Genomic DNA, 72,089 nt, shown 5'->3' with positions numbered 1-72,089 from the left:
ACACTATATGTTTTCCTTACAAGATTTCATATACCTCAGTGTTTCAAAATGCTACCAAAGCTGACAACTCTGAACACTTTTATCTCCTCTCTGCCCACAAATTACTAGACGGATGTAACTGAAGTGACCAGACAATTAAAATTAAACAGATCACAGTTGAATTACCTTTACTCATTGTTGTGGATTGTGTCCCTCCCAGAAAATAGTAGAAGCCCTAACACTCAGTCTTGTGAATGTGATTTTATTTGGAATTGGTATTTCTAAAGGTATTAGTTAAGATGAAGCCAAACTGGATTCTGGTGTCCTTATAAGGAGAAGAAATTTGGAAAAAGAGAAGACAGCCATGGTATTGAATCATAGATGCAGTTTTCCATGGGTTGCCAGCAAACTACTAGAAGAACCTGCAGACTTGACAAAATATGTGAACTGGCTAAAACCTTGAGTCAGACTTCTAGCCTCCACAACCAGGAGACAGTAAGTTTCTATTGTTCAAGCCATGCAGTTTGTGGTACTTTTTTAGAGCAGCCCTAGAAAACTAAGACATGGACCTGAATCCTGAATTCTTATCTTGTGTTCTGGTTTACTAATGCTGCTATTTTGCAAAACACCAGAAATGGATGGGCTTCTATAAAGGGGGTTAATTTGGTTACAATGCTACACTCTTAAGGCCATAAAGTATCCAAGGTAATGCATCAACAATAGGATACCTTCACTGGAGAAAGGCCATTGGCATCCAGAAAACCTCTGTTAGCTGGGAAGGCACATGACTGGCATCTGCTTGCTCTCAGTTTTCTCAGTTTGCATTTCAAAATGGTGTCAGCTTTCAATGGCCATCTTCAAAATGTCTCTCAGCTGCAGCCCTACATCAGGAGTCCACAACTCCAAGCATCTCTGAGCTAAGCCAGCTAGGATCTGGGTCTGTGCCAGCATTTTTAAAGGACTCCAGTGATTTAATTAAGGTCCACCCTGAGTGTCTGGGATAACACCTCCATGGAAATTATCCAAAGTTTTTTCCCATTGTTGATTGAGTCACGCTTCCATGGAAACACTCAATCAATAAGTTCTAACCTAATCAACACTAATGCTTCTGCTGCCATAAGACTGCATTAAAGAACATGGCATTTTGGGGGACATAATACATCCAGACCAGCACATTCCACCCCCTGGACCCCAAAATGACATGATCTTTCCATATACAAATACATTCATCCCGTCATAATATCACAAAACTTAAATCATTTAAGTAATAATGAGTAAGAAAAGATCCCATCAAAATCAGTCACATGTGCCATCTTGTCCTGAAGTAAAATTCCTCTCTGGCTGTGGGTCTGTGAAACTTAGAACAAGTTAACTGCTTTCAATATACAAAGGAGGGACATTCATAAGATAAACATTCCCATTGCCATAAGGAGAAACAGTAAGGAAAACAGGGTTTACAGGACCAAAACAGTTCCTAAAACCCTCAGGGCAAACTCCATTAGATTTCAAAGTCTGAGAGTCATTTATAGAATGACATTTTATCCTTGGGGCTTGGGAAAACAGCAGTCCCACACTTTCCAAATGCTTATGCAGCAGCCCTTTTATCTTCAAATGCATTGGGAGACCACCTTCTTCCTAGGCCCACCCTCCTCAAACATCCGGGTGCACTCTGGGGCAAAGGCTCTCCCCTTTCCAAACAGTGGGGTGGTGGCCAGGCTCTCCCCAATCCCCAGGGAATGTGCTCCACCCTCTCTGGGGCCTGGGGTGGCAGCACTTTTCCTGAGCATTGACATGGAAGGCCAACCCTCAACCTCCGGGGAAAGCTCACCCTTTCCACATGTGTGGGCCACTTCACTCTCCCTGCCTGAGATTTCTTGACTCTAGACATCAATCTCCATGGCTCTGTCTTTGAAGACGTTTTTCCTTAAACCTGTTCCTCTGTCCTTTCCAGTCCAGGCCAACCATGGCTCTGGCTATACAGTTTTCTCAAAAATCTCATTGGCTTGGCATAAGCACACAGGGAAAAACCATGAGACAATAGGACTTTCCACAAATCCTTTCTGGATAACCCCATCTCCAATACTAGCTTGTGCTGAAATGGTGGCCAGTTTCCATGTTTGGTTAAATCTTTATGTGGGGCTGTGGCCTCTGGGATTTCACTTTCTGGAAGCCCAGAATCTTCCAAACCATCAATTTTTGGTTTCTTTGTACCCAAGAGTTAATTTTTCAGTTTACCTCTGTCCTGTCACATTTTACTATAAGCTGCAAGAAGAAGCCAGGCTACATCCTACACATATAGGCTGGAGATCTCCTCAGTTATGTATCCCAGCTTGTCACTTTCAAATTCTACCTTCTGTCTGACACCAGGATACAGTTTTGTCAAACTCTCTGCCACTTTAAAACAAGGATTGCCTTCCTTCCAGTTTTCAATGACACTTTCAACATTTGGGCTCAAGGCTTCATCAGAAGGATCTTTAGAGTCCATGTTTCTACCAATAGTCTCTTCAAAGCAGTCTAGGACTTTTCCATCAAGCTCCTCACAGTTCTTCCAGAATCTTCCCCTTATCCATTTAAAAAGCCATTCCAACATGTTTGATATTTGCATGTTGGAAATATGGTATCGAAATCTATTCCGGTTTGCTAATGCTGCCATTTTGCAAAACACCAGAAATGGATTGGTTTTTATAAAGGGTGTATATTTGGCTACAAAGTTATAGTCTTAAGGCCATAAGATGTCCAAGGTAAGGCATAAAAAATAGTGTACCTTCACTGGAGAAAGGACATTGACATCCAAAAAACTTCTGTTACCTGAGAAGGCACCTGGCTGACATCTGCTTGCTCCCAGGTTGCATTTCAAAATTGTGTCAGTTTTCAATGGCCATCTTCAAAATGTCTCTCAGCTGCAGCTCTTCATCAGGGGTCCACAAGTCCAAGCATCTCTGAGCTAAGCCAGCTAAAGGTCTTGGTTTGTGCCAGCATTTCTAAAGGACTCCTGTGATTCAATTAAGACCCACCCTGAATGGCTGGGGCAACACCTCCATGGAAATTATGCAAAGTCTTGCCCACAGTTGATTGAGTCACATCTCCATGGAGACACTCAATCAGTAGGTTCCAACCTAATCAGCACTAATGAATCTGCCTCCATAAGACTGCATTAAAGAACATGGCGTTTTGGGGGACATAATACATCCAAACCGGCACACCTTGTAATTCCCTTGGGTTCTTATTGAAAGGCACTGTTACCTCAGTCTAGGATCATTTAAATCATTGTTTACTTGTTTTGCTCTCATATGGTTATATTTGTCACAAAGACCTCTAAATTCAGTTGCCTTAGCTCTTATTTTTCTATCCCCATTTTTCATTTACACTGATGCTGCCCGAACTACAGCAATCATCTTCAGTGTATGAATGCAGTAGTTTACTAAAGGGTCTCTTTGCCTCTAGTTTTCCACTTGCAATTGATTTATACTGCCCATCTTTATACTTGCATAACCTTAGAACTTAAAAGCACTTCTCTAATTTGCACCCATATTTTCTGCTGAGATGCACATACATGTCTACTAAAATGCTTTACAATTATTTTGTAATTTACTACTTTGGTAAAATTTTCTTGATGACACTCCCTGTAAATTACTTAAATATCAGGTCATTCACTCCTTTCCCTTTCCTTTCCCTTCCCTTCTTTCCTTCTGTGGCCCTGTGATCCAAATAAATAAATATGTGATAAATAAATAGCATATACTTTTGATTTAAAAATTATTTTAATTGTCTGAGTACTTAACCTGTCTCATACTAATGAATTTCAGTGTTTGTATGATAAATTATTATTTTTAAAAAGTCTTTTAAATGATAAATGTTTAATTTTCTCTTCCCAATGTAAAGCAGAGGGCTGGGAGCTCTGCAAGTGTCAGTAATTTATTTCCAAATATAGCAACAACATTTACATATGGAAAAATATTTTCTCCATGATATAAGATTTGTTTCAGGTTAATGCTTAATAACTGTATAAACTTGCAAAATGGGGAGAGTTCATTAATGAAGAATAACCTAGCATATTTAGCTTATTTTAAATAAATTTTCTATTGAAGCTGAATGTGAGAAAAATTTTAATCTTTACTGTTAAGCATATGAATTTATCCACTGGATATTTGATATGCAGTTATGGTCATGATGACTAACTAAAACAAAGTATTTTGAAGGGACAGGTGTGAATTTGCTTCCTTTTGTGCTCAGTGATTTTCAACTTCTAATTAGTAAACTTCATCATTTAAGGTTACTATATTTATTACATTCATATGTGGATTACTAAGGAAGAAAAATTATAAAAATTAAATATCTTTACTACTGATAAGTGTTAATGGGCAAACAAATAGATTTGTTATTCTACATCCCATTACCTTGTTTCATTTTCTTTAGAGTACTTACTATTATGTGAACATATTTTGTTTACTTGTTTATCTACACATATTGGTGTGAGTCTCTTCTATAGAATATAGACTCCATAAAGGCAGGGATATTGTCTGTTTTGTTTACTGCTGTTTGCCCTGCATGTATAACAGCATTTCTAGAATGATTTAGTAAAGTAATGAATGAACGTTATCAATGTTATCAGTGAGTAGACATGGTTGTGAGTGATTTTCCCTAAACACCTTACCTGGATTGCATCAGGACTATATTAAGAATGTTTATGAATGCAGTATGAAGGAGCATTATACAAATGTGTGTAGGTGTCAGCATTTTTGGGGCCTGGATGAATTATCTTAAAATATTTCTTTATGTTTACTGATATTTGACCCCAATGAAGAGCAGCAATGTGGAAATTTTCCTTGATTGTGCTTTTATCCAAGTTTATTCATATTCATTTATTAAACAAACATCATATAACAGTGAGTAATTTGACCATTCCTGAGTTAACAAAGCTACATAAAATTTCATGCCTTATTCAAAGACATGATGGTTTTCTTTATTCATAATTTTAGCTATTTTAGGTGTGGTGATACCTGATCATTGCTTTAATTTGCACTCTTCTGATTACTAAAGAGCTTGAACATGCTTTCATACATTTATTTGCTACCACTCATTGTCTTTTGTGAAGGGACTGTTCAAGTCCTTTGATTATATTATATTAGCTTCTATTTCTTCATCTTATGAATTTATTAGTATTGTTTTCATAAATTTTATGTTCCTTTTTTATATTTTAGGTTCTGCAGTTATCTACCCATTTTTTTTAACTTGTGCTCTTATACTCTTTATATATATTTTGATGAAAAATAGTCTGATTTATCCATTTTTATTTTCAATGCTATTTGTACCTGTTTAAAAAATTATTACACAATCAAAAGCTATGAGATATACTCTTAATTATTTCTTGAAAGGTTTATTGTTGTATATGTTACATTTATATAAATCATTAATCTGGAATTGATGTTTTGGCTTTATAGATATCAAATTCATTTTTTTCCAATGTAAAGATCTAATTAACACATCATCACTTAATAAGAAGATTGCCTTTTCTCAACTGCTGGCTACATCATTTTCATAAATCAAGCAACCAAATAAATTTTTGTGTGTTTCTTCCCTTTCTATGCTATTCAGTTTCTCTACTCTTGTATCAATACCACATTCTCAATTACTATAACTTTGAAATAACCATCTGTGATAGAATGGAATATGTAATTCAGCAAAGGCATGCTCTTAAACTTAATCCACATTCCTTTGGGTGTGAACTCATATGCAAATAAGTTGCTTTGAAGGTGTTATTTTTGGTTAAGGAATTGCCAACTGAATCCAGGTTGGTCTTAATCCATATTACTGGAGTATGATAAAGAGAAGAAAGCAAGAGACAGAAATTGGAGAAAGTCACAGAAAGAAGCCGGAAGTCACTAGAAAACTGGAGTAGCATACGAAAAGAGAGGACATCACTAGGTGACAGGAGACAGAGAAACAAGCCAAATTTGATTGTTTGGAGCTGTATGTACCCTAGAAAAACATGTTCTTAAATCTAATTCATTTCTGTTGGTGTGAACCCATTGTAAATAGGACATTTGATGAGGTTACTTCAGTTATGGTGTGTCTCCCTCAATCAGGAAGGGTATTAATCCTATTATTAGAGTCCTTTATAAGAGACAGAAATTTAAAAAGAGAGGGAGGGAAAGCCATAGGAAACAAGAAGCTGAAACAGAACCCAGAGGAGGAGGAAGAGACCAGGAGATGCCACCATGGGCGTTGCCATACGACAAAGGAGCCAAAGACCATCAGCAGCCAGCCCCAGAAAGCCACAGTCTTTGGGGAGAAATTCTTGACTTGGGAGGCCTCAATTTAAACATTTTCCTGGCTTCAAAACCATGAGTGCATAAATTACCATTGTTTAACCTGACTCATTTCATGGCATTTACTTAAGCATCCTAGAAAACTAAAACATTAAGGAACTCCAAGGATTGCCAGCAGCGAGCAGCAGAACACTACAGACTGAAGGAGAAAGGAAGTCTTGGGGATATCTTGATTTTGGACTTCTTTAGCCTCAGTACCAGAAGCCAATACATTCCTGTTGCTTAACTAAATCTAGCTTGTGGTATTTGTGTTAACAGCACAAGCAAACTAAGATTCCTTTATTCCACTTTGTTTTACTTCTTCAGTTTGTCTTGGCTATTCTTGCCCCTTTGCCTTTCCATAGAAATGCTAAAGATACCTTGACAATTTCAAAAAAAAAAAAAAAAGGATTAGATGGGTTGGTATTAAATAATGTGTTAATTTGGAATGAAATGACATTATTACAAATCATCACATTCCTTAAAGTTGACTCTTACAATTAATATAACATTCCTTCATTTAAAAGGTCATCATTAATTTCCCTTAAAATATTTTGTAGTTTTGTATATAGAGTTGTGGCACTTTTGTTAAATTTATTTATGTTTGATGTTCTATGCTATCTTTGTCTTCTTTAAATATATATTATTACATAAAATTGCAGTTGATATGTTTTATATTGATTTGTAAACATCAACCTCATTTAATTCATTAATAACTATAACTATATGTAATCTCTTGGATTTTCTATGTGCACAATTAAGTTTTATGTGGTTATATTTTTACTTTCTTTCAAAAATTTTTGCTGTTCAGCCCTGATTGGGACCTCTAATAAAATGCTAAATGGGATATATAATAGCATCTATCTTTTTCTTTTTTTCCTATCTAAGAGGAAAACCAAGAATGATGTTTCTTGCAGGATTTTGTAGGTACTCTTCATTTGGTAATGTTTTATGTAGCCATTTTGTATATATGTTCATGAGTGTGCTTGGTCTTTTATTGCAATTTCCTAGTGAGTTTTTTTGTATCAAAATAATTATGTCCTCATAGGACCAGTTGGGGTGTGATCCCCTTTACTCTATTTTATTAAAAAAATAATTGTATAGCATTTGTTTTATTTTATTTGACAGTTTTTGATAGAATTCACCAAAATAGTCATATGGCCTTGGAAGTTTCCCTCTGAAAATGAACTTAATTATGGATTCAAATTTTTAAAGCACATAAGACTAGTATATTTTTTCTTTCAGGTGAATTAGGACATGATTTTTTATTTTTATAAATGTATCCATATTATTTAAATATTCAAATTAATTCCATAATGTTGATATTAGCATTGTCTTGTATTTTTAATATTTTGACATGCAAGATCACTAAAGAGACACCCTTCTATTTCTGATATTGAATTTTGTGCTTTTTTCCTTGAATAACTTGCTAAGCAGTATCAATTTTGCTGTTTACAAAGGACTCATCTTAGACCTACTGACACAAAGAAATTGAAAGTGAAAGGATGGAAAAAAAATTCTGTGCAAGCCACAGCCAAAAGAAAGTAGGGGTAGCAATATTAATTTCAGGTGAAATAGAATTTAAATGCAAGAATGTCATAAGAGACAAAGAAGAGCACTGTGTACTCATAAAAGGGACAATTCACCAATTAGAAATAACAATCATAAATGTCTATGCACCCAATCAAGGTGCTCCAAAGTACATGAGACAAACATTGGCAAAGCTGAAGGAAGCAATAGATGTTTCCACAATAATTGTGGGAGACTTTAATACACCAGTCTCTCCTATAGATGGATCAACCAAACAGAGGACCAATTAGGAGGAGAACATAAACCATTTGAAAAATGAATTAGACTTTATATATATATGTATGTATGTATGTATAGAGAGAGAGAGAGTGAGGGAGAGCGAGAGAGAGAGAGCATTACATCACAAATTAACAGGACACACACACACACACACACACACACACACACACATTCTTCTCTAGAACTCGTGGAACTTTCTCTAGAATAGATCATATGCTGGGGCATAAAAGAAGCCTCAATAAATTTAAAAAGATTGAAATTATTCAAAGCACATTCTTTGCCGCAATGGAATTCAACTAGTAGTCAATAACCATCAAAGATCTAGAACATTCACACAAATATCTGGAGGTTAAACAACACACCCCTAACCAATCAGTTGGTTAAAAAATAAGTTGGAAGAAAAATTGCTGACTATCTAGAGACAAATGAAAATGAGAATTTCACATATCAAAACTTATGGGACACAGTCAAGGTGGTATTGAAGGAGGAGTGGTTTATGACTCTAAATCCACGCATTATAAAGGAAGAGAGAGCTAAAATCGAAGAACTAATGGGACAACTGAAGAAGTTAGAAAATGATCAGCAAACTAATCCTAAAGCAAGTAGAAGAAAAAAATTAATTAGGACTAAAGCAGAAATAAATGATATGGAGAACAACAACAACAAAAAAAAAACTAGAGAGAATGTATAAGACCAAAAGTAAATTATTTGAGGAGATCAACAATATTGACAAACCCTGAGGTGAACTGACAAAATCAAAAAGGGAGAAGACCCAAATGAAAAACAAAATAATAAATGAGAGGGAGGACAATACTGTGGATCCCAAGGAAATTTAAAAATATCATATTATGGACAACACTGTGCCAGCAAACTAGACAATTTAGAGGAAATGGATAATTTATTGGAAACACATGAATAACCTACACTGACCAAAGAAGACATAGAAGACCTCAACAAACTAATCTCAAGGAAAGAGATCCAGTCCATCATCAAAAATGTTCCTACAAATGAAAGCCCAGGTCCAGATGGCTTCACAGGGGAATTCTGCCAAACTTTCCAAAAAGAACTGACACCATTCCTACTCAGAATTTTTCAAAAAATTGAAGAAAATGGAATGCTACCTAACTCATTTTATGAAACCAGCATCACTCTAACACCAAAGCAAGATAAAGATCTACAAGAAAGGAAAACTACAGGCCTATCTCCCTAATGAATGTAGATGCAAAAACTCTCAACATGATACTTGCAAATTAAATCCAAGGACATATTAAAAAAAAAATGCATCATGACCAAGTGGGGTTCATCCCAGGCATGCTAGGGTGGTTCAATATGAGAAAATCAATCAAGACAATAGAACACATTAACAAATCAAAAGGGAAAAATCAATTGCTCATCTCAATAGAGGGTGAAAAAGCATTTGATAAAATTCAGCATCCTTTTTTTAATTCATTTTTATTGAGTTATATTCACATACCATGCAGTCATACAAAACAAAGCATACATTCAGTTGCTTACAATACCATTATATAGTTGTGCCTTCATCACCAAAATTAATTTTTGACATTTTCATTACCACACACACAAAAATAATAAGAATAAAAATTAAAGTGAAAAAGTACAATTAAAGTAAAAAAGAACACTGGGTGCCTTTTTTTTTCTTCCCCCATTTTTCTACTCATCCATCCATAAACTACACAAAGGGGAATGTCGTCCTTATGGCTTTCCCAAACACATTGTCACCCCTCATAAGCTACATTTTTATACAATGCTCTTCAAGATTCATGGGTTCTAGGCTGTAGTTTGATAGTTTCAGGTATTTACTGCTAGCTATTCCAATTCATTAGAACCTAAAAAGGGTTGCCTATAGTGTGCATAAGAGTACCCGGCAGAGTGACCTCTCGGCTCCTTTTGGAATCTCTCTGCCACTGAAGCTTATTTCATTTCCTTTCACACCCTCCTTTTGGTCAAGAAGATGTTCTCCATCCCATGACAGCATCCTTTTTTGATAAAAACATTTCAAAAGTTAGGAATTGAAGGAAACATCCTCAATGTGAGAAAGGGCATATAAGAAAAACCCACAGCCAGCATAGTACTCAATGGTGAGAGACTGAAAGCCTTCCCTCTAAGATAAGGAATGAGACAAAGATGCCCACTGTCACCACTATTATTCAACATTGTGATAGAAGTTCTAGCCAGAGCAATCTGGCAAGATGAAGAAATAAAAGGCATTCAAATTGGAAAGGAAGAAGTAAAACTCTCATTATTTGCAGATGATATGATCTTATATTTGGAAAACTCTGAGAAGTCAATGACACAGCTACATGAGCTAATAAACAAATTCAGCAAAGTGCTGGAATAGAGGATTAACACACATAAGTCAGTAATGTTCCTACACACTAGAAAAGACCTAACTGAAGAGACACTAGAGAAAAGGGTTCCATTCTCAATGGCAACTAAAAAATGAAGTACCTAGGAATAAACTTAACCAAGGATGTAAAAGACCTCTACACAGAAAATTGCATAACTTTACTAAAAGAAGTAAAAGGGGACCTAAAGAGATGGAAAGATATTCTGTGTTCATGGATAGGAAGGCTAAACATCGTTAAGATGTCACTCCTACCCAAACTGATCTACAGATTCAATGCAATTCCAGTCAAAATTCTGACAATCTCCTTTACAGACTTGGAAGAGCTAGTTATCAAATTTATTTGGAAGGGAAATGGGGCTCAAATTGCTAAAAACATTCTAAAAAAGAAAAACAAACTGGAAGGACTTACACTTCCTGCCTTTGAAGCCTACTATAAAGCCACAGCAGTCAAAAGAGCACATTATTGGCACAAAGATAGATATATTAATCGATGGAAATAGACCTCCAGATATACGTTCAACTGACTTTTTATAAGCCCCCCAAATCCACAGAACTGGGACAGAACAGTTTCTTCATCAAGTGGGCCTGGGAGAACTGGATATCCATATCCAAAAGAATGAAAGAGGACCCATACCTCACACTCTATACAAAAATTAATTCAAAGTGGATGACAGATCTCTATATAAGAGACAGTACCATAAAACTCCTAGAAGATAATGTAGGGAAACATCTTCAAACCTAGTATTGGGAGATTGCTTCTTAGACCTTATATCCAAAGCACAAGCAATTAAAGAAAAAAAATAGATAAATGGGAGCTCCTGAAAATCAAAAGATTCTGCAACTCAAAGGAATTTGTCAGAAAGGTGAAGAAGCAGCCAACACAGTGGTAGAAAATATTTGGAAACCATGTATTTGATAAGAGACTGATATCTTGCATATATAAAGAAATCCTACAACTCAATGACAATAGTACAAACAGCCCAATTATAAAATGGGCAAAAGAAATGAAAAGACATTTCTCTAGAGGAAATGCAAATGGCTAAAAAACGCATGAAAAAAAGATATTCATCTTCCTAGCTATTAGGGAAATGGAAATCAATACCACAAGGAGATACCATCTCACACCAATAAGAATGGCTGCCATTAAACAAACAAGAAACTATAAATGTTGGAAAGGATGTGGAGAAATTGGAACTCTTATTCATTGCTGGTGGGACTCTACAATGCTACAGCCACTGTGGAAGACAATTTGGCAGTTCCTCAGAAAACTAGGTATTGAATTGCCCTATGATTCAAAAATTTCACTTCTTTGTATATACCCAGAATATCTGAAAGCAGTGACATGAACAGATATTTGCATGCCAATGTTCACAGCAACATTGTACACAATTGCCAAGAGATGGAAACAATCTAAATGTCCTTCAGATGAGTGGATAAACAAAATGTGATATATACACACAGTGGAATACTATGTAGCAGTAAGAAGGAAGGAGGTCATGAAACATATGAAAACATGGATGAATCTTGAAGACATAGTCCTGAGTGAAATAAGCCAGACACAAAAGGAGGGATATTGTATGTTACCACTAATGTGAACTCCCTGAAAAATGTAGAAAGTATCTTATAATGTAGAATATAGGAGACCTAGTGATAGACAGAAGGTAGTGAAGGGGTAATGATAATCTAATCTGTACAGATATGATAATGAGGATGAACTTAATGGTATTGGACTGGTCAGGTGTGACTATGGTTCATCAAGGGGATTCTAAGTATCAGTGATACACTGAAGGTGAACATGTTTGTAAATGGTTGTTTAAAGGCATGTAACCCACTGAGTAGCACTGCAAACCTAAATAAGTGTTAACATGATATATTTATAAGGTATGACACTGGTGCAGAGGGTTAACAACAGAATGGTATGGAAAAACTATCCATTACATATTAAACACTATATTTAATAGGAATATCTTACCAACACTACACTAATACTAGGGATGAATAATTAGCAGTTGATAAGAGCTCTGGGATGTATTATTTTATGATAATTGTTTAAAGTTGAGAATGATGATGATCGTACAACTAAGTGAAGATAATGTAAGAAACTGACCATTTATCATGGGGTAGAACATATGTTAAGTGAAATTAGGAACCCACTACTTAATAAGTCAAGCCCTCAACTTGAGACTTGCTCTTGTGAAATTTAGGGTTGTAAATAGGAGGCTGAGCCCTCCTATAATTATTCCTAAGAGGCACCTCCAGGGAACCTCTTTTGTTGTTCAGATGTGGCCTTCCTTTCTCTGAGCCCAAATGATCAAGTTAATTTATGTACCGCCCATGAGGGACATAATTCCCAGGGGAATGAATCTCCTTGGCATTGTGGAACATGACTTCCAGGAATGAGCCTGGCCTTGGCAGCAAGGGATTGAAAATACCTACTTGACGAAAAGGGGGAAGAAAGAAAGGCCAGCTCAGCTGAGGTCACAGTGACTGAGAGATCCCGAAAAGAGAGGCTATCCTGGGGGTTTGCCTTATGCCAGCTCCAGCTAGGTATCCCAGATTGCTGCAGTTTGTCATACCCCTACCAAAAGTAGTCCTCAAATACTGAGGTCCCTACCTGAGATTCTATAAAACGTTCACTCACTAAGTTTTATCTTTCAGAAACTTAAATCCCCCAGACTCTTCCTATGCTAGACAAGTCCTAAAATCAAAAGGTGACAACCTCTTCAAGATAAAAAATTAGTTGCAGCCCCTTTCCCCATACTGTTGACACCCCCTTTCAATATGAAAATGTTGGGGTGCTCACTGCCTAGACACCACTGAAGATGGAGAATGGGATTAAGTGAGAAGAAGGGGTAGCAACAAACAAGATAAGATTTATCAAAGGTCTATGAATACTGAAACTTAATATATATATAGATGCTGGGGTGTTGGAAAAGCGGAAAGGAGGTAAATAACATGGTGGAACTGTAACGTATAACATCCTTTAAAATTTGCTCTATACCTACTTGTTGAATTGTGCATTAAAAATCTTCACCTTTCCCTATATGCTTATGTTGTATAATAAGGAAGTACCGAAACTGTGGAAATGTAACCCATAGCAATTTCTGAAAGTACCTATATAAATGCTTTTTGAGCTGTACACCAAAAGTTAACACTTTTCTCTAGGTATGATACATTTTACAATAATGGAAATAGCTGAAGATGTGGAATTGTGACCCATGACATTCTTTGAAATTTCCACTCTTACTTCTTGTTAAGTCATGTTTTGAATGTTATCACTGTTATGTATATATGTTAAAGTTCAGAACAAAAATGCATTAAAAATATCCTCAGAGACACCCAATAATGTGTAGACTAACACATATTGAGAAAAATTATTGGAGCAGGCTTTAGGGAAACAAAAATGAAACTCTGTATTTATTTGTTCATATGTGTAGGTTTACTATTATGATGTATATTGAAAATATTAGTGCCTTTATTTTCTGGCTGATAAGGCAAATTACCACACAATTGGTTAACTTCACAAGAATAATTTATTGGCTCAAGTTTTAAGAGGTTAGAAAGCTTGCTTCCTCCTGGGGTGTCTTGCATTCTGCCTGGCTCACAATCCTTGGTTTCCTTGGCTTTCCTGACACATGTTGAAATTTTCTTCCTTCTCTTCTGTGTATCATTGGCTTCTGGCTTCTCTTTTCTCCTGGTGGTATTTTTACTATAAGGCCTCCAGTAACAAGATTAAGACTCACCCTGATTCAGTTGGTCACACTTTAACTAAAAATAACATCTTCACATGGTCTTATTTATCATGGGTTCACAGTATGGATTTGTTTTCTTCTGAGGCACATAACTGAATCTGCCACAATTAGTAAAAATCCACCTACTGGAAACAATAAACAGAAATATGGATATTACTCTGCAACTTACAGCACCTCTATTCACATATTTTTGTAGGTTTTATCTTCATAGTACATTTTTTCAATTTTTCTTACAAATATTTAAATCTTCAATAGCCTTAGATATCTAGCTTTGAAATATTATCATTTACTGTATAATTCTATTTCATCCATCCAATTTCTGCTTATGTGTTTAATTTTTAGTGACATAAAATTTACCTTAATACTCGTAAGCTTTTATTTTATAATATATTTTACTCTCGATTTTGTTCATCCATCCAGTACAAATCTGCAGGGTATCTTGTTTATTAAATCAGTTTAAATGCTTTCTATAATTGAACTAATGCACTCATAAAATCATTGCAAAGTTGTTTTTATCTTTTAAGTGGCATTGTAAAAAGGAATCATTGTTTATTAGTTTAATCATTATTTAAAATGTATTTAAATTATATATTTAAAGCTTTTTTGATATTGATTCTTCCTTGAATTGCTAAATCAACTTTATTGTTCAGGTACAATGGACTTTCTTGATTATATTATTTGATTTATTCGTTAAATTTTATCAAAGATATTTTCAATCAGTTATAATAATTACACTCAGTGCCAATTTTCATTTTTTTGCTTTGCCTGATTTGATTGTAACCAAATGCTATGCTAATTTTGTATTAATTGATAATACCTGCTCTTATTTCTCTACTTTAGAAGACTTTGTGTAACAGTGATTTTCCTTGAAACGTTCCTTGCAATGTAGAAACAATCTATGAATACAGACTCCAAGTCAAAGTAGTAAGATAATGGCTGTAGAACCTCAAATAGTTTCATGTTAGACAAATAAAAGGATGGACATGGAGTTTCAAATAAAAATGTCATCAGCAATATATCTTATTTAGCCTAGGAAAACACTGCATCAGTATTCACAGGTCTTTATTACTGACATCTGAAGAAGATCCAAAACAATTTCTTTAGCTTTGTTTTTATCTTTCTCCTCAGCAGGAGGTTTTTTGTTTGTTTGTTTCCATCTCTGCATGTTATTACAGAATGTCACTAAATAAAACTTAGGTGATGATATTCTTCCTTACACTCCCAAATTTTCTCCATTGCCATTTATTCTTGTATAGAAACCCAAAACTAATTATATATATATATACACATACACATATATAAACATATATATGTATATGTAAATAAACTTATAAATTTGTAACTACACCCCACAGAGCTGTTTACTTTTAAATTCTCACCAGAGCACATCTATCTGAGGATGTTTTCTATCGGTCGGCATGAATTTGCTAGTGTTCCTTCACCTTAACGCTCAGGTCACCCTCTCTTTGACTTGTGTGTATGTGTGGCAGGGAGGGAAGAGTGGCTCACAAATTGGTCAGACACCTTACCACATGCAATTTTATGATACCTTACAGAAATGATTAGAAATGGTATTTCTATGGGCCGAATTCTTCTCTGATTTCAAGATATGTGTGTATGTTACTATTATGTTTCTTTGGACATTCCTTTAAACATTTAGAACAGTATGGATGATAAAATTCATCTGCTTGAATTGTCATCTTGGGGTGGAAGTCTGTATTTGTACTCTTAAATCTCAAATGTTGAAAGTAGAACATGTCATATAAATTGATTATATAATGCCAGATTTGAAATGAAAAAAAAATCACTTTTTCTCATGAGACAGTGATTTATTACTGATTGTAAAGATGTTATAAAAGCAATAGCTTTCTTCTTTCTTCTGTCACCTGGAGATGATATATTAATATTGCTGTGATTGTTTCACTTGCCCTGACACTTCACAGCTAATGCAGAAAAACAATCTGTTTCTTTTCCAATGTAGTACTGCCTGTGTGCAGTCACTCATTGGAGATCAATACGCTGGTAACAACAATGTGCTCATTTATTCTTGTTACTAAGGTACATAAAAAGCAATGATTTACATGAAATCCTGTGGACACCACTTCATCTGAAAATTTCATTATACGACATGAGAAGGTGTATATTACACATTTCTTTGTAATCTTCAGTCACAATAATTTGCAATATCAGTTTCTTCATCTGCTTCCTGCTTTCTAAGATCCCCTTAAGTTTTAAGTTTCCATTCCTATAGAAATATATTATTATACAATATACATTTTAAAAATCTAAAATTCAACTATTCATGTTTAGGTGAAATCCTTACCAAAATTCAAACTTTACAGTATAAACATCCTCAAAGAATACATAGCAACAGAACTATTAAATCAGTTGCATTTTGTTAGCATAGTTAACCTTCAGGTGTACTAAATATTCATAAATTTATATTTCTTTCCATATTTCATTAAAATATCAGACTCATAAAATTTATATTTAGTTCAATATATTTGTTTAAAATGTAGATAACATTAATGTGTCATTATCAGTGTTTAATTATAAAATGGGAATTACATATTTTTTGGGGAATTATTATAACAGAATATCAAAACTGAAAGAATCTTTAGATTCATTTCTTAAAATATATCTCTTATCCAGATTATGAAAAAACAGTTTGTGTCTTTGAATAATAACTTCCCAAACATAATTTGACATATATAAGAGCTAATAATTGAAAATGCAGGTTGTTAGGTTTCAGACACTCAGTGAATTACTAAAATATTGGGAAGAGGACCAGGTCTGAGTTTCTGCCTGGCATCTTTTCAATCAAATCATGAAAGCCTTTGATTTATTTCCAATATCATTCACTCATCAAATTATCCTTTTAGAGATTACTGATCATGATCATCTTTAGGGCTAGGAAAATGCCTCCTTTATTTTCAATTTATTCCTGGTAACTATCACATTAGGACAGACAGTCCAATAATGGTTGCTAAGAATATATATATATAAGTATATAAGTATATAAAGATATAAATATATAAACATATAAACATATAAATTATATATATATATATATATATATATCTCAGAACCTGTGTTAGGTATTTTGAATTTGTTATGTCATATAATCTCAGAACAACTCCCAGAGTAAAGTTGTATTATTTGTTCTATTCACATAATGGACATCAAACAATTTTCTGAGGTTCATTCAATGTAAAGGCCAGGATTCATGCTTTGACCATTCTGCCTTAGAAATAATTATCTTTTTTTCAACATAGCAATGATTAACCAAACTATGTCACCCTACACTAAGATTTCATTTTATATCACACATGCAATCCACACACTTAATAGTACACAAACCCAAATGCTTTTAAATATTAGACACACAAAATGTTTTTGAATTAAGAACTTATATGCATAATCCACAGTCCGATTTTGATGGAAATTGGTTAGATTTAGAATATCATATTTTTGCCAGGTAATGTTATTTAGTATATAAATTTATTCAGTACCTTCTTTTTCATATTTCAAATGAAACATTTTTCTTACTGGAGAGGAAATATAAATTAAATATTGACAGACATAGATCCTTAACGAAGTGTTACCAAATCAAATCCAGTAACATATAAAAAGGATCATGCCTCACAACCAAGGAGGGTTTGTTCCAGAATAGCGGCTGATTCAACATTCATAAATAAATAAATGTGATTCTTTATGTTAACAGATTGTATGGAAAAAATTGGTCATATTAAGATTCAGAAAAATCATTCAACCAGATTCAGTTCCCATTTATCATACAAACTCTAATAATATTAAGAATAGAAGGGGCTTTCATTAAATAACAGGTTAAACACAAAAACATATAGATACATATATTTAACTGGAAACTCTGCCCTAAGATTGGGGAAAAGGCAAGGATCTCTAACCCCAGGATAGTACTAGAAAACATAGCTAATACAATGTGGCAAGAATAATTAATGAAAGTAATGCAGATAGGAAAAAAAGAAATGAAAACCATCTTTATTCACAGAAGACATGATTTTCAATGTATAAAATTCCAAAGACTACAGAAACCCTAAAATTAATAAGCTCCTACATTAAGGTTGCATAATAGAACACCAATATAAAGCCTTTTGCTCTCTTATATTCTAACAATGTACTAACAACAATGTTGAATTTAAAAGAAAAGCATACCACTTAAAATAGCACCATAAGAATAAAGTATTTAAGCATAAATTTATATAGTATATGCAGAACATGTATATGGAAAGCTACAAATCACTGAAGAAAGAATTAGTAAAAGATCTAAACAAATGGAGGCAGATTCTGTGTGCATGGGTTGGAAGACCCGATATTATTAAGATGCCAATCCTTCCAACTAGATCTATAAATTCAACACAATCTTAATAAAAATACAGGAAAGTATATTGTACATATTCACAAACTGATTCTAAATTTATATTTAAAGGCAAGGTACATAGTTGTTCTGGTTTGCTCTGCTGCCAGAATGCAAAACACCAGAAATGGATTGGCTTTTATAAAGGGGATTTATTAGGTTACAATTTACATTTCTAATGTCATAAATGTCTCCAAATTAGGGCATCAAGCAGTTGATAACTTCTCTGAGGAAAAAGGTCAAGGTATCCAGGACACCTCTGTCAGTTGGGAAGGCATGTGGCTGATGTCTGCTGGTCCTTTGATCCTGGGTTGTGTTGCCTTCAGCTTCTGATTCTAAGTATCTTTAGTTCTCACTTGGCTTTTCTGGGGCAAACTCTAGGCTTCATCTCTTAGCTTAACATCTCCAAATGTCCTTCTTTCTGCATCTCCAAGCATCTCCAATGTCTGGGTCTGTGTCAGCTCTTAGCTTCTCCCAGGGGCAAACTCTGGATTACATATCTTAGCTTCTCTCCAAAATATCTCTCTCTAACTTTGCTGAGCTCCTTCTCTCTGTGAACTCTCTTAAATGATTCCAGTGATCTAATTAAGACCCCCCCCCCAAATGGGTGGAATCACATATCCATGGAAAGTTTCACTCAAAAAGTCTCATCCACAGTTGAATGGACCACATATCCCTAGAAATAACCTAATCAAAAGGTCCCACCCTAATCAAAGACTAATAAGTCTGCCCCCACAAGTTAAAGGACATGGCTTTTGTGGAGAGCATAATAGATTCAAACCAGCACAATAGTACAGTCAACACAATACTGAAGAAGAATAACATTCAGAAAACTCATACCACCTAATTTCAAGAAAATAAAGCTATGGTAATCAAAGTAGTGTGATATTGGCAAAAGACTAGACAAATAGATCAATAAACCATAACAGAGAGACCAGGTATAGACCTGCACAAATATAGCGAATTGATTTTTGACAAAGGAAATTCAATGGAGAAAAGATTGTCTTCCAACAAATGGTGCATGAACAATTGTATACTTATATATAAAAAATGAACCTATACACAAACACATCTTATACAAAAATTAACTCAAAATGGATTATATACCAAAGTGTAATACAACAAAAAATTGTAGGCAGAAACAATATTGAAAATCTGTGTGACTTTGGGTTGGCTGATGAATTGCTGGTACAACAAAAAGTACAATGCAGGTAAGAAAATATTGATAATTTGAACTTTATTAAAACTAAAATAACAGGCAGTCTTTTTTATAGTCAACTGAAAGTCCTTGTTCATTCAACTGAAAGAAAATGATTTCATACTTTTCTTGAAATGCTGCAATTTAAAAAAAAATAAGCATTTCAGTAAAATCTATTACATATTTTCAAATGCATGTATATAAAAGTAATAATCAAAGTTTAGAGGATGTGATTATTTCACTATTGCTAATTCAATATTGCCCCCTGTGCTGGTTTGAATCTATTATATCTCCCACAAAAGCCATTTTCTTTTAGTCCAATCTTGTGGGTGCAGACTTACGAATGTGACCTTTTGATTAGGTTGTTTCCATGGAGATGTGACCTACTCAACTGTGGGTGAGACCTTTTGATTAGATTATTTCCATGGAGGTTTGACCCTGCCTATTCGAGGTGGGACTTGATTAGTTTGCTGGAGTCTTTAGCAGAGCTCAGGGGCTGATACAGACCAAGACACTCAGAGTTTCAGACAGAGAGATGTTTGGCGATGCTAAGCTAAGAGATGAAGCCCAGAATTTGCCCCAGAGAAGCTAGGCGAAGACCCCCAGATTCTGAGAGAGAAAATCCCTGGGAGAACAAGCAAGGATGCACAAGAGAGAGAAGCTCAGAGATATTTTTGGAGAATGCCATTTTGAAACCGGAACCCAGGAGAGAAGGGTCAGTAGACACTAGCCACATGCCTTCCCAACTGACAGAGGTGTTCCAGACACCATCAGACTTTCTTCAGTGGAGGTATCCTCTTGTTGATGCCTTAGTTTGGACACTTTTATGGCCTTAAAACTGTAAATTTGTAACCTAATAAATCCCCTTTATAAAAGTCAATCCATTTCTGATATTTTGTATAATGGTAGCTTTAGTAAACTGTAACATGCCCAAACATGCAATTTTACAGCTTGTGTTTTCAGATTATTTATGAAATTTTTAGATAAAAGATATCTATATCTTTCACCACCACTATCAGAGATATGGAGCTAAGTTATGCATTGTGAATGGAATGTGCCTTCTTAAAAACTGTTTTAAAGACACAGGTATTCATATAATTGCACAACTCTTTCAGTGAACAAAATGCATTTATATTTAACATGTGCCACAAGGTTGATAATGTTTTTTGCCTCTTTACCAATAATTATTACATATACACACTGAAAAAATATAATTGTTTAATGTTTTATCAATAACACGCATATCATTGTAAGTGTATGTTTTTGTAACTGTTTAAAGTAACTATAAACGTTTATGTGGATACATAAAATGGCAATTATATCCTCAGCCACGACTACATCCTTAACTGTGGAACAAAACATGAATGTATAAATCATAGATGATATAGTGATTGACATATTCTGTCAATATTTTTGGAAAATGGTTTTCTCTTTTTTCAGCATATGTTGAATTATTTGAGTTTTTGAAATAATTATGGAATCAGGTTTTTCATACATTGAGAACATTATAGTGAACCATAAAAATTAATTCTACCATGAAGTGTACATTATCACTGCATGACCATAATATGGCATTTAAGAATGATCTTTTGAGTTTTGTTTGTTTTTGTTTTAATAATTATACCTTTTTCCTATAAAAGCATTTTTGCTTGAAAAAAATCAACAACAAGGTTAAGAGCATTCTTGGTATAAACTTCTTATTTTATAATTCAAAATGTAGAATGAAGCATTCTCTAATAATGTTTTTAGAGGATGGATATTTCCTATGACAAATTTTTCTAGCCTTTTGGCTTCTGAGTCCCAATTATTAGAGGGTAGATATCATGCAATTTCCTTGGCAATTTACATTACAATGTTAAATACATCTATATCCATATCTAGTCTATTTTTCTGTTTTTATCTGGCAAACATCTATATTGATACCCTCAATTTAACTTTAAATTTACTAAGTAATTTAATTTTTATGAATATGAAATAATTTAATATGCCATTCCCATTTTTGAGACAAAAGTTCCTATTTCTCTGATAAATAGAAAATATTTTACTAATGATACTATTTTGTGCTATATAATGTAATGTGAAATCAGGTAGGCAAATTTACAATTTTAGAAAGTTATGTTGTCTAAACACAAATATATCCAAGCTCATAAAATGCCAATAATTTTTTGCTCTATTTTGGATTTTAGAAAGAATGACTATTTTCTTTAAACAGCATAGCAGATTATAAATAAAACATACCTGAAAGCATTTGTCATTTTACTGTTAGCATAAAAATCTTAGAATAGGTTTCATAATGGAAAAGTCCATATGCATCACATTGGCATTATCATTTTACCATATGTGATGGATTTAATTGTTTCCCTAAAAAATGATGTTGGAATCCTTCTCCCCAGCACCTCAGAATGTGACCTTATTTGGAGATAGAGTTGTTAAAGATGGAATTAGTCAAGGTAAAATGAGGTCATACTGGAGTAGGGTGAGTCTTACTCCAATGTGACCAGTGTCCTTAAAAGTGAGAAAACTTGGACACAAAGAGACAGGTGAAAGGAGAACACTAAATGATGACTAAAACAGAAAATGCTATGAGTTTCCATCAAACAACTTTCAGAAGCCATGACAGGGGCATAGAACAGATGCTGTTCTACAGATTTCAGAGGAAGCATGAGCCAGGCAAACACCTTGATTTTGGACTTCTAGACTCCAGAACTGTAAGACAATAAATTGTTGTTTTTTGTAAGCCATCCAATTTGTATTACTTTTATAAAGCAGCCATGGGAAACTAAAACACCATGCTAACAGTTATATAAAAATAGCAATCTTATCCTTTAAAATTAGGTAATAAAACCCTGGTCTTATACAGAAGAAGCAAAGCTTCATACAGTGCTTTAGATGAGAAGTTGTCAGAAATAAATAGCAAGAGGTAAAACAATAATCTGGAAAAGTATCTCAAACTTTTAAAATTTCAGTGAGTTTTATATGTTTGAAACAAAGATTCTGTTTAAATGAAGAAAAAATTAAAAGGAGTTATGGATAAAATAAAACCATATAGCCCTAAATCTAAGTAAGCACACTTAAATCATTTGTCCATATTTTGTTTATTCCTAGTTTTCACACATGAACAAACTGCAAATTCCAATGACATTTTGACTCATGTTACCATTTCATTTCTTTGTGGTGATCCATATTTCTGTCTGGTATTATTATTATTCCTGAAAGACTTCATTATAATTTCTTGTAGGGCAAGTAGGCTGTTAATGTTTTTCAGCTTATATATGTCTTAAAAAAAAGTCTTTTATTAGGTTTTGAAAAAAATTTCACTCGTAAAAGATTTCTAGTTTGATAGCATTATCCTTCTTTTCATTTGGTAATTTAAAGATGTTGTGCCACTCTTTTCTTGTTTGCATGGTTTCTGATTAGAAATATGCTGTCATTTTTATATTTGTTCCTCTGTATGTGATGGGCCTTTTTCCTCTAGCTGCTTTTAAGATTTTCTCTTTGTCACTTATTTGGATACACTTGATTATAGTTTTCTTTGGTGTTGTTTTCTTCATGATCCTTGTTCTTGTGGTTTGTTGACATTCTTGGGTCTGTGACTTTATGGTTTTCATCAAATGTGGGGAAAATTAATCATTGTTAATTACATTAATTTCATTATTTCTGTTTAACCTCTCGCTACTTTAGGGAACCAATTACATGCATATTAGGCCTTCAGAATTTATAAAACCTACTAATGCTCTTTTTATTTTTAAAATATTTTTTCTTGATTTCATTTTGTATAGTGTATATTACTATATCTTAAAGTTCATGCACTTTTCCTTCTAAATTATCTAATCCTATCCAATGTATTTTTCATCTCCAACATTGTCATTTTTATCTCTAGAATTTTGACTGGTTTGGTTCTAACTAAGGTAGTGGCAGCAGGGATTTGCTGAGGGTTTCAATATAGGGTGCAACAGAATGAGAAAAATCAGTGATGTATTTTTCATTTATTAAGATGCAAAGCTATAAGTGAGCAAAGATTTATTTTAGGAGGCTGAGATTCAAAAGTTACAAAATCTCACATTGAATACTTTTGTTTCACATGTCTATTAGACACCCAGGTGGGGAATAAAGGAGACTCTTAGAGAGGCATTTGAGCTGCAAATTGTTTCAGTGTTATTAGCAGGCAGACAGGATTTAAAGTCATGATACTGAATGGAGTTGACAAATAAATAAATGTATATAAAGAACAGCAGCATGGATGGAGCCCTTATGTGGGAAGAAGAGGAGTAACCAGCTATGATGTTTAAAAAGAATTAGAGAGTGAGGTAGGAAAAAAAATTAAGAAAAGTTAGAGATTTTACAAGCAAATAAAGAGTCTGTCAAAAAAGGAGGGATGGCATAATGTAGCCTTGTTAATTTCAGCAGTACATCGGGACTGAAATATTGCCACTAGATTTGGCAAAGTGTAATTTACTATTACCTTAATTTCAGCAATTTGTATTGATTACTGAAGAGAACAGTTGGATTAGAGTAGATTTTTGAGAAAATTGGTGGTGAAGAATTGGAGACAATGGATATAGTCAAGGAGTTTGAGGTTTTTTATTGCATGTAGGAACAAAGAGGGTTGTCTGAGATGGTGAAGCAGTGTTGAGAACATTCTCATAATGTGAGGTAGGAATGACCTAGGAGATAAACAAAAAAAAAAATGATGGTGAAGAAGAAAAGGGGGGTAATTGTTGGTGTGATAGCATGATTAGTAAATAGAGAATGGAATCTTATACCAAGATGGAAGGAGTGGATTTAGGTAGAAACATGGATATTTCTAAGGAATGACAGGGAGGTAAATTATATTGTGGAGATGATGTAAGTTAGAGGCAGTAAAGGAAATTGAGTTTCTTTTTAGATTATCTCCATTTCTCAGTGAACTACCAAACAAAGCCTGCAGAAGAGAATGTGGGAACTTGTTGCAATCCATTTATAAGATGGGACCCTGAGTTCTTCACCAATATTCATTAATCTATCTTTTTCTCCCATAACACTGTTGTTGCCTTATTTTTTTGAGACTCTTTGTTAGGTTTATATTTGATCATTATTATTGTATAATGTGAGCTATTACTACATCACCCCTTTGCACTCTAGAGGTCTTTTTGTTCTCCCATTACATTTTTTTTTTTCTGATATTAAAATAAGTAACATTTCTTTTTCATCATTTTGGTCCTTGTATCTTTTCTATAACTTCATATTTCAACCTTCTATGTCTATAGGTCTAGGTATCATTTACTGAAGCAACTCCTTATGCCATCAAATCTGAGATTCTCTTTTCTTTAGTTGGTGAGTTTTATCTAACATTTATTATAATGAGTCAAATTAGATGTCAATCATCTTATTTATCATTGAAGACAGCTTCTTTATTGGCTGAATCCCCTGTAATAGATATTTTTTTAAAAAATGCACACATTCTGGATTTCAGATTTGTAATTTATTTTGTATTCATGTTAGATTACAATGGTTAGCATGCTTAGGAGAGACAATATTCCCTGTATTGCTTAATATGCTTTATGAAACACATTTGTGAAAGATTATAAACTTTACTTCCAGCTACTATGATTCCCCCCACTATACACCAAATGAGGGAACACAACAGCATTTACTTCCTTCAAATAATGGACACTGTATATGGCTATACTGTGCTCTAAAATTCCTTGTATTATTAAAGACATTAATTTCAACCTTGAAAAAGGAGATTTCTATGACACCTACAGAAAATTTGAGGATCCTTGACAAGTAGATCACAAAAAGAGAAATTACTCAATTTTCTGATACAAATACTGTGATGAAGTTAGGTGGGAAGAGCTCCCTTTTAAGGAGGTCACAGTGACCTGAACCTATTCCAGTAAACAAAATCACCAGTGAATGTAGGACAAACGTACAAAGCTCATCTGCAGCTTATACCGCCTGGCAACTGAGGAGTTTTCTTTGCACCTTCAGAAAACACAGGCTCTTGCCAGACCAGTATTCTTTTAGCTACTGAGCAGGTCACTGAGGGTAAGAAGTGGTAGAAAATCAACTGCTGGTGGGAAAGCAGCCAGCTGCTGTGGAAGGAGCAACAGTGGTGGGAGCGTAAGCCATGAAAGGTCTGTCTTGCCTTTAGGACATATGAAGATCGCAGCTACCGCCGATGAAACTTGTCAGTATCACTTAGCGCCAGGTACGCAAATACAGCGACATCGGCCGGGGGCGGCAGTGCAGGACCCTCGGCCACCACGGTCGGGTGTTGCTGAGGAACTGGCAGCATCCTCGAGGATGTCGGGTGTGGCTACAGCTCTCGGTGGTCGGGTCCCTGGAGGCGGCAGGCTGTTTGGAGATTACTTAATTAGCATTTATTTTATATATTTTTCTTTCTTTTTTCTCATTCCTTGCCTTCTATTTGATAGATCAAATTTCCTTTCAATGATTTAAAAGTGATATATATTATTTTTATTCTTCCTCTGGTTAGCTAAAACTTTAAAAATCTATTTTTATGTTGATTGTTTCCCACCAACTTCAAAAATGTATTAAAGGCCATACTTCTCTCTAAAATATACAATCCTCCATCCTTCTGCAAGCTCTGTACCTCTATCCATTAGATTATACATAATGTATGTTATTTATCTTTATATTTATGATTGTTCCTGGATTTGTTTTTGGGAGAATAGCTTGGGGGAAGGGAAATTGTGGCCTAGGAGATATGGTAGCCAGGAATGCTTTATCATTTTTTCCATTTTAAATGTTATTGCCTAGAGATTTATTATCCATTTATAAATTATAGAAATTTTAAAATGTTTGCATATGAAATGACTAAATTATATAACTAGTAATAATCCAAATACAATTATTTTATTTTAGTTTTAGAGACTTCATTTTTTCCATCTGTCTTTTGCTCATCTGTAATGTAAATACTCTTGTCTCAGTTTAGCTAGATAAAATGAATATTTTTATTTTATATTAGCAAATTAATTTATTCCATTTTCTGTTTAATTTTATTTTTAATTAAACTATGTTTTAGCTGTGTCCTGGGGTGGATATTACTATTAATAAATTATTTATTTACATATAGCTTGTAGTTAGTAGTGTCATATAATTAAAGTTGGTGTTTTAATATTTTTGTTGAAGCTTAAAAATAGTTTTAAATTAGAAGTGTAAATTCCATATAGGATCTTGTTAAGGCACAGGTTAATCTAACAGAGAAAGATGAAATATCCAGCACAAGATTATCTGTATCTATTAACAGACAAAATCTATTCTTCCTAAGACTGTGTGTCAACATCTATTTCCATACTTACTGACATAATCATTAAAGCAAAAATCTCTTTAGAGCTTAACTTAGTTCTGCACACTAAAAAGTACCATGTAGTTGTCTCACCGCCACTACAAACCCCATTTCTTCACGGCTTTTTCCCCCGGTGAACTTAATTGACTCACCTAACTAAATAACCTAATCTTATATATTTTATTTATAATAAAATTATGATTTTTAAGCTATAATATGTTTTGTTATATGTTGTATTATTAAATTATGTTACTGATAATCATTTTCCAAACATTTGTTTGTTTTACTTTAAGGGAATCTGTACATTGAATTGCAGTTTTTATTTCATTCTCTATTTATAAATTTGCTTAGTGTTCAGGGGATTTTTACAATACATAAAAGGATGAGCTATTAATCTCACATTTTGGCTGTAAATTCTCACAACAGGCAACATTTCGCTGTTGCACACGCTAAATACCAGAAAGGTTTCCATGTGATAAATTTATCAATGTGTAAAACCCACAATGAAATTTGGCTTTTTTCTCTTAAAAATGTGCATCACTCAATGTTATTGAGAACTTTCATTACTGATAATTTTTCATTTATATGCTAGTCTTTGATAATGTTTAAAATGTTTTAATATTCTCAGGTTATTGTAATCTGAATTTCTCTTGTTACTAAATTTAAGCATTAAGCAGTTAAAACTATATGTGTTGTTTGTACTTTTCAATCATAATTGTTTTCTGTTTTGATTTTAGTGATAAAATAATATCATTAAAATAAATTCAAACAATTTTTAAATAGCCAGAACATGACAAATACCTCAATTGTATGTGGTTATATGTAAGCAATACTAAGATATAAATTTCAATAGTATGTTGCTTAAAACACATTTTCTGCTTAAATAATATTAGCATTATTGAGAAAATACATACATGCTGCTATGGGTTGAATCATCATCCCAACAAAGACGTATTCAATCTTAACCCCTGGTCTTGTGGATGTGACCTGATTTGTAAATAGGAGGTTTGAAGATCCTAATAGTTCTAAGGTGCGGCCAAAGAGAATGGGGTGAGGCTTAATCCAGTATGACTGGAATCCTTATAAGCAAAGAAAATAAGGACATGGAGTTAGTAGGAGACAGTAGACAGTTATGTGAGGGAGGTAAAGAATAAATTCCGGATTGCTGGCAAGCCACTGCCAGACTAGCATAGTCTTTGGACAACTCATGATCCTGCTTACACTCCAAAACTGTGAGACAATAAATTCCTTTTGTTTAAGCCAACCAGTTTGTAGTATTTGTTATAAAAAGCCCTGACAAATTAAAACAAATGCACTGGAGAGTGTCTGTAACAAACTTTGGAGTGCACATCTTGTATGTAGTAGGGCTGATTACCATGAAAACAATATATTATGAAAATAGGAATATGATAATTAGCAGTTTTGAGGTAGATTTTAGTCTTGCTAGGATTATTTGTGCCCTTACAAAACACTTGTAAGAATGAGCCTCATTACCAATCTACTGACTTTACTTGTGATCACTGTATAGGATAAACAATTTGGGATTAAAAAAAAGAAAGGTACCTATACCATCATCCTTTGGGAGAAAAAAAAAAATCTTGCCTGGATATTCCTTGCTTTTGAAAAACAGAAAATGTCATTGTAAGAAATTGTATCAAATATATATCCAAATGCTAGATTGTATTTATCCATTTATTACTGCATCCTTTTCTGTCTTTTTTCAGAAGTTTTACAGTTCTAGAAATAATCCTTTCATAATTTGTTTGGCTACTTGAATATTTCTATTTTTTTTTCCTTTCAGAACTACTAATGTCTAATGGGAGTTTATTTATTTTAACTATTTTATGGATGAGTGCAATTTTAATAATGTTCATCGAGTTATCCCTGTAAAGATAAATAAATCTAAACACCATGGTAACTACCTTTTGCTATGACAAGTATCATTATCCAGAAATAACTGCAACCAATTTATACATTTTTCAGAATTAAGTATGAGGAAAATTTATACATAGGAAACTGAAAGTGTATTGAAAATGCCCTAAATATACTGAATTGGTAAAATTTGCTTTTTCTTTAATTTTACTTAATGAACATCATCTTGGGGATGGAAAAAATGTAAGAGCTAAACTCACTGATTTGTCTACTTAATCTTTGTCTTACTTATACATTAAAAACTTTTTATAGCAAAACAAGGAATGTCTAAAAAGATTATATGCTTGCTTTGAATAGAACAAAAATATATGTGTAACTATATATAAATACACATAATTAGACAAATATTAAATGCCAGCTTCTTTTCTTTCAAAATCATTTATTCTCTGTTGATTGGAGCACAACTAAAATTTAATTTGAAATTTTTCTTTAGCTATGATACTTAATAAAAATACTAAAACATGATAACATTAATGCAAAATAGAAACTATTGCTTAATTTAGGCAACATCCTGCTATGTATAGATGGAGATGAATGGATGTATTCCATGGATTGTTAGGTGATGGCTAATCTAGTCAAACGGCAAAAAGTGTGGGAATTTTAACCTTCACAAAAGAGTCTGGGATCCACCTTTAAATTATTTCCTTCTTTATTCCTTGTTTAGCTCATTTGTACCTGAATTAATGATGTAGATTTCTCTGGTGTCCAGCATCAAATTCCTTAGTCTTTGATTAGAGCTACAGCTGTGATGGACTGGTCTAATTCCCCTCTCCCTGACAATGTCAGTGAAACAAATCTTTCCACAGTCTGTCCAAAAGCATTCTATGATATTTAAAAAAAAGCTATTTCTCCCAGCTTGCAAGTGAAACCCAAAGGTGTGTGGGGTTAACCCACCCTCTCCATCATAATTCTCAAAAATGGAGAATGGAATATAGATACATGCACCAGTCTTCCATTTGTCAAAAGGAATATTCCCAGAAACATCTCATAATATCCTTAGAAGTCATAGATGCTTGAGTCCGTGTTGCCCAAAGCACAAGTCTTTATTATGTACCCTTATATAGGCCATTTCTTATATCTATCAATTTCCTGCCACCTCAGTACTGTTTCTTAAAAGTATTTTTATTTATGTCAATGTATTATTAATTCAAAATATATTGAATAAACAAATATTCTTATATTAGGGTCTTATCTTATTTTTTAGTTACTTTATTTATCAAACAGAAAAAAATTTCCAAACTAAACAAAGCAAAGCAATGGGAAAAACAAATATCCTGAAATAAGTTCATTCCTTACAATATATTCCTACCATACCAAAAGAAAATTAATGAACCATAATCATACCTGAGCATTCCCATATTATTAAGAATAGTCCCAATATTTTGTCTGTTCTTATTAGATTATCGTTCCCACTTCACTAGCTGCTGTCTATCTCTAGGTCCCCTATATTCTACAATATAAGACACTTACACATTTTTCACAGAGTTCACATTAGTGGTAATATACCATATCTCTCCTCTTGTGTCTGACATTTTACTCAGCATCATGTCTTCAAAATTCATCCATATTGTCATATGTTTCATGACCTTGTTCCTTCTTACTGCTGCATAGTATTCTATCATGTGTATATACCACATTTTGTTTCAAATAACACAAATTAAGAGTATTGGTATCAGAATTAGTCATTGAAAGCAGATCACCAGAAAGAGAATCTGGGCTGTTTTGAAGGTAGATAACTCAAACATCAACTAACTTTTAAGATCTTATTGCTAGGGGGAATTCAGGAGCTGATAAAATATTGGAATGCTTCTCTATTACAACTGTCGAATGTCTAATCAGTGGTGGATTGGCACGAAGTGGAGGTAGAATGGTGGAAGCAATGGACTATGCAGTATCTCTAGCACCTGATTTGAATGGAAGCAATTGTAATTTTAAGAATTGAGGCATTGGTAGTTTTGTTAACTACGTTGGACACCTTGAAGAAAGAAATAGACTCAGTTCTAAAACCCTAAACTTAGTTCATACTGTGAAATCAGAAAGCCCCTAAGATACTATTTGAAGAGACTCATCTTCTGTAGCTAAAATGTAGCCTATTAGTGAAAATTAGGTCCAATATTAAATCGTAAACTTAGAGCTGCATAGGAAACTGAATGCTCAGGCCTTGTAGGATTTTCATACTAAAATCAAAACCCACATAGAAAATGAGTGGCATCCTGCATCTATCATAGAAACATTTGGGTAGATATACCTAATAAACATTAACATCCATCTTCCCCTGAATCCTAAATTTCATTAAAATATTTCTTTCCTCTTTAAGAGATTCTAGAAAGTGGAATATCTTACATGCAGCAGACACGTCCAATAAAATGTCTGTCCTTTTCTAGGCCTGTCCTTGCCTCTCTTCCTTGATAATAGATCAGATAACTAGGATGAGTTTTCAACATAGCCCCAGTGGAGAAATAAAATCCCTACTCCAGAAGGAACAGTTATTCACCAGAATAGTTGCAGAACCTGGTTAATATGTATGGACAGGAACAGAAAGAGTAAATTTGTGGGAAGTAAGGGCAGAATATGTGGCTGGAGAGTGGGAGACTTATTAACATGGATACACTCTTCTGTCTCTTAGTGCTTCTGGACCCAGTGCTAACGGTGAATGGGCCTTGGCCACAATTACGAGATCAAGGAACCAAGAGTTCAGACCCTAATTAATATAGGTCTGTGTCTTTCTACAAATCAAACAAAGTAGACCAGCTGAAGTTCTAGCCATGGGAAAAGAAAATCTGGGTGTGGCATTCAAGTAATGTGGCTTACAGGGACTACTGCTTGTTCTAACAATCCTTGTGAATTTTGATTTCTACATAGATTTATTCTGGCAACTAACTTGAAAACTTGGAACAGAATGGATATGATATGGGGCAGAAATGGACATAGACTAGAGCAGACAGCTCTAGTACTGCCTTACATTTCCTCAGCCCACATCTGATAATTGTCAATGATATGAACAGTTCAAACTATCATAACTCCATATGCTTTACATTCTACCTCAAGGATGCGCTAAGTTTCTGTATACTTTCCCTGGGATTTCCCTGACACAGCAGAGCTCCTTTCAGAGGATCAAGGCTCTGGTCTACTGTTTTTCCATACACTTTTTAGAGATCCCAGGAGTTGCAAGCCCCATTGCCCATAACAGTGAACTCAGTATCACACATTTATCTAGGCTTTTCTTCCTCCTCTCTCTCCAACTCCAACTTCCCAGTGTCCTGGGATCTCCTTTCTAACAAGCTACCCTCAACAAAATAAAAAAACAAACAAATAATAAAAGAAAAAACACACACAAAAACAAACAAACAAACAAAAAAACCCCAGTTGGAAAAAAAGGTCAGCTTTCTAATCACAACAGAGCAGCAGAACACTGATACCATGTCTCTAGCTCTCCTGAGATTTTAAAAATAAATTAAACAGGAACATTTTTTATTTATTTTGGATATAAAGTGGAGCCAAAATTTCCCTTCAGAGAAACTTTATAACAGACATGAATATTTTGTACAGTCCATCAAACTGCTAGCCTAATTTGTTGACTGTGTTATAACACAACCCTCTTTTGTGGTTCATTGATATTGCAAAGACACAGACTTCACAAGAACCACCTTAGCACTGTGATTAATGAAAAGGAGCATGAATAAACATGTTATATAAAGAAGACACCAAAAGAAATGCAAAACATATGAGAGATAGGTAGAGATGGATAGGTAGGTAGAGAGGTAAGTATGTTCTAATACGATTTCCAAAGCATGGAACACATTCAATAAATCACTAGTAAATATATTCGTTAAATAATTTGATGAAATTTCCTTTATTCAATTCTTTGTGAGCAGTTATTTAAAAACCAGGCAGCATAACAATTATTTGTTTTGAGGCTGATGAAAAATTATATTAAGGACCCTTCAATACCAGACAGTTACTGATGTGTGCAGTGGACCAATAATGTAAAGAGATTGTAAGAAAGAGGAAAAGGATAATGATTTCTTTTCTCAATATTGTAATAAATTGTTTTTCTTTCTGACCTGTAATATATAGATAATAGGCTGTTTTAACTACAATATTACAAACTTTTCTCAAATTCCATTTTGACTAATTATAACCATATGTCTCATTGCATTATAAATAATAGTAACTATTATTTTTACCTGTTTACTCTGGGTCCTATGTTCTAAGTATCTTTATGCATTATTTCATGTGACTATTGCAAACTATTTGGCTAGTGATATTTTTTTCAAATAGGGAAACTGAGGCTTATTGAGGTAAAATAAATTGACCAAAATCATAGAACCAATAATCAGCAGAAAAAGAATATAAACCCAAATCAATATGATTCCAGGTACCAAGCTCTTTATCCTCAGGTACACTTTTTCTCTTTAAAAAGGGAAGGTGATGTTTATTGAGTATTTTCAATATGCTACTCAATGGTTAGGGTACCTTGTAAGCATTCACTATTTTATTCTTCACACAACATTATGAGGAAGCTTTTACCAGTATTTCCAAATCAAGGAAATAATTATACCTTTGTTCCAACAGCCCTCTTTGTGCCTTTTGCAGCCAATATAATCATGTATCTGAATTGTAGCTCCATGGAACAGTGTTGCCTCCTTTGAAATTTACCTAAGTAGAATCATACAGAATATTATTTTTCTTTGTTCTATTTAAAATTATGTTTATGAGATTCATCCATGTTTCTGGGTGTAGTTGAAATTCATTTATTTTCATTGCAGTTTTCCATTGTATGAAAATAACATGATTCTATGAATCTGTTCTACAGTTGAACATTTGAGGTTTTCACAGAATCGGACTATTTATTACACATAGTGAAATTGTGATAATTATTGCACATGTTTTTGTCTTTTGAATATATTTTTAGGAGTATAATTTCTGGGTCACCAGGGTATGTTTATATTCAGCATTAACAGATTTTGCAGTTTTATAAAGTTGTGCTATCAGTTTATTTTCTCTCCATCATTTGCTTCAGATTTTTGCCAACTCTCATGTCATGTTTCATTTTTTCCATTCTGGCAGGAAAGAATTTGTAACGCCCACTCTGCTTGACCAGCAATAGTAGATCTGGTTTCAGATTAACAAACAAATGCAGAGATACAGTAAGTTTCATAACATACCAAGTTTACTTAGCTTTACAAATATATTGGGAATACTACAGATTGTATTCCAGTATACACAGTGGAGTTTTAAAACATTCGGTATTCTGGTGAAAAGCTATTCACAGAGTAACCTTGTAAGCTTATATTAGCACTCATTTTGTTATTTTGTTCACATTCTATCCACATAGTATTTGAAATAAATTATCATTCATTTACAAATTCAAAATCCAGTAGGTTTCACATAAAAATAAGGATGCTTAACTTCTCTTAATGAAAGGGAAATCTAGCAGCACTAGACTTACATTCCTCTGTGGAGTAGGGTAATTGCTGCATATTTTGATCGGGCATGTAGTCTACAGTTTGCTACAGTACCCTCATTTTCCTATTTCCCCAGGCATTATGCTCAAGAGAAAATACAATGATCAATTTTTTATACATTTTTTAGATTATATAAAAGATCAAAGTGAAAAATTGTTCATATATACATCTTTAAAAACCTATGAACATAAGAGTTTTGCAGAGAAATATGTCTCACTGGGAGAAAAATGGGTAAAAGTGCTTGATTATGAAATTACAGGACTTGATAAACCCAGGTCACTTTACTGAGTTACTACTTACATTATCATCCTATTACCTGTAAATATTTTAAATTACCTAGCATGGTCATACAAAAAAGAAAAGGATAATTTTCAAGGAAGTTAAATATCTTTCCTTGAACTTTCAACTTTTGCATTAAAGATATTATAAATTTATAAGCTTATTAGTCTTTGGATGCTACTAATAATTAAATCATATAACAGATTTATAAACAAATGCTACATGACATAAGGTGAGTGATTAAAATGTAGGTATTAACCAAAATATATATGTATGTATTCTGTTTGAGTTCTCCAGCACTCAACAAAAGGAAACATTTATCCCTTTGTCTAAGTATTACTCTCAAAGGACATATCAGTAATTAAAACATTGTGTAACCACTCTACTCTGACTCAGTTTATCAACTACACAAAGCTCTGATATTTTCCCTCAGTAGTTTATTAATTCATTTACGTTTTCTGAAACATAAAATGTTACAGCTTTACCAATAGAGACCTCAAGGGTGAAGGAAACAATCTTGTCTTTAAAAATATTTCTAAAAAAGGGGGGGTGGTGTGTGAATTTTTGGTGCATGCTTAGCACAAAATTGAGAATTTCTTTTTCAAGGGATGGTAAGTTTAAACAAATAAACTGTGACAGAGCTTGAACCAAGGATAAACTCCTAAAGTTAGTCTGCATCATTTGTTTGCATTTCTTGCTTAAAAGACAATGCCAAACATTCAATGGATTCTGTCTTGTGAAGTGATGTGTGGTTAATCCAATTCAATCTTTTGAATTGGATAAGAATTTCAGAAGAAGTACACTTACTCATCATCAAAAATAATAAATGCAAGTAAATGATCTCTAAATTTCATTCCAATCCAAAAATTGCTGAGTTTTCGAGCTAAATTCATGAGATGATGAAGCATATAGTCAGAGTATTATGATTTCTGTAAGCAGTTATGTTGTAAGAGTTTATTTTACTTGTCTTTTTGTTTTGTTTTGTTTTAAAGGGAAGAACATGTGAAAATGCATGTCCATGATCAGGATTTGTAGTATAGTCACCCAATCAGTTTTTGGAAATCATTTTGGATGATCCCTGTTTTTCAAAATTATAGCCACATGGTATAATGAAAATTGAAGAAGCATTAATATTCTTGTCCAAATACGAAAACCTAAGCTGATGAAAAAGCAAATGCAAGATACATTGCATATGTAGCTAGCTGCAAGGATAAAGAGAAATAATGAATATGTGAATGCTCAGATAATTTCCCTTTGAGAAAGACAAAAAGATCCTTTCTCTAATTTTTGACTCTTTTTAGTTTTATTTTCAATTAATATTTTCTGTTATATTTTGATTCAAAATTATGTGAATAGAAAACATACAAAAGAAATAAAAGTCGTTTTATTCTTGAAGAAGCTACAATTTATTCACAGATGTTTTTTGCCATTCTCAATGTCATTGATAAATATAAATTACAATCTTTACAGTCGTATAATCAACCATCAGCAAATAAGATTAAATATCCAAATATTTAAGGCATTATTCAAGTGAATAAAAATTTTAAAATAGTCTTTAGAAGTAGTCAATCATTGCCTTATTTTTCGATATATTACCTATTCTTAAAACTACATAATATCCTACAGTATGTTTCTGCTCTCCATTCCTGTTATTGCCATATCTTTCCCTACTCTTTTTATCTTCCTTCAGGGTATTTCTTTTGGCTTTAAAGAGTAGTAATGATATTCACAGCAAACGTTAGGATCTAAACCATCATTTTATTCTTTCTTAAGTTCACTCTTTCAAGTTTCAATTACAAGTGAATATTTTGGGTTGAATTGTGTCCCACCAAAAATATGTTCAAGTCCTAGTCACCAGTCCCTCAGATTGTGACCTTACCTGGAAATAGAGTCATTAGAAATGGAATTATCTAAATTAAGATGAGGTCATGCTGGAGAAAGAGAGACTCCTAATCCAACATGACAGGTGTCCTTAAAAGAAGGGGAGAGGAGACACACACACACATACACACACACACAGATTCAGTTATGCCACAGCCCAAGGAATAGCAAAGATTTTTTGCCACCACAGGACACCAGGAGAGAGGCATGTACAGATTCCTCCCCACTGTCTTCAGAGGGAGTATGGCATTCCCAACACTTTGATTCCAGACTTTTGGCCTCCAGAACTGTGAAACAATAAATTTCTGTTTTCAAGCCCAAGTTTGTGATACTTTGTTACAGAAGTCAAATAATAGGATAACAATCTATAGTGTCTTAGTTTCCCAGATTGTTACAGTAGTCCTAGGAAATTAAGACACTATAGATTGCTATTCTATTATTTTTCCAAGACATTTGCCTAGTAAAATTATCACAATCTAATATTTCTTATCCACTAAATATTTATTAATTAATCCATTTACAACATGTTGAGTCTCTACTATTGCCAAGAGATACAGTAGGAACAAAACAAAGCCTATGCCCTCATGGAGAATGATTATGTTTGGAGAGAAGGATAATAAAAATAAAGAAATAAATGTAAATTTAATATCACATATCCATATGGTCTAGGATTATAATGAGTCAGAATAAATTGATGAATGGTATCATTTTGATAAGGCAGAGAAAACCTCTTAAAAGAAAGTGACATGAAGGCATATGACAAGAAAGCTGGGGGAAGCAGACAAATAACTAAGTGAAAGAGGGTGTCAGACAGAGAAAACAGAAAACAGGCAGGCGGTGTGGCTTCAGTATGTTTGAAGGTTTGTTGGATAAAAATACATTCAGTAGAGCAGAATATATTAGAACAGTGATATTTTTAATGTGAATAGATAACCAAAAAAATCAATATATATAATTGTTGGTAGGTCCAGCTAAAGTCTTTGGGTTTTATTCAGGACAGTTTGAAAACAAATTCTAGCAGTTAGTGTAGAATAGAATTTGAAGAGTCTAGAGCAAAAACAATATGAACAATTGTGAGACTACTGAGTTTGCGTAGATGTGAGAGATAATTGTGACATGGACTAGAGAGGTAGCAGTGGAAAAATTGAAGATGATAATTTTTTAGGCCATGTTAGCAGAATTTGCTAATGGATTAAATGTTGAACATGAGGAAAAGAGAGAAGCCAAGGATAACCCTAGTGGTTTTTGGTTCAGAATCTATATGAATTGTAATACCAACTACTGTAATTGGATTTCAGAATGCGGATAAAGATTTCTATTTTTGAAATGTTAAATATGGGACTAAAAATACCTCTAAGGAGAGAATTGAATATAGAAAAGGGGGTACATGTCAAAAAAATACAAAAGTGAGATTTATCAGCATTCATGTGGTTTTAAATCATGAGAAACAATAAGATTACCTAAAGAGAAAGGGGCTATAGAAAACAGAAATTGCTGAAAAATTTCACATGACAGTTTTCTAGATTCAATATTTAGGAAAAGGAAGATCATTTAGAAATGGGAAGTGGAGATAGAACAGTGAATGAAATGGGAAAATTCAGTAGTCTACCACATAGGGAAGGTGTGATGGTTGAGTTGACTTGTCAGATTGGCTGGGTTATGGTGTGCAGTTATTTAGCCAAATAAGCACTGGCCTGATTATTACAGTGAGGGAGGGTATTTCATGGATTTAAGTCATTAAATAATTTAATGACTTACATCTATGACTGATTATGTTTATAATCAACAAAGGAGATTGCCTTCAGCAATGAAATAAGTCTCATCCAATTATTTGAAGACCTTAAAAGAAAACTGGTGATTTCAGCAGTCGGAAAGAATTTCTATCTCTACTTCAGTCAGTCACCTTCTTGTGGGAAATTCATAGAAAAGTTCATCAGAGCTTCCACCTTGCAGCCTGCTTTACTGAATTCAGATTTGCCAATTCTCGTGGTCACATAAACTAATTCCTAAAATAATTCTCTTAATATCTTCTTCCATTTCTGTTTCTCTGCTAGATTCTTACTAATATAGTAGGGTTCCCTAATTTGAATTTCCAAAGTATCTGGTAGGTTTCCTTCACAGATTTTTTCACAATAACAATTGATTTTTATGATTATTAGTTTAATGTTTATCTCCTTATTACCAATATGTTCCATGAAGACAAGTGTGGTGTCTGTTTTGGCTCCAATTTTGCATAGAAAAATGCCTATTATATATTAATTATTGAGTTTTTCTAATGGAACTAATGGATGGTTAAGTTTAAGTTTTAACTGAACCATAAGTAGCCATCATGATTTCAAATATATTTTTGTCACATCATTTGATACCATGCAAAATATGTCTTAAAATAATTATTTTTCATTTGAAATTTAAGCATTTGAAAGCATTACAATTAATCTCATTAAGTAAAGAGATACAAGAAATAAGCGTGTGTTTTCATGAGGACAATCCACATGTAATAGTTTTGCTAAAAGACAATTCAGAGTTATAGAAAAGCAAAAGTGCCTCAAATTAGCAGAAACTTAAAATTTCAAAGTTTTTTTTGCAAGTTTTCAATTTTATTGGTAGTAATGTTTTTTAGTAAAAGAGACAAACATCCCATGATACCTCTCATAGAATATCTAGATTTAAAATGAAACTTAACAGGGCAATATATATATATATATACATATATTATAGGCATATCTCAAGTCTGTTGGACTATAAACAAAATCACATTTTTCATCTATACAGATTTGATGATCAGAAAACATATAACAAATATACTGAGAATTATCAGCAAACTAAAATAAATATAATACCAAAACAAATTTTAATATAATGTCCCACAAGTGGTTTCATTGGTATATATATTTAAATGAATAAATATGTCATCATATATAAAAATATATGTTCATGCACATATATATTCATATTGATCATTACAATTAATATCATTAAATAATTGTAAAGCATGACAATTGGTTTGGAGTTATTTAAATTGTAATGAAAGAAGCCCAAAAGTCAAGGAATGTTGACAATGTTCCAATGTCATAACTTCTTAGAAATTAGTCTGCCTATTTTTCAAAATTCTGTCAAACCATGTTCAACAAAAAATGTCAGTTGCCAGATTTGCTAAGGTTCTTTAAATTTCCTTAATGGTAGGTCTCAGATAAATTAAAATCAAATCACATTTTATATTTCACACACATGTTTTCTGTCACCAATTACAATAGAGTTCCTACTTCCCTCAATTCCTTTAGAATATGTTTTGGAACATATTCACCTGATACGATTATTTAGCTATTTCATTTGCCCCAATGATATTTATTTAAGTTAATCTAAAGCAAAGTGGAGAAATAGGTATACATTCATGAAATTAGGTATTAGTATATTTCCCGGAGTCTAAGAACCTGAGCCTTTTACTGAGTTAGTATCTGGACAAGAAAGTATTAAATCAGCAGGTCTGGGTTGCCCAAACATAGTGCATACCAAAGAAATGGATGTCTTAAGGACTGGCCCTTGGAATATTCTGCCTGATAAGAATACTTTTGAATGCCTGAGCCATTGAACCACATTGTATTTATGGTGAACACCTGTTTTTGTAAGCCTGAGGCATTGCACCATGCTGCTTCTTTCTGACCCTCTAAGTTGATCCTAACAATGGGATTTTTGGTGAATGCCTGTTTCAGCTGGAAGTCGGTGGGGTGAGGCTAGAGTCTGAGGTCAGGCAGGCACTGCATGCCAATGTGAAATACCCCCAGTAAAAACTCCAGCATCCAAGGCTTGGTTGAGCTTCTTTGTTTGGCAACATTTTCCACATGTCACACATGATTACAGGGAGAATTAAACACATGGCTGTGCAACTCCACTGGGAAGAGGCAGCTGGAAGCTTATGTCTGGTTTCTCCTGGTCCTTTCCCCATGCACCTTTTCAATTAGTATCTATACAATTTTCAACTGTATCCTTTCACTGTAATAAACCATAACAGTGAGTGTAACAGCTCTTCTGAATCCTGTGAGTTCTAGCCAATCTTCAAGCCTGAGTTAGGGCAGTGTTGAGGACCCCAAAAAAGCACTCAACAAACATATTTTTCTTGCACACATATGTTAATCTTCTTAATTTATTGTGTGCATCAATAGAACCTTACTATCTCAGGGAATAAAGTAGAGTAAGCTTATTTAGACCTATATTACACAATTCTATTCAATGCAAGAAGAAACACATGATCAAATGCCTTATTTTATTAGAATATAACACCACTTGACTCCCCATTTGCTAAGGAAACTAATATACAAATAAGCTGAGAAAGTTACAGATAAAATATTAATAAAATATTTATGTAATAACAAATATTATAAAAGTTGGATATACATGGATCTTTGTAAAAATTTAATAAATTTGTTAAGATAGAATAATAAAATAATTACATATAATATATATTATATGTAATTATTTAGGAATAAATAATAATATATATAAGTAGCTAAGCTACTTATATATATTAGCCAACTTCTAAAGAAAAACAGACCACTTTTGCTATCAGCTAATAGCATATCTAAAGGTCATCAAAATAAAAACTGCATTAAAACAGATGAAGGAAAAAAAAGATGCATATGTCTATAGGAGGAGAAACAGAAGGAGATGGTTATAAATACAGCAATTTAATATATAATAATTGGGGAGCTAACATATTTTTGAGCTGATAATCTTGAAAATACCTGCTCTTAATGTAAAGAATAATAAAATCTGTACATGGCCCCATATACAAAGATGAGCTAGAGACAGATTAAGTGAAAATGTGAACAGAAACACTATAAAGTTTAGTGAATATAAAGTATGAGAATGCCTTTAGGGCCTATTTTTGTGGATAACAGTATGTTAACCAGAAATTCAAAAGCCCAAAGCCGAAAGAAACAAAAAGAACACTACAGACAATGTTAACAGAAAATAGCGGAAGCGATTCAAGGGAAAAACAGATAAATAATATAATAGGAAACATTAAATGGCTAGCACCCATATGAAGACATGCTAAAAGTCATTATTAATAAAAGTTATGGAAATTAAAATATCAATGGCTACACAGATTAAATTGGTGAACATTGAAAAGCTGAATAATGCTGAGGATCCCCACAAATGTTGAGATACAGGAAACTTTATGAACAATTAGAAGACAGTAGATTGGAGCTATAATTATAGATAGCTGACCTATGACCTATTAATCAGGTTCTGAACATATAACACAGAGAAATTTTCAAACACATAAATGAGAATCCCTATACATAGGTGTGTGTGTGTGTGTGTGTGTGTGTGTGTGTGTGTGAATGTGGGAAAATAAGTATTCCCTGGATGTTTCAGTTGCCCTGTAAAAACTCAGCCTTCTGAGCCATACAAGTTGATGTACACAGAAGATAGAGGTTTGTTCCACTTCCCCAGAAACATGCCTTGAAAAGGTCTGCAGCCATATTCCTTCATAATGCTGTATCTAACTGTTCCCATTATAAAAGATAATAAAGCATCTCTTGTCTCTCCAAGAGTAAAATGAACCTGACTTAGCTCAAAAGGTGACCTGGAGAACTCGGAAGGGATTTAGAGCATTATCTTAATAGGTGTTACCTTTTCCTGGTCTGCAACCTAGGAACGTTGGTCTTATTTCTCTCCTGAAGAGATTTATTTATATACCAAAAACTAAGAGTTAGAAGCCAGAATCCTTCTATTATTCTCCCAAGAAGAGTCCATCAAAAGTGGAGTGGTGACAGCTGCTTCTTTTCCACAATTAAACAAAGTAAATTCATATTTGTGGGATCCTTGCCTAAAATATGGGTCCAGTATGTGCAGGGTGACATTGGCTTTCAACATGTTGTCCCAGGGGAAAGATTGGGGCACGGGGAAACTATGTGGCTATTATTTGCTATAAGTAGATAATAATTATGTACTCTGATTCAGAAAACTTATGTGGGAATTTAGAATAATATTAATGAGATATTAAAAACTTAAAAATGGATATTCATTATGGCACTGCTTGTGGTTAGAATGAAGTTACAGACTATCTGGGTGCCCACACGCAGAGGAATGTATGGATGCCATGGGATACTAATTGCCAACTTCAAGTAATGGACATGAAACTACCTGGATGGATGGGTCTTTAACACAAGAGTTCAGTGTGTTTGTTGGGGGTCGTGCTAAGAAAAAGAATAAGATCATTGCATAAACTCCATTTATATAAATTAAAAATATGCAGAAAATAACAATACATTATGTTTAAGAACACACACATTTAAGTATACCTATCAAGCACACTAGAATGGCTGCTTATAGATAGTGACAGAGGAAGGAAGCAGGAAATGAATAAAGAAATTGTATGTATATTTAAAGAGAGGTGGTCGACGATAATGTGTCATAAAACAAGGACATTAACGCAACCCTCTGCCCTTGAAGAGGGAAAAAGTGAAAACAGTCATTTCTGAAATACTTAAAATCCTGGTTTAGGTTAATCAGCTTCATACATATTCAAATTATATTTTACATTTGGACTATCACAATTGTATATCTTTACATCCTTTTAGAATTGCAAGCTTTTAAAAATAGGATGACATTTATGGAGATGGAAATGAAACGTCATTATCATACTTTCCAAAGCCCTAACTGTTATTTGAATAATCTAAAAGTGGCAATTAGCATTTTATATAAACCTATGATTATTTATGATTATAAATAGGTATATAAATGCAGATTAAATAAATTAAGAATGACTTTAAAGCATGCAAGCCATATTTTTAAAAGTATATAGAAACCTGAAGTGAAGTAAATTTGTAATTTTTTAAAAATCTCAGATCATTATGACTTTTTTCATGTATCCACCTTGTATTTCTGATGTCAATATAACTTTCAAAATTTACTACGTTATTCATAAGAGTTTCCTAGAGATCAAAATTAGTGATGTCACTAATTTATGCCTGTGATCCTTAGGCTTATTTTTCGTACTTGTGAAGCCATAGTGCCCAGTTTTTTAATCAAACATGAATCTAGATGTTGGGAAGGTATTTTGCAGATGTGATTTTTCATAAATGTACATGTATATGTGTACATGTGTATGCATATATGACTGTGTGCATATGTATATGTACATGTAAATATACATGCCATGGTTGAGGAAATTTGGACATTGAGTGACACAGGGAAGAACACAGTGTGACAACTGAGGCAAAGAATGCCATGGATTGCCAGAAAGCCACTGCCAGAAGCCAGGAGAGAGGCAGGGAACAGATTCTTTCCTGCATACTTCAACAGATATCAGGGCTGACACTTTGATTTTAGAATTCTAGCCTCCAGAACTATGTGAAATACATTTCTGTTGTTTTAAGCCACCCAATTTGTGGCATTTTGTCATGGAAATCTTAAGAAATATATATAGTATGTAATATATCTTTTTGTACTCCGAATAATTTTATGATTTTTCTCTTTATATTGAATTTTGCTTATTAGATTATGATGTTTGAAGTTTGCTGCACTTTTTGGACCTGTGGGTTATGGTAGTCACCAAATTTGGAATCAAACAATATTTTATGCCATTGTTTCTTCAAATATTTTTCTACTTACCACCATCATTTGGGAACCTCATTACATGTGCACTACACTGCATCTCATGGGACAGTGAAACACTGGTTTTATCTACCGATCTACCGATCTACCTATCTACCTATCGATTGATCAATTGATTGATCTATCTATGTCTATCATCTACCATCTTCTATCTCTACCATCTGTATCTATCATCTACTTACTTTAGACATTTCATTTTCTCTGTGTGTGCATCAGCGTATTCCATTAGGACTTTCTTAATGATGCAATGATTTCATAGTATGTGCTAGCCAATACATTACTAAGCATGCGTAACCATTGAGCACTGGAAATGTGTTCTCATAAAACTGAGTCAATAATATTGGAAAGATCAGGTTAAGATGGTTTATATAGTTATGTCATCATATTTATTGATCCTTTGTTTTGCAATGTCAAATATTCTCTTTAACCCATTTAGTTTGTGTTTTTTTGTTTTGTTTTGGCTTTTATATATTATGCTTTCTATCTCTAGAAGTTCCATGTGGTTCTTTTATTTCATGTCTTTCACTATTATCCCAATTTTTCATGCTTTTGGACTTTAGATATATGAACACATTTATGGTACTCTTTCAGTGTCATAGAATAGTCATTCCAACATCACTCTCATTTCAGGATCTGTTCTTATTAACTGAAAGGACTCTTACTTAGATTGAGACTATACTGATTTTTGATGTATTTAGTAATTTTTTATGGATGATAGCATTGCAAACATATTGAGTGTCTGAATTTTGTTATTTTCCTTTAAGAAATGTTCAAGTATATTTTGGCAGTCAGTCAGGCTAATTGATGATTAGCTTTGATACATTTATGATTTATTTTTAAATTTTTGACAGGCAGATCAGTATTAGCATTAATTCTAGGGTGAGTCTAGCTCCACTAATACTGTGTTGATACTTCCATGGTCTGTAATGAATGCCAATGATTGTACCTTTTCTAACTTACTGGAATTTTAGTATCTTTGACCCTGTGTGACCTTTGAGATTTGTTCTGTTCTCAGTTCCTCTTCATATTTTAGCTGGCCTCAGGGAGTTTCAACCTAATAATCTGCAGCAGGGTTAAGGGAATCCTTACTTTTTTTTTTGTCTTTTGGAATTCTTTATTTGCTATGCACCCTCCTCCCTCTTACTCTACCCCCTGAATTTTAGTTCCCTCAGTCTTTCCCTTATTCAATCTCATTCTCCAAAATTCAACAATATTTCAGTGCTCTGCTTGGGTTCTACTTAACTGTGTTGCAGTTCAAAGGAGACAGACCATGTGATCATAAGGACACCTTGTTCATTTCCCCAATTTCAAGGAACCACAACACTGTGCTGTCCGCTATTTGTAAACCGTCAAACCCAAAGTTTTCTACTGACCCAAATTATGAGGGCAGGATAAAAATATTTCCAGTCATACTTAGACGCAGAACATTGAAAATATCTCTAGATGAATATCTCATATAGGAAGAGGATATAATCAGGATTTACTGCAAAAGTAATGGGAAAAAACATTTGTTGATTCTGGCCAATGATATAGGGTATATGGAATGATGCAAGAAAAGAAAAATATAGTAGTATTTTGTGGATAAAAAGAAAAGAACACAAACTCATTGTCTGGAGTTGTTTTGATTGCCTGTCTAAAAATACAAGTGGATAAAAACAAATTAGGGAGTTCAGTATATGTGGTTGATAACTCAACTTGCAAATATTAATAATAGTAATAATTATAATAAAATTTAGAACAGTAAAATGCAATACATATTTGCAAAAATACTGTTTTATAAAGTTTTCAACAAAAATGTACACTCTATAGCAAAATCCTTACAATTTTAATAATATGTGTGGTAGTTTGGAGCTGTTATGTATCCCAGAAAATGCCATGTCCTTTTAATCCATTCTTTTGGGTGCAGATCTATTGTGGGTAGGACCTTTTGGATAGGTTATTTCAATTGAAATGTGACACATCCAATTGAAGGTGGGTCTTAATCCTTTACTGGAGCCCTTTATGAGAGTATAAAAGGCAGAAACACCAAGAAACATCCACAGAAGCTGAAAGAGCCACTGAAACCAGTACCTGAAAGCAATGAAACCTGGGAGAGAAGGACTAGCAGATGCCAGCCATGTGCCATCCATGTGACAGAGATGTCCCAGATGCCAGCAACCTTTATTCAGAGAAGGTACCCTCTTGTTGGTGTCTTCATTTGGACACATGGCCTTAGATTTGTAAAAATGTAAGCAATTAAACCCTCTTTGTAAAAGCCAACTCATTTCTGGTATATTGCATTCTGGCAGCTTTAACAGACCAAAACAAAGTGTATGGAATGAAATAATGGATAAATATTCCATGCTATTTAATTTTTAAGTATTTCAAAGCAAAAATTATTCATAAATACATATATGAATATAAATGAATATGTATATATATTAATTCACAATTATGCATATGTGCTTATACATACATATTTACATAAATGAAATGTATAAATAGCTGTTGACTTTTTAAAAAAGGGTAAAAAGGTGTATTTGGCTTATAGCCATATACATACATAGTTGTAGACTGGATGTACACTCACACACATACAGCTGTACACATGCACATACACAGCAAAGTTAAAGTCATGCTAATTCAATCAATGAAGATTTGATGTGAGGACAAAAAGAATAAAAAAAAATATAAACTCAGAGATAGACCTGTTTCTCTTTGATAAAGGTTGCAAATACAGAACAAAACATGCTATTAAGAGGAGTTATATATCAACACAATGGTGAAAGCATTTTTGATAAATAATTTAGTCACCACTACTATAATCTTATAATGCAATAATTGTTATATTAATTACTTAAGATTAAACTAGGATTGAGAACATAAAAATATGATTCTTTATTTTGTAGACAGCTGACAGTATTTATAGTTTTAATAAGTTTAAGTTTTAAAAAATTAATAAAATTGATTACTCTTAGTGCCAATAGAAATACATTTATAAATATGACACCTGTTCATAGTTTCTTTCTTAAATAAAATAATTCTTCAAGGTTGGAAACTAGAAGACAGCCAGCAATAAACACATTTGTGACAGAAAATTTATTGGATTTACCTGAGAATTACCTTATCTGAATTTAAATTTCAGTTTCAAAATCAAGTGGCCCCATAGTTAGAATCTAAAACATTGTTATATATCATTGGACTGCAAATAATTCTTTTAACTACAAGCCCTTCACTGCATGAATCTAAGATCTTTAAATAAGAAAACAATCATTATCATTTCTGAGAATGATGCTGTTTATCAAAATATATTTTATTACTAGGAGTAATAGTATTATGAAAATATGCAATGGCATGCAATTTTATGACATTTCAATTTTTTTAGCAACTTCCCATTTATTTAATTTTATTCTCAGATGATTCATAGGATTACCAATTGTTTTTCATAATGTAAACAAATATTCCTATCTCAGTCTGATACAGTTTTATTTCTTTGAAATTTTTCTGTTCTAAGGCACAGAAGAAAGTTATGTTTCTAAAAATAAAGCAGAGTGAAATGAATTGAAGTTAAGATAACCATAAAACTATATATAACCACTATTTTTAAGTGAAAATATACTTTAAAAATGCATAAATTTAATAGATACTATGTTCTTGCTTTGGTAGAAACAGTACTTCTACATGAGAAGGCAAAGCGGAGGTGGTCCTTTAATATAGAGTTAACCTGATACTTTAAAATTCATTAACATTTTGAAATGTACAGAAGAGTTTCTCATTTCCCTTGTCACTTACATATCAATATTTAACACCTCTGCTTTCTCATTGAATTATTTTTTTAAATTGGAAATCCCTTTACCATAGTTTTCTGTGAAACTAATAAAAGGTGATATAAGTAACTTTAAGAATAGAGGTGTATGTTGCAGCTGAATGCTGAATAAATGCAAAGAGGGAAATATTAACACTACTTCTCATTCAAAAACATGCATTCAGCATTAAGCTTGTGCTAATACGGTTGACATATTCACCTATAACTGAGACTGGCAAATAAAGTCCCATGGACCAAATCCAGCCCACATACTACTTTTAAAAAAAACTTATTGTAACACATCCATGCTTATTTGTTTACATGTTATCTATGGGTGCTTTTCCTATTGCCATGGTAAAGTTAAATAGTTGCAACATGAAACTTCTGAATCAGAAACTGTAAACAATTTATTATTGACCCTTTAAGAAAATGTTGCAACCCCCCCAACTTTTATTATTAATTGATTTTCTTAAACACATCAGTTTTTTCATTTATTTTCACTCTCCCATAAAAAGACTGCCTCTTTATAGAACCCAAATAAATACAAGTTTTTCAGAAATACAAAATGAAATAGATCTTAGTGCATATTCAAATTTCTGTACTTAATACAAAATTTGCTATGGCTAAATATGAATAACAAATGTCTCCCACTTTCTAAAAGGAACTTTTACACTCAGTAATTAAAGTGGCATCCTTCTGATTAATGCCCTTGCTCATGAACCTCAGCAATAATATTTCTAGAATATGTATCTACAAAAATCTGGAAATTTTCTAAAGTGTTAGATATTTATAATTTAAACAGCATATCTGCATTTAGATGTGGGATTTTATGCTTTTATTCTGATAATTGTTCTTCTAGGTAATGATAAGGGATTTCTTCATAATGCAGAGAGAAACAAATAAGAGAAATATGGAAATTTCTCAAAGTATTAAAATGTTTGTAGCAAGAAATTACATTTTCATAGTTTTAAGCAGTGATCTTAAGCCACAGGGCTGGCAGTTAGCCAGAAATAAAGAATATACTTTCAGTTAAATCTGATGCAAACAGAATGCTTTTTGATCACTGTTATAACACATTGACCATAGAACAGTTTGTGCTTGTGGCAAAGACCCAGATAAGAAATCAGCTAAAATACAATTTGGCTGAATTAAAGCAGCTTAGAAAGAAACATGTTCTTGCTGGAAGAGTTGTGACTATTAGAAAAATAGCTGAGTTGGGAAAATGCACAAAATTTAATAAATATGCATCCTTTCTATCTTCATTTTTGCCAGTGTTTAGCCAACCACCTGTTCTTCCTCTTACCCAGGGTAAAAACTATAATAAGTGAGAACATCTGGGTAATTTAACTTAAATTTAAGACTGCTCATTCTACTTCTTAGGGTTTTTTTGTTTGTTTGTTTTTGTTTTTGTTTTTGTTTAATTCAAATGCTGATAGTAGGAACAAAAAAGATTGGTATGACAGCTTTTCCACATAATCTACACAAGCTTGGTATAAAAGAGAGTTCAATGGAAGAAAGTGTTTGTTTTCAATTTTAGAAATTTATCTTTATAGAGTTATGACCTCTTCCTTGCTGAATCCATTTTTGAGTAAAATCAATGTGAAGACATGCAAACATTCTCCAACAAATATATTAGGTATGATATTTAAGAAATGCAATTTTAAAAATTTATTAAAATTCATACATCTAAAGTAGGGTATTCATAAAACATTTCCATAAAAGTTGGCACATTTAAAGTCTTCTCTGAATTATTCGGCCCCACTTAGGGGATGAATCATGTCCCTTACAATGACATGTTCAAGTCTTAACCTCCAGTCCTATGGATGTGAGCCCATCTTTAAATAGGGTATTTGAAGATGTTATTAGTTGGAGTGATGCCAAAATTAATCAGGATGGTCCTTAATTACATATGACTATAGTCCTTATAAGCAGAAGATTTTGGACAGAGCCAGGAGGAGACAGGAGACACACTGTCATGGGAGAGAGGTAGAGACTGAGTTATGATCTGCCAGCAAGCCACCATTACAGACTTCAGAAAAAGCACAATCCTTCTGACACCTTACTTTTGGACTTCCAGCCTCCAAAACTGTGAGAAACTACATTCCTGCTGTTTAAGCCAACAAGTCTGTTATATCTGTTATAGCAGCCCTGGAAAACGAAGACAGCACCCAGTGTTGAAATTGCTCTTAGAGGTAAAGTATGACACATACGTTAAATAAACTTAGTGGTGTGAAATATATATTACATTTACCATGCACTTGATATTAGAAAAGATCAATAACCATTTAGAAGCTAAATCTGATATTTAATCTATATATTGTGTAAGGTAATATTTTAAAAAGAAATCTCAGTGAGAAATGCAATACTTCAGAAATAACCTCTATACATAATTTGAAACAAGGTTCAAAGGATATTGGTGACTAGTACTGTTGAAAGGACACACAGATAATTCATAGAAATCTGGCAAATTTGAACCACCAGGTGTTATAAAAAGTATGTTCTTGGCATTTACAGGGAACATAGCATGTAGTCATTGTTCTTCGCTCTGCTTCTCCACAATTAATCTGCTTAGCTATATACCATATCTGTTTTTTTATGTAATCCTAACAACTAGCTCAGGTGCTGATACCTGTCATGGTTTGAAGCTGTATGTATGCCAGAAAAGTATGTTCCTAAAGTTAATCCATTCCTGTGAGTGCAGACACATTGTAAGTCAGATCTTTTGGTGAGTAGGATCTTAACTTAAGATTTGACCCACCTCATTCAGGGTGGGTGTTAAACTTCTCACTGGAGTACTTTATAAGGGAATGAAATTCAAAGAGAGAGAAGGCCATGGAAGCAAGAAGCTGAAAGCAACAAAACATAAAAGAGAATGGAGAGACCAGCCGATTCCACTATGTGCCTTGCCATGTGACAGAGGAGTCCGGGCTCACTGGCAGCTGGTCTTCAGGAAGAAGGTATTGTCTTGATGATGCCTTGATTTGGACATTTTCATGACCTCAGAACTGTGAGCTTGTAAGGTAATAAATTCCCTTTACTAAAAGCCAACCCAGTTTATGGCATCTGCTTTCAGCAGCCTGGCAAACAAGAATGATATCTAATTTTATTTTTAAATACTTGTAATATAATTATCACAATATACCTTCACCCAGGAGACAAAAATTAACAATGAGATTATTGATACCCCTTCCTCATGTCACTCGTCACCTTTTGTTTCTTTTGGCTTTAGCTGAATAATTTTTAAATAAATTATAAAATAATTATTCTTAATATGTTCAAGAAAAATAAATGTTATGATAGAAGATTTTAAACAATTTTCATATACTAAAAAAGTCAAATGGACACTCTAGTAGAAAATTATAATATCTTAAATAAAGAACTTATTAAAAAGGTATGAAATCACATGGACATGTAAAGCTAAATTAGCAAACTGGAAGGCAAGAACACAGAAAGGTAAAAACTAAAAAAATAAGGAAAATGGTATATCATCGCAAGTACTAAATGAAATATCAACATAATTATGCTCATATCAGATAGTGAACTTAAAAGCAAGATGCATTCTAAAGATAATTGGTCATAATTTTAATGCATTTAATCTGCTTAAAAGATATGATGGTCCTAAATGTGTATGGATACCATAGTACAATGATTAAACTAAATATGAAAGAGACAAATCCCCATCAGATTAGAACAGTCAAAACATAAATTCCTTAAGTCTAAAACCATCTGAATGGTGTGTGAGCCCCATAGGAGGCCGCAGCTTGAGGGAGGCCCCGGCCCCCTCCCTGATAATCAAGAGTTTTGGCTGGACCTTGGAGCGCACACTAAGATAGTGCAGAGCCAGATGAAAAGCACAGCCTATGGCGCTGAAACGGATTAATAAGGAACTTAGTGATTTGGCCCTTGACCCCCCCAGCACAGTGTTCTGCAGGTCCAGTTGGGGATGATATATTTCATTGGCAAGCCACAATTATGGGACCTAATGATAGCCCATATCAAGGCAGTGTATTTTTTTTGACAATTCATTTCCCTACAGACTACCCCTTCAAACCACCTAAGGTTGCATTTAGGACAAGAATTTATCATCCAAATATTAACAGTAATGGCAGCATTTGTCTCAATATTCTAAGATCACAGTGGTCTCCTGCTTTAACTATTTCTAAAGTTGTTTTATCCATTTGTTCACTGCTATGTGATTCGAACCCAGATGACACCCTAGTGCCAGAGATTGCATGGATCTATAAAACAGACAGAGATAAGTTCAACAGAATATCTCGGGAATAGATTCAGAAGTATGCCATGTGATGCTACCTTAAAGTCAGAATAACCTACATTATAGCTGGAATAAACTTTAAATTACTGTTCCTTTTTTGATTTTCTTATCCAGCTGCTCCCCTATCAGACCTCGTCTTTTTTAATTTTATTTTTTGTTTACCTCCCTCCATTCATTCACATGCTCATCTGAGAAGACATAAGTTCTTCCAGCTTTGGACAATAACTGCTTTTAGAAACTGTAAAGTTGTTACAAAAGAACAGTTGCCCAAGATTCAGAATTTTTAAAAAAAAGGAGCATGTGTATTACATGGCCAATGTCTTCACTCGAACTTTGTTATGAGACTAAAAACATTCCTCACTGTTCTAACATGCTGAAGAAGTCATCTGAGGGGGAGGGAGATGGATGTTCAGTTGTCACATCAAAGGAAACAGCATTATTCTATAGCAGCATCCATTCTTGTTTAAGCCTTACACTGTTAGAGATTTGAGGTTACCATGATATACTTTATGCTCATAACTGATGTGGCTGGAGAATTAGTATTGAATTTATAGCATCGACAGAACAGAAAATGTGATGTATTTTATGCATGTCAATAAAGGAATGACCTGTTCTTGTTCTACAGAGAAAGGAAATTGGAAGTCAAACACCCTTTGTATTCCAAATAGGGAATACAATCTTTTGTATTCCAAAATAGGGTCTCAAACATTTTGTAATTTTCATTTAAATTGTTAGGAAGCTTAGAGCTATTAGTTAATCTATCTTCCAATACACTGTTTAATATTGCACTGAATAAATGATGCAAATTGTCAATAGGTGAGTGATCAACTAATAGCTCTGCTAGTAATTGATTTATTTTTCTTCAATAAAGTTGCATAAACCAATATAAAAAAAACCATCTGAATAACACAAATAACAAAATAAATTTAATATAAATACAAAAATACAGTATACATCAATGTCAAAATATGTATTCTTTACAAGTGTACATGGAATATATTCTAAAACTGAACATATGCTGAGATAAAGAAAACTTTAATATTATTAAAAGAATGTAAATTATTCTCAGCCCATTATGTCTGCTTTATTTGAGACAAGAAGTCAATAACAAAATAAATAATTAGAAAAGTCCTTATCTTTTTAGAAATTACTGAAAACATTTCTATATAACTAGTTAGTTAAAGAAGGAATGATACTCTATTAGAAAACAGTTTATACCAAATGATTTAAATATGAAATATATGAAAAAAAATGGATGATGTGCTTAAATATGTTAAAGAAAGAAAATTATAATGGAAATACATATATTACAAAAATTAAAGTTGAAAATTAAATATGTATAAACAGTAATAAAGAACACAAAGAGAAACTGAAGGAAATTTGAATGAACAGGACAACAAAGATAAACAAATGGCATAGAAAATAAATATAAAAAGAGAAATGAGGAATTTAACAAAGCAAAAATTTAGACTTTGAAAAGTTCAAAAATTGATTAACACATAACAATGGTGTAGTAATAAGAAAAAAATTGAAAAAATTAAAAAAGACAAATATATCTCCCTTACAGATTCTGCATATATTGAAAATATATTGAGGAAGTTGAAAAAATGAATTATGCCAGATGATTAGATTTAACAAATGATTAAAGTTACTACATTCATAATCAAAATTCAAAAATCAATGGTATTGTAAAATTGTAGATTAGGTAGATGCCCCTCCACAGAAACACCAAAAAATGAGCAAACACTGTTAGAATCAACCACTTCAGAAATCTGGAAAATAGTCAAAAGTTTACAAAAACCAAGATAATATTGAATCAAGAAATAGGCAACTCAAAAATGGCATTCACAGACAACTCTGCCCAAACAGTAGCTGGCTACAAGAAAAAGAAAGAATGCAACTTTACCAAAAGTGTAGAAAAGTCACCATATAATGAAACAACAACAATCCACCGGGTGTTAGAAAAGCAAACCTGAGGAGGGGGATGAATCTGATTTCCAGACTTTCAATATTATATTAAAAATGTCTATTTTCAACAAAAAATTACAAAGCAAGCAAAGAGACAAGAAATCATGGCCCATTCAAAAGAAAATTCACCGAAACAGTCCCCGGGGATGCACAGACATTGACCCTGGTAGGCAAAGACTTAAATCAATTATTTTAAATATGTTCAAAGAGCTAAAGGAAACAGAGAGAACAATGTCTCAACAAATAGAGAACTGTGCTGGTTCGAAGCTGTTGTGTACCCAAAAACTCTATGTTCCTTTAATCCATTCCTGTGGGAGCAGACTTATCTTAGGTGGGAACTTCTGATTAGGTTGTTTCAATGGAGATGTGATCCACCCAATTCAAGGTGGGTCTTAATCTTTTACTGGAGTCCATTATGAGAAGCTAAAGGACAGAAAGAGCTGAGAGAGCTCAGGGAGAGAAACACCCAGGGAAGTTTGGAGAGAGCTTAGCAAAAAGCACTGGAGATGCTAAGAAAGGACCCACAGAACTCAGAGAGGAGGCCACTGGAACCAGGAGCTGAGTGAGGGGCCAGCAGACAACGGTCATGTGCCTTGCTAGCTGAAGAGGAGAATGAAAAAATAACTTTAAAAAGTAGACAGAACCTAAGGGATCTGTGGAACAGCATCAAGTGAACCAACATACACATAATGGAAGTCATAGCAGAAGATGAAAAGAAAGGGGAAGATAGATTATTTGAAGAAATAAGGATGAAAATGTTATAGATTTGATAAAAGACATGCATGTATATCTCCAAGCAGCTCAATGAAGAACAAAGATAAAGATCCACACTGGGACACATTATAACCAAACTCTAAGGGCCAAACATAAAGAATCTTGAAGCCAACAAGGGAGAAATAACTTCTCATCGATGAAAGGTCCTCAATAGATGATCAAACTCTTTCCATCAGAATCCATGAGTCTAACAGGCATATTTAAAGTGCTGAAAGAGAAAAAAAAAAAAAAGCCAACTAAGAACTCAACATCTGGCAAAATTGTATTTCAAATATGATAGAGAAATTAAGACATTATCAGATAAATTAAAAATTAAGGGAGTTTGTCACTTGTAGACTTGCCTTATAAAAAAAATGATAAAGGGAGTTCTTGAGGTAGAAATGAAAAGACACTAGACAATAATTTGAGCCATATGAAGAAAGAAAAAAAACATTAGTAAATTTAACTACTTAGGTAAATACAAAGCCCAGATTATTGTATTTTTGATTTGTAGGACCTCTGTTTCCAATATGATTTAAAAGACCAATGAATAAAGCAATGCTTATAAATATTTGCTATTTGGAACACAATGTATGCATTGTGACAACAGCTTAAAGGAAGAGGGATGGAATTGTATAGGAGCAGAGTTTTGTATACTACTTAAAATAATTGAGAGTTGTTTTGTTGATTAATACATGATCTATCATGGTGAATATTTCATGTGCACTTGAGAAAAATGCATATGCTACTATTTAGGGTGAAATGTTCTGTGTAGGTCTATTAGATCTATTTGCTTATAGTTTTGTTCAAGTCATCTATTGGTATGGTATTAACTCAAAATAATGTTATAAGTTTAAGAGGTTAATTATAATCCCCAGGGTAATCACCAAGAAAAAAAAAAAAAACAAAAATACACAGAAAAGAAATGAGAGAGAAATCAAAATGCTTCCCTACAAAAACAAACAGATGAATAAACAATTTTTTAAAAAAAGGACTAGAAAACAAATATTAAAATGACTGATGTAACTCTTTCCTTATTACTAATCTCAATGTAAATGGATTAAACTCTCCAACCAGAAAGCAGAGATTGACATGTTATCTACAAGGGAATCAAATTAGATCCAAAAGCACAAATAGGTTGAAAGTGGTAGGATGGAAAACTTTATTCTATGCAAATAGTAAATAAAAGAAAGCTGTAGTGGCTATAAAATTAGAGAAATATATTTAAACTAAAAAAAATATGTATTATGAGAGACATAGAAGGGCATTATATAGTGCTAAAAGGCTCAATCTATCAAGAAGATAAGCAATTATAATCATATATGTACCTAAAGACAGTGCAGCAGAATACATGAAGAAAAAAATGATGGAATTGAAGAGAGTAAAAGATGGGTTTACAATAATAATTGGAGAGTTCAATATCTCACTTTTACAAATGGACAGAAAAACAGGACAGAAGTTCAATAAGGAAATAGAGGATGTGAACAAAACTATAAACAAATAGATCTAACAGACATATTTAGAAATCCCACCCCAAACAGCAATATACACATTTTTCTTAAGTGCCCATGGAATATTCACCATGATAGGTCATATGCTAGATAGCAAAACAACTCAAAATTAAAAACTATATATATATATATATATTCCACAGAATGCTCTCAAGCCACAATGACATGAAAGTAGAAATCAATAACAAAAGCAAAACTGGAAAATTTACCAATATGTGTAAATTAAAAAACACATTCTTAAACAACCAATGAGTCAAAGAATAAATCACAATGGAAATGAGAAAACACATTGAGAGAAATGAAACACACACACAACATAGAAAAAGCTATGAGATGCAGTGAAAGCGTTGCTCAGAGGAAAAAATTCCTGTATTAAAAAAAGTTGTATGAATAAGCTGAATTTACACCTAAAGAAACTAGAAAAAGAGGAGCAAAATAACCAAATCTAGCAGAAGGAAGGGAATAATAAAGGTGAAAGCAGACATAAATTACAGAATAGATACAAAATACAGAAAATAAATAAAACCAAAAGCTCGTTTTTTGAAATGATTTTTTAAAATGACAAATCTTTAGCTGAATTGACTAACAGAAAAAGAGAAGTCTCAAATTTTAAAAATCTGAAATGAAATTGGGGGTAGCACTACTGGTCCTATGAATATAAAAAAAAGTATAAGAAAATACCATGAACTGTTTTACACCAAATAATTTGATACACTACATGAAGTGGACTAATTCCTAGAAACACACTAATTTGATGCTCTACATGAAATAAACTAATTCCTAGAAATTCCGAAGAATACAAGAGTTCAACGTGTAAAAATCATTGCAATGTAATAAATGACATTATAGAATGAAAGAAAACTACAACACTTGATCAACTTAGTTAATGAAGAAAGAGAATTTGACAAAATCCAATAACCTTTCATGAAAATTAATTCATAAAAATGTAGGAATAGAAGGGAACTTCCTTAACCTGATAAATCACATTTATGAAAACCTGCAGCTAGCATCATATTCAATGTGAATAAATTGAGTCTTTCCCATTAGATCACATCCAAGACAAGAATGCCTTCTATTGCCACTTATTTTCAACATTGTATTGAAATTTTAGTGAGAGCAATTAGACAGTAAAAAGTAAAACAAGACAGTAAAAAATGGTATCCAGATTTGAAGGGAAGAATTAAAATTCTCCTTATATGCAGACATTATGATCTTATATATAAAAAATCCTAAAAAATCCACAAAACAACCATTAGAGCTAAAAAGTGAATTCAACAAAGTTGCAGGAAACAAGATCAACATAAAAACCAGTCATATTTCAATACACTAGTGAAAAGCAGTAATAAAAGGAATCTAAGATAATTCCATTTACAATAGGACCTAAAATAATAAAATCTCTAGGAATAAACTTAAACAAGGAGACGAGAGACCTGTACACTGAAAACTACAATATCGTTGAATTAATTGAAATGGACCTAAAAATGGAAAGGCATCATGTGTTCATGGATTAAGATATTTAATATTGGTAAAATGTCAATACAATTCAATACAATCCCCATTAAAATCAATGGATTTTTTTGCATAAGTGAAAAATCCAGTTTTAAATTCATACAAAATTGCAAGGAGACTTGAATTGCAAAACTGTTATTGGAAAAGAACACATCTGAAGGACTCACACTTCCTGATTTCAAAGCTTACTACATAGCTGAAACAATCAAAATAGTGATGGAATGGCATTAGAACAGACATATATACCAGTGTAATAGATTTGAAGGTCCAGAAATGAACGCAAGCACACATGACCAATTGATTTTTGATAGGGAAGCCAAGACTGACCCAAGCGGGATACTTCTTGTTTGGCCTGTTGAATGAAAAGAGAGTCAAAGAGCTGGAGAAAACTTTCAATTGTCATATGTCAGTGAAGGTCAAACAGGAATTGCTGAAATGAAAAGCAAAATCCAATGAGAATAAGCCCTTCTCTTAAATGATGGGCATGATGGAAGTATTTTACTGTCTCTATGAATCTCAGGAAGAAGAGTTTCAACAAATGATACTGGGACAACTGGATATCTACAAGCAAAGTAATGAAATTATTATTATCTCTCAGCAAGAAATGAACCCCAAACCAACCAAAGGTATAAATATAAGAGTTAACCAATAAAATTCTTAGAAGAAAACATTGGGATTCATTTTCATGCGCTTGGATTTGGCAATGAATTTGAAATATGACCACAAAATCACAAGCAAAGAAAGTAAAATTCAAGTGAACTTCATCAAAATTAACAACTTGTCTGTGCATGAAAGGACATTATTAAGAAATCAAAAAGACAACCCTCAGAAGAGGAGCAAAAAGTTGTAAATCTTATATCTAAAAAGGGTCTTATATAAAGAATATATATTGATAACTTTTATAACTCAATAAGAAAAAGTCAAACAAGCTAATTGAAAAATGGGCAAAGAACTTGAATGGAAATCTTTCCAAAGAAGATATGCAATGGCCAACAAGCACATGAAAAGATGTTCAACATCTTTAGTTATTAGGGAAAGGCAAATCAAAACCACAATGAGGTACCACTTTGCACCCACTAGGATGTCTATAATAATTTTTTTTTAAAAAAACAAAGACATATCACGCTTTGGCAAAGGTATGGCATTATAGGACCCTTGAACATGGCTGGCAGGAATGTAAAATCATGCAGCTGCTGTGGAAACCATTTTGATGGTTAAACATAGAACTGCAATATGACCCAGTAATTCCAATTCTAGGAATTTACCCCCAAAGAACTGAGAACAGGCAGCTAAACACTTGTAAAATAATGTTTGTAGCAGCACTATTCACAGTAGCCAAGATGTGGGAAAAAATCCAAATATCCATAAAAAGCTGAATGCACAAAATGTGGTATATAAATGCAATGGGATATTTTTCAGCCATAAAAAGGAATGAAATACCAATACATGCTACAGTGTGTGAACCTCAAAAACATGCTAGGTGAAACAAACTTAGATGAGATTTCCAGAGTAGGTAAATTCATAGACACAGAAAGCAGATTGATGTTCCCAGCGCTGGGAGAGGGTGGAATGGGGAGTGACTGCTTAAAAGGGGTGGGGTTTTCTTTTGGGATGATGAAACTATTTTGGAACTCAATATATGGGGCTGTTGTAAAATGTTGTTAATGTGCTAAAGCATCGGAAATGTACACCTTGACATATCTAATTAAAGTTTTATAGAAGATCTACATTCAAACTACTAAGTTTCATTGAGTAAAACAAAGAACTAAGTTAAGTGGATGTATATATTATGATAATATGATGAAATATTCAATATGATGACATTTATTTTTCCCCAAAATTGATATACAGATTCAATGCAATATCATTCATAATCTCAGTAGGAAGAAGACAAACAAAGGTGTGACAGTTAACTACCAGCATACTTACTCTACAAGAAATGGTGAATGAAGTCTTCAGGCAAAAAGGATAGAACACCAGACAAAAACCATCTACACAAATATATGAATAGCACTGGAAATTAATTTAAAAATATAATTATTTAGTCAGTTTTACTTTCCTTAAAAATAGCAAATTTATTTGCAAAGCAAATAGTCTAGAGAAAATTTATTTGCCATATACTGTCCATTCATAGCAGATCATAAAGGATTTTAACTGATTTAAAATTTGTAAAAATGTACAAATATTTAATAGAGATAAAATGAAATCATCAAAATTTCTCAGTTAACCTCAGAGAAATTAGAAAATGTTGAATGCATAACAAATCAAAGAATTTATTCCAACCATAAGAATAAATAATTTTGAATTCTGGAAAAGCACCAGCTTAATGCTAGACTTTAAAGTAAGATAAAAACTAATACTTTTTATTAATAGCTACTTTTTAATACTTTTTAATAATATCTACTGAAAACCTACTTTAAACACAAAGAAATAGGTTGAAAAGAAAAGAATGGGGAAAAATGATACCATGCAAACACAAACCAAAATAATATAAATTATTTCCATGTTTCCAAGGTTATCTATCTATCTATCCATCTATCTTTCAATAGTACTTCATTATATATAATACAAAAACTAACAAAATTTAAAGGAGAAATAAACAAATACCTAAGTAAACAAATCCTCAATTAAAGTTAGTCAATGCAAAACTCTTTCAGTAATTCAAGGAACAATTAGGCAATCAGTAGAAATATGGAAGAACTGATTAGCACTATCAACCAACCTTACGTAACTGACATTTATAAAGTACATGCCTGAACAACAGCAGAATACACATTGTTCTCAACTGCACATGCACCGCTCACCAAGATAGACCATAGGTAACAGAGAGATACATGGACAAACTCCAAGTATTTGTAATTAAAACACACACTTGTAAATCATTCATGGGCCAAAGACAAAGTCTAAAGAAAAAATAAAAACATATTTTGAACTAAATGAAAATGAAAACGTATCATATTAAATTTGTAGGATAAAGCAATGCTCTCATTAAGGAGAAATGTAAGCAAAAAATGCTTATATTAGAAAAGGTCTCCAATCGATACAAGCTTCGACTCAATGCATCTAGAGCAAGAAGAGCATATTATACCCAAAGCTCATGGAGGAAAAGAAATAAAAATAAAAACAGAAATCTGTGATATTGAAAACAGAAGCATAGTAAAGAGAATAGTGAAACCAAAAGTTGGTTCTTTGAAAAAACCTACAACCTGGTAAACATCTAACCAGATTGACCAAAGTGAAAACAGAAAGAGAAGACACAAATCACCAATATCAACAATGAGATATGAGACTTCAGGGGAGACCATATAGATATTAAAATGGTAACATAAATAACTGTATACCCATAAATTAAAAAAAAAACTTCACTGAAATTTATCAATTTCTTTATAGATGCATACTACCAAAAGTAAATCAAGAAGAAATTAGGTGGCACTATATTAATTAAAGAAGTTGAATATTTCATCAAAGTCATTCATCAAAGTAAACTCCAGGATCAGTTAGTTTCTTTTGGGAATTCTTAACAAAAATTTAGGGAAGAAATTTCTCCATTTCTGCATAATCCTTTCCAGATAAAAAGAACAGTTACCAATATATATTATTGGACTAGTGTTATGCTAATACCAATTCAAAGCTGTTAGAGAAAAGAAACTCCCAATCGGTATCCTACAGGAATAATGATACAAAAATCCTCAAAAAGATAATAACAAATTGAATCCAGAAATCTCTAAAAAGTATAATAACATCACAACTAAATGTGGTTTATCTCAGGAGTGCAAGGTTAATTTAACATTCAAACATTAATTAATATATTAATAATTTTAAGAAGGAAAACATAATTATGTTAATGGATTTAGAAAAATAATTTGAAAAAAAGAAACTAACATTTGTCCATGATAAAACCTCTCAGCACACTAGGAATATAAGTGAACATCCTAATTAGATAAAGAACATCTAATAAATGATTGCACTAACATCATAGCTGATGGTGAATGGCTAAATGCATTCCCTCTAACATTGTGATTCATACAAGGATGCCCTCTTTAACTATTCCTATTCAATGTTGTATTGGAATTTCTAACCAGTGAATTAAGGCAAAAAGAATAAATAAAATACATCCTTTGTGTGGTAGTTTGAATTTTGTATCCCAGAAAAACATGTTTTTTATCTCAATCCATTCCTGTAGATGTTGAACCCATTTAAATAGGACTTTTTGAAGATGGTATTATTGTTAAAATGTGGCCACTTGAATCAGGGTGGGTCTTAATCCACAGGTAGAAATTGGAAGTAAACAGAACCTGGAAGAGAAAGGAGACATGTCCATGTGAATTGACCAAGCGATGGAAAAGCCAAGGACTGGTGGATCTGGCAGCCAGCCCCAGAATGCCAAGTCTTCAGGGGGAAAGCATCGCCTTGCTGACACATTGACTTTGGAATTGGCCTAGCCTCAAAAGTGTGAGCCAACAAATTCCCATTGTTTAAGCCAACCTACTTTGTAGTATTTGTGATCACAGCTGGGAACTAAGAAACTCTTTAAAGGAGTAAATAAAACTGTCCTTATTTGCACACAACATGGTTTTCTAGGCAGAAAACTGCAAAGAATCTACAAAAAAATAGATCTTAGGACTAATAAGTGAGCTTAGAAATTGTCTTAGTTTCCTAGGGCTTCCATAACAAAGAACCACAAACTTGCTTGTTTTTTAACAGCAGAAATGTATTGCCTCAAAGTTCTGAAGGCCAGAAATCCAAAATCAAACCATTCACCTTCTGAAACCCATAAGGTAGAATGCTTCCTTGCCTTTTCTAGCTTCTGGTGTTTCCTGGCAATCCCTGGTTTTCCTTGGTTTTGTGATGCATTCCAATCTCTATTCAGTTGTAACATGGCATTCTTCCTTGTCTGTCTGTGTTTCTTCTCCTCTTATAAGGATACAAATCATAGTGGATTAAGGGCCTATCCTTCTCTAGTATAACTTCATTTTAACTTACATCTGAAATCACCCTATTTCCAAATAAATTCACATTCAAAGGCACCAGGGGATAAGACTTCAACACATCTATAGTAACTGATTGTATTTCCATATAATAGTAATTAGTGATTAAAATTTGAAATAAAAAACATTTACATTAGCAAAAAAAATTAAACAGATATACATTTGACAAATCTCTATAAAGGATTTATATGATGAAAACTACAAAGCACTGATAAAAGATGTCAGAGAAGATCCAAATAAATTAAGAGATATATAATATCAATCATAGCTCAATTTTGTTAGGATGTGAATTCTCCCCTTTTGGTTCTATAGCTTCAACACAATCCCAATCAAAATCAGGTTTTTGTGATAAATAAATCTGCCTCTGTTAAAAAATGAATTACATAACAGCACTTGAAGAAGTGGGGAAGAGATGAGCTTGATTTAAATAGCTTTGGAAAACAGCGTAAGATTAAAGAAAAAAAAGAATTGCAAACAAACACCATACTGTAGTTGGTAAATTTGTTTCTCATAGGTTTTTAAATGCCCCCCATATGTATTTCTTACAAAGGAAAAGTAGAAACAGTGGAAAAAAAAAAGGTAGACAACCCCTGTACCAAGTTATCAAGGTTGCTATCACTAGTAACAAGACAAACTGACATAACATACTCCTCCATATGATGCACTGAAAAGGGTATGTCATCTCTGTGGTATTATTTCAAGAAATCTATGACTTCAGTTTAATCTGAGGAAGCATCAAACATTGAGAAACATGCTACAGAATTCTTAACAATTACTTTTATAAGGTGCCAATACTACAAGGGGCAAAGAAAGACCAGAACGCTATTACAGATTGGAGGAAAATAAAAAGACATGAAAACTAAATGCAAAGTGGGATCCTAGATTTTATCTTGTGACAGAAAACTTCTCTGTAATTCTAAAATTATTTCAAAATAAAAAATATAATTACAAAATGCATATTCAAAATTTTATAAAACCATGCCAGTTTTATTAATGCTTCCTTATAAGGAGATAACTAGGGCCCCTTGGTATTTCGAATGTAAAGAAACTATAAAATATCAAGAACATTAATGAAATATTTTTAACATTATAGTGAATTTAAATAAAACTTAATATTTGCTGGAGTTTTGTTTCTCATTTTATTTCTGCCATCCCTCACTAATTTAATTTACTACTAAATCAACGGATGAGACCATTTTATACACTTTAATATTCAGTATCTCATACACCAGTCATAGCCACTTAATCCATCAAATGCTCCAAAACAAGAACATACATAATTTTAAGGTAGTATGGTGAAAAGTTAAAGATTTGTGTAGACAACATAATGTCATAAGCTTTAAAAAAAATCATGTTATATTTGGCTGTCATATGATTATAAAATTCTAGAAAGAAATATGTATCAAGTCAGCATAAAACACAATTCATAAAACACATTTTAAACTATAATTTTAAAGTTGTTACATATTCATAATTGTGTGGTTTGTTTTACTATAAAAGATACATGATGTGGGGTTATCTGCCTTTCCAATACTCTCATTATTCACTACGAAATGACATATTATTTCTCATGACTTATTCCAGCCATTTAAACAAAAAATAACATGGTTAAATATCTTTTGGGAAGAGGTAGAAGCTGCCTATAATGGGAATCATGACTACTGAGATTTCATTATTTCACCAGAATTTATTAATGTCTAATATAAAAAAATTTAAACTTAAAAAATTAATTTATTGCATCAGAGAAAATTGTAAATAGGTAAGTCCTGTGCATTGTATACTGTGTTGTTGAAATTTGACTAGGTGTTTTCAAGACAAATATTTTCTTGCACCTCAAAATAGTAAGATTGAGTTAGTTGTATGCAAAACATATTTATAAAATAGAGAAAAGTTTAATTTTGAAAATTCTACTTGACAAATATTTACTTAATTCTGGATAAAGGGAATACCATGTTAGTGAACTAAACAGACAAACTCCCTACCATCACAGAGCTACCTCTAGAGGAGACAAGGCAGACAATAAACAAAATAAGTAAGAAAATTGTATGGCATATTGCAAAGGTGATACTTCAATACAATGGAGAAATATAAAGTGGGGAAACAAACTAGGATGTGTGCAAAGAATGGTGTTACAAATTGTTCCCTTACTCAAGAGGATGTAAGATCAGTGATTGACATTTTTTTAATTTTGAAATAATTTTAGCATTGGGAGTTCCATATACTCTTTAGCCAACTTCCTCTGATATTAACGTATTAGTTTAAGTTATGAACTCTAAGAACTTGACATCAGCACAACATTATGTACTAAACATCAGACTTTATTAACATTTCATCAGTTTTTCTGCTAATATACTTTTTTCTGATCCTGGATCCAATCCAGAATACTACATTGCATTTAGTTATCATAACTCCTCAGTCTATTACAATCTATTAGCATTTTTCAATCTTTTCTGGTTTTTCATAACCTCAACAATTTTGAAGAATATTGGCCAGGCATTTTGTAAAATCCCCCTCAGTTAAGCTTTCTGATATTTTCTCATGAATAGGCAGGGGTTATCACAGAGGTTATGTGTCCTTATGATATCATAGCAGACATATTATTAGATATATATGATATCAACCTGACATATGACTAGTGATGGTGCTCTTGATCACTTGGTTAAGGTACTGTTTGCCAAGTTTCTTCAAAGTGAAATTGCTATTTTCCTTTTTCAGGTTCTAGTCATTAGAAATGAGACAGACACTTAAGTCCAGCCCACGCTCCAGGTGAGGGAAATCACACTGTACCTCCTGGAGCAAGGATTATCAGACAATTTGAGGACATATGTAAAACTGCCACAGTAATTAACAATTATTCTATGGGAAATAGTTTGGGATAATGCAAGTGTTCTGTTTCTCTTTAAAGTTTCTTTGCTCTTATTTTAGCATACATTGGTGAATCTGGCCTGCAGCTTTTATCACTGCTGTGTTTAATGGTAATTTTTTAAACTCTCTCATTCTTTCTACTTAAACAGAAAAATAATTAAGCATGAAAAAGTTATGTAATGATGTGATATTCTATTAAATAGCAATATAGAAGTATTTTTGTTGAGATGGAAAGGATATCGCCATCTAGAGTAAAAAGTTTATATGGAGAATTTTTAAAATTATGTGTTTGGGTGTGTGACATGCATGTCTTTAAGTCATTAAAAACAATGTTAAGAATTTACTTCTGAAATTGGCTTCTGATATTTTAACTCCTCTTTTATTGTTTAATTTTATTTTCTGATCATTTTACAGTGAACTTGGTTTATTTTTCTAGTGTAGTATAACCACACTAAAAGTTACTTTAAATTTTGCTTTTGTTGTGAAGTAGAGATAAAAACTGTGCTTTCAATTGTCAATGTCTGAAGTGATCAGACATTTTTCCTTTCACTTTGAAATCCCAATTGTATGATCATGGCACGTAATCTGGTAGGAGGAAAGATCACTGAGTTTTTAATACAGAGACTTTTATTCTTGTCAACCTAGCATTTTGATGTTGCATGTTCTTCAAAAAGCTCCTATCTCTGTTTCCAAAGATGAAAAATGGGACTTTAAAATATGGCCCAACACACCGTAGCAATTATACACACACACATTTCTTTCTTTATTTATAAAAATGAAGGTATAAATGCATTTAGAATTATAAGATTTTAAGGTTTATGCTAAAATTTCATGTATTCATGTCCTTTCATGATGCTTGTATAGGACAAAACCTTCCAAAGAAATCAATTATAAAAGTTGAACAAATTATACAACACAATATTTGAAGGTATTAAGGAACAATCAGTCTAGATAGGACTTGAAGGGAACTTCAGTTAGAACATAAAGAAGAGATGGAAAATCTTAGCAGAGACCAAGAATATAATAAAAGAGTCAAATGAAGGTTCTAGAAAATCAGTATAATATATAATAACTAAAATTAAAAATAACTGGTTTTAACAGTGAATTAGATATACCAGACTAGAGAATCATCAAACTGTAAGATACAATAAAAATATTCTGACAGAAGCACAGATAGGAAAAAAGTTTAAAAATATATAGACAATGTCATTAGGGATTCTATGATATACGTATTTGGAGTCCCAGAATGAGGGGAGAGAGATATATATTGGGACAAAAACTTAATTTGAAAATTAAGAGAATTTTATGATGAATGAAATTCACCCAATCTCAGATTCAAGAAGTTTCATGAACACCAAGAAGAATGAAAAGTCAAACATAATAAATATCTGTCAGAACAACTGCTAAAATTCAGAGACAAAAGGAAAAATTTTAAAGGAGTCCATGAGCAGCTGAGTGGCAAGACTACATTAAAAAGAGCAACTTACTACACAACGGAAATGATGGAAGCCTACAGAAAATAAAATGGCAAATTTAGCTCCCTAAATAAATGGACTACTGATCCAGATTTCTAAACTCAGCAGACATACCCTTCAAATATGGAAGTAAATAAAGACATATACAGAAAAAAATATATATATGTATATATGTATATATGTATATGAAGGAATTTGTCACCAGCAATTCTTCAGACAGAAGGAAAAAAGTCCTATGTGGAATGAAAGCAATGTTGGAAAAAGTAACAATGAGTAAACATAATAAAACATAATTATAGATTCATACTGTCATTGAACCAATAACACTAATGGCTTGTTCAATACATGAAAATGAATTTTAAGTAAATTGCGGAATGAAAAATGGACTTAATTTTTTTTAAATCTTTGTATATCTAGAATCAGTAATAACATATTTGGATTTAAGTATTGATAAATAGATGCATGCTATATTCTGTAGTTGAATCAATAAAAGAACAGGAAAAGAATATGTAATTTATGCCTTTCCATCTGGCGGCAACCATTAGTTTTATCTCAAAGGTAAGCCAAAGTGGGTGCTTCAAGTTCACCCAAGAGCTGTCGAGGAAGAAACATTTCTCCTGAAGGTCCTCTGCTGACAAAACTGCCAGCTCTCTGTTCTCCACAAGGCCCCTAACATCATCATACCCCACTGCAGCCCTACTTACCTGGCCAGGTAAATCACACAGATGGAATACAAGAACACGCAAGGTTTTGTCATCTACCAGATTCACGTGCTCTGTGGTAGCCTCAGACTTCTCGTTCCTAAGGGTGCAAATTATGGCAAACCTGTCCAGCATAGTGTTAAGCAGCTGAAGTTTCCTCAAAGCCTTCAGTCTGTGGCCAGGGGTGAGCCAAATGCCACTGTGGAACTCCGAGAGTTTTGAATTCTTACTGGGTTGGTGAAGATTCCACGTACAGATTCTTTGAGGTTATTCTCATTGGTCCATTCCATAAAGGATCAGAAGAAATCCTGACATCCAGTGGATCATCAAGCCAATGCACAAGCACAGGGAGGTTCATGGCCCAACCTCTGCAGGCCACAAAAGAGCCGCGGCCTTGGAAAGCAAATTACGGAACACTGTTGCTGGTTCTCGCCGCCCTGCTTGGGGAAGACCTAATACTCTCCAGTGTCCCGTAACTACTAATATAAATTGTGTTTGTAAAATTCATAAACAATTTAGGACAGTCATGTCTTAAAATAAAAAAAAAAGAATACGCAACTTAGAAATATGTCTCTTCCTGCCCTCTATTATTTCTTTCAAAAAAGCCTCTGACATGTAATTTCAGGATCTATCCACCTTTTCTTTTTTATATCCTACTCTTTATATCATCTTACTCTGTGTTCCATGACTTGTTATTTTATTTTGACCTGTTTCAGTCCACAATTTACTCCTAAACATTTTTCTGTAGCACATTCAATTAAACAAAATTTCACTCATTGTGAAAATATCTCATTGTGCTCCTTCTCAGTTAATTTTCCTCTGCCATCCTTGACCACAGTCAACCAATGAACTTTTTCCTGCCATTTTAGGTTAGATTTTTATTTTCTAATGTTTCATACAGATGTAATCACACAATATGTACTCCTCTGTACATGGTTTATTTTCTCAGACTAATGCATTTAACATTCTTACATATTGTATATATCAATATTTTGCTCATTTTTGCCACACAGTAATATTCCATTACATGGATATATCACAATTTGTTTACTCATTTATCTGTTGAAGTACATTTAGATTTTTTTCTAGATTTTGGCTATCATAAGTAAAACTCCCATAAACATTTGTGTCCCTGTCTTTGTGTAGACTTCTTTTTTTTTCTGTTTCTGTTTCTTTTTTTTTTTTTTTTTAATCTTGGCCAGCTACCTAGTAATATGCAATTGCTAGGTCATATGGTAACTATATTTTATAGAGACCTGCCAAATTACTGAGAGTTACAGTGGCCAATCATGAGCACTCAATATCACACTTCTTTGCCACTATTGTGACAGTTCCTGCTCTTGACATCTACTACCTTCAAAAATATGGTAAATTTTGCAGTACAATTTTCACGATAAATGTGTGCGTGTTCTAGGATGTGATGTTATGGTTCAGGCCAATCCTACTTCTTTTTAGCTTTTATTTATTTATTTTTTAATTCCAAAGTTTCTAAAATAGGATTCAGTTATTTTATATAGTTGTGTGCTTGTATAGTTCCATTTTACAATACATAATATCTCAAATACTTGGCACAGGAGGCTACAATACAAGTTCTGACTCCACAACATATAACTTGGTCAATTTTAGTAACAAAGAAAACTATGGAATAGGTAACCATATAATTTAGTGCCCAAACCAGGACAATATACTGGTGAAAGTGTTACTACATACAATTACTTAAAATAATATTTTAAATATTTATTTGTTACCCAATAAATTGGTTTTATTATATTAGCAATTTATTTTAAAATATTCAAATCTATTTTAACTAAAATACATTCTAATACAAAGCCTATATCTATAATGGCATTTATATTTATTTAATATGAACAAATATTTTATATATCATATTTATTTATTAGGTGAACACTAAATTTATAACATGAGCAATAACTATTCCTGAGACATATTAATGAACCATAATAAATTTTAACATATCAAGTCCTACTTCCATATTACATGATTTTTCCTCAGAATGTATTTTTCTATTGTGATCATTTATTTATTTTTAACAAAATTACCTGAAATATTCTTAAAGTTACATCTTTTAGATAAAACATACCAAAATTTTGACATCTTCAATTATATTTTCTTGGGGAAGCACAATATTTTCTTCATTTTCACTATAGATACTAAGATACTTGGTAATCTCAGCAAATTATGACAAATGGAGGATATATTTAAATTTTTGAAAATTGTAAACCAATGATAATAGTTTATTTAATATGAAAAAAATAATCTGGGTTAAGAGCTAACAGGATGTAATGCTGAAACAACATGACAGTGTACTTTTAAAGTAATTTACATTTTACCTTTTTAGTTTAATTTTACATCATGAAGTACCTATTTGTCTTCTTCTCATACAAAAGCTTCATAAAATGTTCTTTATAATGGCAAGAATCCAATTTTGCCTCCTCCTTACATATTATATAGCTAAAACATGTTTCTTGCATATTGTGATTTAGTGTTACAACAACTTATATTTTCAAACTAAAAAGCTGTTGAAAGATTTAGAAACATCAACATTCAAATGCCAACTACATTTGTTCCTTCCCATAAAATGTTATATATATAATGCCAAATGTTCAATGTGTGTTCCTTATATCTGTGAACTAGCTTGTATTTTTCAAGTCCAGGAATATCTCCCTCACTTTACTCAATGTATTTGTAGGAATTTCCATGTCTGATGTAATCAGTATTTTGGTAGCAATTCAATTGCAACCAAAGTTCATTTTTCATTCTTTGATGAGTTTGGAGAACACCCAAGCACAACATAAGGAAATATTCATGCACATACGCATAAGAACTCCATGGCAGAACATTTCACTCATGTAAATTAGCAAATGGATTCATTTTACAGGCAATAAATTCAATGTAACAACATCATCACACAGAATGAATAGCATTTAATGATTTCACAAAATCTGTTCCTCCATAAATTTTAGTGTGAGTGCTTGACATAACATATTCCTTGCAGTATTAAGCTTTCAGTGTTACATAAAAACTGTGTTCTTTGCTAAGGTTTGCAGAATGGTCCATAACTGACCATCTTGTTTCATTTTTAAATTTGATATATCAATGTTTTAAAATGTTATATCCACATCTTGCATCTAAATCCTTTGCAACAAAATAAGACTCACTGAAATCCTCATTGTTAACAGATTTTTTTATAAGTTAATCTTTGCCACTTTATGATTGTAAACATTGATCATAGGAATATTTCAAAAATTATTCATTGGCTATAATATGTTCACAAGAACTAAGCAGTTTTCTATGAAACTTTTTTACCAAATTTCATCATTTATCATGTCATTATAGGGGTTCCTTCATTCCTTCTGCAAGGAAACATGCATTTATAAGCATATAGTCAGGCATACAAAGTGAAATGTGGATTTTATTTTAAGAAGCTTACTGTAATTATTGTTAAGTTACATACTTGGATTTGAAAAGTCATTCCTAGACTCAAACTATGTACTGTACACTAAACTTATCAGAATTGTTCCCAAGATCTATGGAAGTATAACTGCACTCAATTTTTATATAATTTGCAAAACCTCCCAGCATGAAAAATATAAAACCTGAGAAAAATGAAATTATAAATTCAATATAGTAACTGAAAAATATATATACTCTTATTCATATCACTAAAACAGTCCATGTTTGCATACTACTGGATAGCTGGCAGTCTAGGGAAATATTTTCTACAGAACCAAAGAGCCAACTTTCCTGAGATCTCTGTTGGGCCTTCCTTTGGAAAGGCTCAAATTTCAGAAGGCAGCATTACACTATTACAAGCATGCTTTTAGTCTGTTTTCATAATAATCCAGTGTTTTATTAATAAGAAGGTAATAGTAAACACCAGTAACTGATGCTTAGGGTTCGAGTGAGATGGAGCCATACAGGGTCTATTTGATTTTACCATGCAGCATTGTTGGCTGACCA

The 72,089-nt window shown here is 32.9% G+C and overlaps 2 pseudogenes; both read left to right on the top strand.

Moving 5' to 3' along the window:
• The first annotated feature begins 51,925 nt into the window (after window positions 1–51,925).
• LOC119528780 lies at window positions 51,926–52,548 on the top strand (annotated as a pseudogene).
• Window positions 52,549–58,557: 6,009 nt separating this feature from the next.
• On the top strand, window positions 58,558–68,643 carry LOC119530413 (annotated as a pseudogene).
• The last annotated feature ends 3,446 nt before the right edge of the window (window positions 68,644–72,089 follow it).

Source organism: Choloepus didactylus, chromosome 3 (genome assembly GCF_015220235.1).
Source record: "Choloepus didactylus isolate mChoDid1 chromosome 3, mChoDid1.pri, whole genome shotgun sequence".
In the NCBI taxonomy this organism is placed as follows: domain Eukaryota; kingdom Metazoa; phylum Chordata; class Mammalia; order Pilosa; family Megalonychidae; genus Choloepus; species Choloepus didactylus.
This window is presented reverse-complemented; position numbering and strand designations above follow the sequence as displayed.